Below are 63,250 nucleotides of genomic sequence, written 5' to 3'. Positions count from 1 at the left end.
ATTCCGCTATTACTCTGAGACGCTACTTATTCATCTAAGATTAAGATATTCGGTTATGTAATAAAGTCTTTAATACTCTCTTTCGTTATGACATTGTTATGATATTCGCTTTATTGTCTATCGTATGTGTGTAAACTGATCCTGGCGCACATATGAGAATGCATTCGGTTTTCTTTATAAACCGAGTGTGACAGTATTACCTTCATCACTCTGTAGCAAGTGAGATTTAGCCCGGCTAGTGGAAGCCTGTGATGAGAACCGCCAGCTCAGGAGTTCGACTCCTGGCTTGCACAGAAAAAAAATCTCCTTGCTTGTTCCATATCCAAATCACGGGACACTATGTACGAGTGCGGCAGGGATTTGAAAGTTTTCTTAATCCGTATGAGAAGATCTTCTTAAATACAATGTTATAAGGGTGGCCTTTATCTCTGCAGGTCAAGTTTTTTTCATCACTCCGCACATGAGGAGGCCTTTGGTGTTAGAGGTCAACTAACAAAAGCAGTCAAAATTTGGCAGAGCTTAAAGCTGCTGTACGTAGGAACAAGATGATGTTGGCGTCTGTTTACGTCCTATTTGTACCGAGACGGATTCTGTCGCCGCCCATGCCTATCCTATAAAATACTTGAGCCATTCTGCCGGTTTATCGGGCGTGGGGACAAGGCAACCAGTAACCTGATGCCGGGCGAACCTGTATGTTCGTTACTGAAGTAGTAGGAGGGATAGAGACAGAGAGTCAATAGGACCTTAGACTAGAGTTGATCACCTGTATGCTGGACCATTCAGGATTGGGGACGCTTGCTCAGTGAGCTTAACCTGGGTGTTCCACTCCGCCACTGGAAGCACCGTCCGTTGAGTTCTGGTCCTTCCCTGCGCCTTTCACTTGATGCTGAGTGGAGGAAGGGGCTGGATGATTGCTCCATCCTTATTACCTGGATGGTCTGGCAGGAAAGAAATGCACTGTTCTTCTGCTCTGAATTCAGGGAAACAAATGGACTCTTCATGTGCACCCGCGAGGAGGCAGGAGCAGGTCGCGTGCAACAGCATGGCCGTTGAAAGGATCGAGGCCCAAGAAGAGGGGTTGAATTGAGACTTTTTCAAATTTCTATTGAGTTCTTAACCTAGACTAGTGTTGCCCAACCTACAAATTTGATTCTATCAACTAGAGCACACTAGCATCATCAAACTAGATAGGATAAAACACTAACATGTTCATCATCCTTAAGAAAGATCACACTAACAAATATGCAACCTAGTCAAGAGATCAAACTAGCAAGTAGAAAAACTAGGCAAGAAGCAACCAAGCAAGTACAAAAACGAGTTCTAGAGATATGAAATGCTTGCAAAGTAAATGAGAGGGACACGTGACAACCGGATTTTTTCCCGTGGTATCGAGGAGTTGACGCTCCCCCTAATCTATGTTGGAGTACCCACTAAGGGTATCGCTCCCTTGCATCACCAAGAAGCAAGTCTTCACTAAAAATGTTCTTTCTCCATCTCCGGAATGGCGAGCTTCACACAATCTCTAAGAGCTCACCAAGAATCACCAAGATCGTCTAGGTGCCATCAAACACCAAGAGTAACAAGCTCTCAAGGTTTCACTTGACCCTCACTGAGATGGCCCCAAGCACTAGCACACTTGCTACTCAAGGAATGGTTGAATTCTACAAGTTGGATCACTTGCAATCACTAGATCTTCATTCAATGGCTCCAAACACTTCTCTTTTCTTCTCTAAGGTGGCCTCAGGTAGTCAATGCGTCAAAGGCATCATAAATGAGCCAGGGAGTCGACTTATATAGAGTGGAGAAGCACCCCTAGCCGTTGGAAAGAAACTGCCCAGAAAGTCGTAGGCACCGGATAGACCGAAGGGGTAGCACCGGTGTAACCGATCACACTAAATCCAAATAGTGGCCGTTGACATCTGACACAATGCACAGTCTGACAATATTACACCGGTGCATGCTCCTTTGAGGCACCGGTGTAACCGGTGCTGAAGGGTTTTCTTGAAATCCCAAAGCAGTGTCTCTGATCATTACCACGGTCAATGCACCGGTGCTTCCAATTCACGCCACCGGTGTAACCGGTGCTGAAGCGAAGTTTCTAACCCCCAATACATGCTCTCTGAAGGATGACATGGTGCATAGACCGGTGCTTGTCCAAGGGGCACCGGTGTAACCGGTGATACTTGGTTTTCTTCACTTGAATCCTACTGCACTTGTCCGAATAGACCGGAGCTAGAGCACCGGTGCAACCGGTTGCCTTCGGATGCACCGGTGCAGGACCACCGGTGTAACCAGTGCAACTGTTTTTGCCTAAATTCAGCTGAGTTGATTTGGAAATGTTTCTAACTTCGAGCTTTTGTTCTTCCAAGTGTTTTCTTGAGTTCTTCTGAGTTGTCTTGGACTGAATTGAGCAAGTGTGCATCGTTTCGAAGGCCAAATCAATTTGAGTCAAGCTACTAACCCGAGAACCCCTGTTAATACTACGATCACTACCTTAAAATTATAAAACTCAAACTAAATCAAGTGTCCTTCATCTCCTTTTGACATTTAGAATCGTCCTTATTCTTGAAAATTGAGTCCGTGAATCGATTGATCATGAATTTTGTGGGGGTCTCCTTTCACATTTCATATGAGACTTAACTTGTAAAGATTATTTCCTTCAAAATATACGTTAGTCGCATACGGTCGTCATTAATCACCAAAACTTACCGATTGCATTTACGGGCCTAGATGCGCTTCAGCCGTGACTGCACAAATGGCACCCCTCCGTCTGGAAATGAATCCAAGATCGGTCTCTTCCCCTATAGTTGCTGTAGTGTTTAATTTTTGTAAATCAATCTCTTGTACGATTGTATCAGCCCGGTCTAGGCTATATGTACAGTGACCCATTTGGGATCATTTTCTGAAATACAGTTTGTAAATAAAATAATAAAAAAATCAACTATGGATATAGGATTTGCAACATCTCAAGCAACTCCTATACAATTGTACAAAATGATACCTAGAGAGTAATTGATCACATATATATGGCTAAATGGTTCTGTACATGAAGAGGACAGGATATCAGCTTTTAACAGGTAAGAGGTGACTTAACAAAATGCAACGAAATTCAGTTGCGCTCAAAGCTGCTGTAATCATATGCTAGATGCTACTGGAGTCGCTCCATAAGAGCTGCTTTTACCGGGAAGCTGAACCTTCTTCAAGCTTCGGTTTCCAGGCAGCAGCATGCGCGTCCTATATCCATCTTTTTAGACCTTCAGCCGTGCCCCGGGATACACGTCAGGAACCTTTTCTCTGTCCATGTTCTTAGCCCTTGAGTCACTATGAATCGATGTTTTTGGAAGTGATGGTATAACTTATCGTGAAGCTTCTCTCATTGCTTCTCCTGCAGCAGTGCAGCACAAATGGATTACGTTATAAGATCTAGTAATGGTACAGCAGCGAACTTGTAATGTAACGCCAACTTGATATCACACCTGAGATGGACCATGAAGAACACTGCGCCGACAAGGGTAATTCCTCCGGCAACTGACTTTAACACCCCTTTCCCTGATTTGGGGGCATCATCTTCAGGCCTTTGAGGAGGCTTAGCTATACCGTTTAAGTCCACAGGTTTATCTCCAGGTTGGGAACATTCCTGCATGGCAGGTGAGCGTTAAGAATGCGTGTGAAGGAGACATAATTACAAGAGTGAAACTGAACTCGTCCGTTTCAGGAGGCACCATTTGATATCTATCACTGAGTTCGGGATTCAGCTCTTCACACATGCTATCATTTGTCATCCCAGTCAGGCTTGGCTCTATATTATTCACCGCATCTTCAGAAACCATCGGCAATTTGCTCAGGTCTGACGGCTCGCCATTTAACCCATGTCTCAGTTCCTCGCAACTTGAACTCACTGACTCCCTATCACAGGCAAGGGCGTCACAATGCAGATCGATGGTGCCAGTGTCCTTTTGGAGGTCAGCACACTCTTTTTTTGGATGATCAACTAATGTTTCCCCATTTCCCTGAATAGAATGATCTAGAGATTTGGCCTGTACATCATAAATCCTTTCTGAATCTGCAACAGGATGAGCATTCAACTCCAAATCATTCTTGCCACTTTCAAACGTCAAATGACTACTTATGGAATCTGCCTCTTCTGAACTTAAGGCACATTTCGCGGTTCTAGTTCTTGAACATTGTTCAGTTGCAGAATGAATAGAGTAAGATTCTTTGTCATGATTTTGTGGAGTTGAATCTGCGGACTCCGAATCCATAACACCAAAGTTAAGTGATCCCACAGATTCAGCTAGAGATTTTTCTTCAAGCATATCATGTCCACTTTCTCCATAGCCTTTACTTTCTTCTTTAGGGAGTGAAAGCATGGTTGCAAAATTGTCTTCATCAACTGAGTCCTCAGGTTCTAGAAGAGACAGTCTGCTTTCTGCTTCATCAGAGTCATAATTTGTTTCCGCATGCTCGTCGTTCTTTCCACCAAATATTATCTGTGAAAAATAGATATTACGTGAGTATATTAAGCAGGTTCATTTAAAATAAAAGAAACCTTTTCCAGAAGCTTGCCTGATACTGCAATGCTTTGAAACTATCAGGTGTACTGTATCCACTTGAACTGGACGAACTGTATTGTAGCTGCTCCAGACTTCTACGTATACCTCCAACAATACAGTTGGGCATGGATATTGTGTATGTCACTATATCAAAATCAGGCACCTATCACCACAGAAGATCAGAACCATGTAAATTAAAGTCACAACTGTTGATATAGTAATTGAAAAATGCATTTCTGAAATAGGTCGTGCTAGTATCGACTTACATTTAGGTGCATCATGCGAGACTTTTTAGATACCGATCGGATGCATATACAGACCTTCCGAACATTTCTTTTTTCAACCACATCAGAAGGGGTAAACAGATCAATTCCAGCTAACCCGAGGATTTGACATATCTGGAAAGAACAAAGATTAACAAGCAACCCTTTGCGAAGAAATGCAATATCAACCAGTAAAGTAAATATGACCGCATTCAGTTTCAAGTGTCAACCAAAATATCCAGAAGCTTAAGCAGTCTATGTAGTGTGGACAATAAACTTAAATACTCCCACCAGGTCCATTGTTTTTTTTCCTCTGTCGTTAAAATTCCACCAGGTCTCAAACTTAGGACCATTAGCTTTTTTTTTTAAGTGGTATACTGTCCACCCAACAGTTAACGCAAAAATTGGCTTCAATTAGTAGGAAACTAAGCAAGATGTCAAGATACATCACCTATTAGAGATGATTTAATTACATAATTTATAACTTTCCTCTGAGAATTCGTACCAATAGGTAGACAAACTTGGAGAGTAATATAATTGCTGAGTTAATTGCAAAACAGCAAAGATATACAGATGTGTGGTTATTCCCTAATGTTTCTTCAATTACCATCAATAGCAGATTCAGTACTGGTTTTAGAGCTTTTGATGCCCAAAAATATTAACAGAATATCTCAAGAACCATGGACAATTTAAACTAATTAAACTCATCAGTCTAGCAACTTGAAATTGTATTCATGCTAGAAAAATGCTTCACTCAAGCTCCTATTATGACAAAAAAAACAAGGATTTATTTCAGTTCACTTTTACCAAAAAAAATTGCACTTCAACTTATTTCTTTTTCATGAACACACTTAAAATTGAATCTAGAAAGATTTCGCTCAAAAAGATATTAGTACAAATTTGGAATGACCCATACCTTTAGAAAAAAGTCAACTTTTAAATAGGGCATATAATTTCCATTGCTCCTGCCAAAGGATAGTCGCTCATAAATATACACTTTTGATTGCTTGAATTGATCTTTGTCCTTTCTAAGTAACCTTTTCCATATTACTTTGGAAAGTCGATACCTGTCAACACGAATATAACATGTGAGCAGAATATGTACATTATCAAAAAAAACAAGCGAGCAAACAAGAGTCAGGACACTGAAGTTTGAAACTGGTTAGAATATCATAGAGACAGGATTAATTATCAAACAGTTCCAATATTTCAGAAACCAGTTATCCAAGGCATTATTTGTTCTTATTGAATGACTTCAGAATGCGAAAGCAAGCAGACAAATGCAAAGAGCCAAAACTAATTAACCGTGAGCAAAAATATACCAATCAGTAGGATCCGAAATTTCTATAGTTATACACCATGTGTACAGCACAAACGTGCTCACTACTTTTGTGCATGCAGCAAGGACTGGTGAAGAAACCAGAAACTTACAGTAAATCCCCATCAGCAAGAAGGTCTGCAACTAAAACTCCTTCATCAAATCTAAGATGCAGAACTTCTGCAAGCCAGACTTTTGTTTGTTTCTGAAACAAAAATTGAAATAAATAGAGATGAAGTCAGTACAATAATTGAATAAGATAGTGCATATAATCTTCTGACAAAAAGTTTGTTTTGTATAAAACAATATATACATTACTTCCTAGGAATCAGTACAATAATTGAATAAGATAGTGCGTATAATCTTCTGACAAAGAGTTTGTTTTGTATAAAACAATATATACATTACTTCCTAGGAGTAGTTTTAGGGTGTTACTAAGTCTGCATATCCAGTATTACGGAGTACATCACATTGCGCAATTCACCAATTCAATGAGCTGCAACTGTAATCAACAGCAATTGAATTAGCTATGCGTATATATTGTGTCTTATTTTTCAAGAAATCTTAGGTTTGTGGGAGTATTTAAGTAGCTATATTCAGCAAGGACCCTGGTCTTTAACTTCGTCTGAAGCCAAGAGAGTGAATCATACAATGTGATTTTTTACCATCATTGTTAACATGGAGAAATGGTACAGCAAGACGAATAGGCCATTTTTCACATCTACAACAGCAAAGCGTGGCAGCAAATCTATGAAGATGTGCTAGTTGAGTATCAATATTGACTGATCTAACCGAAATGTGTCAATTTTAACATCGTAGCATTTTAACGTCTAATTTACCACAATTTTAACGCCTGGAAACACTTCTGCAACATGTAATGCAAGCATAAAACTCTATTCGACAGTCCAACAAAGTCGAAACCAGAAACCAACCATAACGATAAATACTTCTCGTTGCCGTCTTAGCCTATTTTGAATGATCCCTCGTATTAAAAAGATCAAATTCACAGCACGGGGTTACTTCTGGGGTGACAATCCTATGAATTGATCCCCTCCAATAATAATAATAAAATCCTTCGAATCAAGAGTACCCCGAACAGATCGCATGAACCTTGAGGAATGAGGACACAAGCATCGCTCGAGAATCTTGCCGGAAGTAGAGCACAACGTCCATCACCAAGCACGGATGCCAGCCGCAGAAGGCGGAGGCCTAAACCGGCCGGCGCCGGAGCTCCAAGCAAGCACACTCACTGTTCCATCAGCCCCGGGTTCCCGCACGGCCCCGATGACACAGAAGCTTCGGGCGCTCACCTGCAGGAAGACGTCGTCGAGCTCGCGGAAGGTGGACGTGCACGACGCCTCGCCCACGCCCACGCGCACCGCCCCCGCCGGCCCTCCCTGCGGCGCCCTGCTCCACCTCCGCACTCCTCCCCATCCTCCTCGATCGCCGGCCATCACGTCACTGGGCGCCCGCCGCCCGAGGGCGCTCCAGCTCGGATCCTCGTGCGCCCCGCCGCGCGCGGCGTGCAGGCTCATCGCTCCTCCCTCCCGAGGCCTCGGCCCGCCCGTGTTTCGCTTCGCCTCCTCGTGCAGCCCTTGTACTCGGCTAGCACTCCACCTCCACGGCTCCACTTCAGCGGGCGCCGGAGAGGGCGCCCGGTGTGGAGGCGGGGGCGGGGGCGGCGGCCCCGTGTCGCGTGCTGCGCTGCCGCATCCGCGCGGCATTTACTCGCGTAGAGTATTTTTCTCGCGGCGGAGGACGGGGACATGATTGGATTTTCTCCGCCTGCGTGCCACTGCCGACGAGGGCGGGGGCGGGGGCTGCGCGCTCCGGGACACGCGCGCCCCGGTTTAATTTATCCGGGGCGAGCCAAGAGGCGTCTCGCGCGCGCGTGGGCGTGGGCGTGGGCGTGGCCTCGAGTCAGCGACAGCGAGCGGCGGCGCACGAGCCGGGAGCTCGGGGCTCTTTGCGGGAGCCGAGCCGGGACAAAACCGCGGGACGAAAGCGACCGGGCTCGAGCCGTGGACGGCCGATGCGCCATCCCGTTCGTGTGGCCGGCGGGAGCTGAGCTGATCGCGAAGCTCGAGTACGGGGTTGCGTTAACGTGTTCGCAGTCCGCACGTGTGTTTGCGCGTGTTTGCGGCGCAGTGGCGGAGCTAGGATTTCAGAGTTGGGTATTCCCATCTCAAACAAAAAATATTAGTCTAAAACTATATAAAATAGTTTATAGGTAAAAGCTATACAAAAAGACTAATCACAAACATGTCATGTACTTATAAATGGTCACAATGTGGTCAATTGATTATATTAGAATATTTCGATAGCTAAGAAGCATGTGTATATGTTTGATGTATATTTGATTTGGTGTAGAAAAGTTGGGTATTCCTAAGAATACCTAGGCATCAATGTGGCTCCGCCACTTTGCGGCGAGGAGGGTGGCAGCGATGCGTGTACCACGCTTTGCGTACGGCACGGTGAAAGCATGCATGAACGGTGCTGACTGATCTTAACGTTTTTTTTAATTTTAGGAGCAGGTAATAGTATATCACAATACGCTAATAGTGGCTACAGAATGATACTACCGCTTGTGTCGTTTTGGTTCACATGCAACACGCAGCCACAAGAACGGGATATTCACGCAGCAACACGTCTTTTTTCTCATCCGGGTTCAAATTTGGATTGCTTCGGGTAGAAATTTGAGTTGAATGCGGTTTTTATAGGTTAGATAACTTTCACGTGACTTGCAAGCTCCTCTTAAGGTGACTAGCACTGGCTAACGGAGCAAATGGACAGAGAAGCACTTCGTATGGGCGCCTTTTACTCACGTGTTACGTCCCACTCCATGTTCCGCCCTACATCCAAACTTGTGTAATTCGTTCGTGCACGCAGATGCATGCGTGAGCATTAGAGACGAACCCCACTTTACCTAGTCCGGCTAATGAATGACGCAACAGATGAGAAAGCTATAAATTCACCAGCTTTTCGAGCAAACAAGCCATGGAGTAAAGAATGATGATGCCAAACATTTACAAACATCAGCTAAGTCTAGAACACTATTACAGTAAAACCCACCCCTTTTGCCTAGCAAATGTACAAAAAGAAGAAAAAGAAGAACCCCCTATTGAATGGAAAACCCTTTGCCTAACCAAGAATACCCAAAGAATACAGTGGAACGCATCCAATACTGAAGCGCACCATGCCAACTGACCACACATACAAAACTATATCCTAAACAAACCCTCGTTGTTCCTTTCTGGCACCACGAGTGGAAATCATGAAGATCTGCGAAGCATAGATGTCATTGATCAACTAAAGTTAACCAAGGCGAAAGACTATATTTAACTGAACAACCTCGAAAGCTGATATCTTGGAAGCTTTAATCATTACTCTAATATAATAGAAGCTTACCGATACATGACCTAAGCATTGGTTTCACAAAGACAAGTGCCCATCCATCATACTACGAGCGGATGCCAGGGGGAGAAGATTCAAAAGAAGCTCGCAGCGGCCTGTTAACAAATGGGTGCTCCAAAAGTTGTGATGCCGAAGGCCGGCTCTCTGGATCAACTCTTACACACTGGCCAATGAAATCTTGCGCTTCTTTTGACAGGTAGTTGGGAATAGGAGGTTGTTCCCCTTTTCCAATCATGAAGAAAGCATTTGTCTACAAGTAACAAAGCAACATTAGTAGAAAGATGGAGACCAACTGAACCTATCTAGGTTACTACAAGTTTAACAAGTTACATAGGACATTATTAAAGAAGAAGCGAATTAATTTAAAATAATATCCCACACTAATACTAAGTGTTTTTTTAATCAAGGAAAGACGAGGCAGCGGCAGGTCCAGTCCAATAAATCTTTATAGCCACAAGGATACAATGGCTGTACTTCCTATTAAATTTACTAGAGATGCAATATACTGGCTTGAAAAGAGAATTACGGTTTTCCCTCTGTTCAGCCATGTGCCACCCAATTAATTTTTTAAAATAGAAAAATGGAGATTTCTATACAAAGACATAAAAGAGAGGAATTGACATCATATTGCTTCTTAATTCCAAGGTCAAATGGAGAATATAGATATTTGTTCATTATAATTTCTATGTTTCTTCTTACCCAGAAGTTTTATATTCTAAACATCAGATAAGGCCCGACACAATAAGAAATATTTAAACTTGCAAATATTTGGAAAAAAAAGGACAGAATAGCATGACATACCCACTCGACATTAGGAAATGGTATTTGCCGAGTTAACATTTCCAATACAGTGCAGCCAAGGCTCCATATGTCAGCTGAAGGCCCATACATCTTTTTAGGATTAATAACCTGAAAATGAGAAGGTGCATTAGTTACGTGTCAAGAGATACTACACACGTATTGTCCTGTGGAAAAATAGCATAAAAATGGACAATTTTCATTACAGAGGATGGTAGTTGCATAAAAGTAATAAGAAATGTTAAATTGTAACTTGTACCTCAGGTGCCATCCAGTAAACACTTCCTTTGCATGATCTTAGCATATTAATTTTTGACATCTGAAACATGAAAGAAAACTACCTCCATAAGATAATTTGAGATAGAGAACATGCAAATAACTGAGAAGAAATATGAAGGCTAACCTCCTTTGCCAATCCAAAATCTGCAAGCTTTACAGATCCATTCGCATGAACCAATATATTGGCACATTTGATATCTCTGGATATGAAGCAATTGTTTCAGTTGACCAAAATTATCAAATCGAATGGAAGCATCAAATGGACATATCCATATATGGCCCCTCAAAAGTATTAAAACATTAAGAAAATGCATTATCTCATTTTTTATTGAAGTTATCAATACCAAGTTAACCTATATATTTAGAGAAGTTCTAGAAAATCCAGAAAAAGCGGTATTTTACCAGGTTTTAATAAAAAATTTGAGTTTTTCTTGATCCAAACAGAAGCGAGCAAGGTGCTCTAACCCTAACAGGACTACCCTACATTTGTTACTGGCCTCCTCAAGGGTTCACAGCCCAAATTCTAGGGTGTAAAAGTAAAAAATTAAAAAGAAAAAACAACTGAGAATTTCTTGTCAAAATCTGCATCTCGGCCACATATGCCACCCAAAGAATAGACACAAGAAAAACTAGAAAAGGTAAGGTCCTATATACAAATAGTTCCTTTAACAAGATACATAGGTTTCGTTTAAGAGACATGAGGAACATGTAGAGAATTGGGAAACACCACACACCCAAAGGAGGGGGGGTGACCTCTATTATATATTGCCGTATGGCTTGGAGTACAAGTAAACTCAATACAAGGAAATACAACAATATATCTCTAATACCCGCCCGTAGTCGTAGCCTACTCGTAGGCGGAGCTAAACGAAGACCAAGACTAGTCCTAAAATAAGTGTACAATTGGACAGGAAGTCCTTTAGTCATGATGTCAGCATACTGATGAGAAGACGGGACATGCAAGACCCGAATCTCTCCCAAAGCCACCTTCTCGCGAATAAAATGAATATCAATCTCAATGTGCTTTGTGCGACGATGATGGATGGGATTAGCAGTCATATATACAGCACTAACGTTGTCGCAATAAACAACGGTAGCCTTGGCGAGGGGAACATGAAGCTCCTGAAGCAACTGTCGGAGCCAACAACACTCAGCAACAACGTGTGCCACTGCCCGGTACTCAGCCTCAGCACTGGAACGAGAAACTATAGTCTAGCGTTTAGAGGACCAAGACACCAGATTATCTCCAAGATAGACACAGTAGCCTGAGGTGGATCGTCGGGAATCAGGACATCCAGCCCAATCAGTATCAGAATATGATGTGAGTGTGTCGACAGAGCCAACACCTAAAGAAAGACCAGCGTCCAGAGTGCCCTTGACATAACGCAAAATCCACTTGACGAGTGCAAGATGTGGTTCCCTCGGATCATGCATAAACAAACAGACTTGCTAAACAGCATAGGCCAAAAATCAGGACGAGTCAAAATGAGATACTGCAGTGCACCAACAATACTCCTGTACTCTGAAGGATCCGCAACCGGAGGACCATCTGTAGCAGACAGCTTGGACTTGCTATCAACTGGCGTCAAGGTCGAGTGGCACTCGCTCATACCGGCGCGCTGTAGCAGATCCGAGGCGTACTGTCGCTGGGACAAGAATAAACCCTCTGAAGTACGGGTGACAGAAATCCCCAGAAAGTGATGTAGATCACCCAGATCAGTCATAGCAAACTCTGCATGAAGGCGACCAATAATGGAGAGAAGCAAATCTGTCGACGAAGCAGTGAGAACAATGTCATCGACATAGAGGAGTAGATAAGCAGTGCTGGCGCCATCTTTGTAAACAAACAAGGAAGTGTCGGAGACTGACGGAACAAACCCCAACTGACGAATGTATGTAGCGAATCGCTGGTACCATGCCCGAGAAGCCTGTTTCAACCCATAAAGCGACTTCTGCAGAAGACAAACATAATCTGGAGGTGAAGGATCAGCAAAACCAGGAGGCTACTGGCAGTACACTGTCTCATCAAGATGTCCACGCAGAAATACATTCTTCACATCAAGCTGACGAATAGGCCAATGACGAGATACAGCAAGGCTAAGAACAGTGCGAATGTTGGCAGGCTTGACCACAGGACTGAAAGTCTCATCATAATCTATGCCATGCTGCTGAGAAAATCCACGGACAACCCACCTAGCTTTATGACGTGCAAGAGAACCATCTGAATGAAACTTATGCTTGAAAATCCACTTGCCCTTATACCTCCCCACAGAATGGCAAGGCCGAACGCATCCTTCAAACTCTTAACAATTCAGTGCGAACCCTCCTCATCCATGTCTTTATGCCGCCCAAGTATTGGGCTGAGGCACTAGCAGCAGCTACTTATCTGCTTAACCGGCGCCCCTCCTCCATTAGTAACGCGATTCCCTATTTTTGCCTATATAACATTTATCCCTCTTATGATCGCTTGCGTGTCTTTGGTTGCTTGCCACTCCCACCAGGTGCCGAGCACGGTTGCTCAACGCCTATGGAAGACGGAGCAGCCATAGGAGAGCCACCAGCTGCATGATTAGTAAACAAAGGTGCAATATCCAAGTCGCGACCGAGTAAGAAATCAAAGGAGCTGGTGGTGGGTGGATGAGTCTCACGAGCGAAAGGAAAAGTGGACTCATCAAACACAACGTGTCTAGATATAATGATGCGACGCGTTGTAAGATCAAAACAGCGATAACCCTTATGATCAGGCGGATATCCCAAAAAGACACATGCGGTCGAGCGTGGAGCGAGCTTGTGTGGAGGTGGCCTGTAGGTTAGGATAACACAAGCAACCAAAGACACGCAAGTGATCATAAGGGGGATAAGCGTTATATAGGCGAAAATAGGGAATCGCGTTACTAATGGAGGAAGAGGGGCGCCGGTTAAGCAGATAAGTGGCTGCTGCTAGTGCCTCAGCCCAATACTTGGGCGGCATAGAGGCATGGATGAGGAGGGTTCGCACTGAATTGTTAAGAGTTCGAAGGATGCATTCGGCCTTGCCATTCTGTGGGGAGGTATAAGGGCATGAGAGGTGAAAGATAACACCATTGGCGTGGAGGGTGGTGTGCATGGCGTGGTTAACAAATTCAGTCCCATTATCGGCTTGAAAGCACTTAACGGGGAGGCCGAACTGAGTGCGAGCATAAGCAATAAAATCAACGATATGCTGATGTACATCGGATTTGTGCTTAAGCGGGAACGTCCAACAATAGTGCGAAAAATCATCCAACAAAACCAAGTAGTAGGAACAACCAGAAATACTAGCAACCGGCGAGGTCCAGACATCACAGTGAACTATCTCAAAAGGTGAAGTAGTTTGTGAAGTAGAAGTAGCAAACGGAAGACGCGCGTGCTTGTCAAGCTGACATGCATGACAAAGCGAGCGATCTACTTTATTACATGAAACTAAATTGTTCTGTTTTAAAGTAGCTAAGACTGCTGGACCAAGATGACCAAGGCGACGATGCCACAACGATGAAGTGGCGGCAAGCATGGCTTTTGCGGCTGCGGGGCGACTGATGGGATGGTGTAGAGGTCGCCGGTACTATCGCAGTGAAGGATCACTCGTCCCGTCCGGATGTCCTTAACAGAAAAACCAGAGGCGTCAAACTCAATGGAACAACGGTTATCGCGAGTGAATTGGCGAACTAAAAGTAAGTTGCGAATTATGGATGGAACGATAAGCACGTTGTTCAGAATGAATCTAGACGAATCTGTGGCTACAATGGAAGAACCTCGGGACGTGACAGGGATATGTGCACCATTGCCTACGGTAATCGAAGAGGAAGCAGCTGGAAGGCGAGAGAGAAGTATACCTTCCGAGGAGTGCATGTGAGTAGAAGCTCCAGTATCCATCACCCATGCATTGCCTTCGAGCGCCATCTGCTGGAGAGCAGCGATCAGGCCAGCCTGATCCCACGAAGGGGACTGAGTTGGCACCTGAGGGGAGGTGATCGCCGCGTGAGCCTGAGGAGGGGCGCCCAGAATGCCTTGACCGCCCCGCTGGAACTGTGCGCCATTGCTGCTGCCTTGCGCACCCTGGAAAGCAGCCCATGGGTTGATGCAGACCCAAGGACCGCTAGGGTTAGGTGTGCGAGGCGGCTGCTGCTGCTGCTGGCCGCCGTTGGAGCGTCTGCCCCTCCTGCGACGCTGCTGCTGCTGCTGACCGTCCTACTGAGGTGGGCGTTGCTGCTGCTGCTGGGGTGGTCGCTGCTGCATGGCGGAGGTCGAAGATGATGCAGATTGGCAGGAGGAGCCGCATCCAGATGAGGAGGAGGTGATCATGGCAGAGGACGCAGCCACCTTGGACTGATTTGCTAGGCGGAGCTCCTGGAGGGCAAGCCGATCTACAGCCCTGGAGAAGGTCATGGTCGCGTCTCCTGCGATGATCTCTCTAGTGGTGCTGTAGCGAGAGTCAGCCCCAGCGAGAAGGGCGAGAACCATCTCAGAATCGGCAACAGGCTTGTCGACGTCGCGAAGAGCATTAGCGGCCTTCTTGAGGGCTTGGGCATACTCATGGACGGACATATCCCCTTGAGTTATTGCGTGGAACGCATGGCTCAAGAAGATGGCACGAGGAGCTTTGTTCGTCTGGAAGTGGTTGGAGATGGTGACCCAAAGTTCCCGTGCTGTCTGGTTGACGGCCATGGTGAAGTCGAGGACGTCCTCGGTGACGGAGCCATAGAGCCAGCTGCGGACGGCACAGTCGGCCTCGTTCCATGCATCAGTGCGCGGATCAGGGGGAGGCGCGCTGTTGATGTGGCTGAGGAGGCCGAACTTGCCGCACATGGCCTCGAAGAAGCTGCTCCACTTGGTGTAGTTGGAGGAGCGGAGTTCCAGCTTGATCGGGACGTGCGCTTAGACGGAGACGGCGGCGTACGCAGCCATGGAGACCGGCTCGGCGAAGAGGGAGGAGATGCCGTCGAGGAGGGAGTCACCGTCGTCGAGGGTGTCACCGTCGTTGGTGACACAGGACATCAACAGATTGTTGTAGATGCAATCTGTTGAACCTGCATCCGACCAGAGAGGGTGGCGCAGGGAGGAGGAGGCGACCAGGGGGGCGGCGCAGGGAGGAGGGGCCGACCAGGGAGGCGGCGCAGGGGTGAGGAGGTGGTGCCGCGGCCTAGGGTTGGCGGCGGCAGGTGGTGGGTGGGCGCGCAGGCAGGGATTGCCGCGCGAGTTAGGGCAGCGGAGGAGGGGGGAGGGGGGCATGACCGGCCTAGGGTTTGGCCCGGACTCGTGATACCATGTAGAGAATTGGGAAACACCACACACCCAAAGGAGGGGGGTGACCTCTATTATATATTGCCGTATGGCTTGGAGTACAAGTAAACTCAATACAAGGAAAAACAACAATATATCTCTAATAGAACAACATGACCTCAATATCACAAAAATATGGAGCAGTTGGTTTCCAGAAGTCGATAATACTGGAAAGCAGATTTATTTCCCAAATATCATTTTCACAACAAAAGTATGCTACATTACATGGTCTATCAGAGACTCATTTTTCCTGCCTCTCTATCCTTTGTTGGAGACAAGGTTACCACTGCATTGTAAGCACTAAATTATCCAAAATATTAGAATAAGGTCAGCTTTATACCTGTGGACAACATTTCGCTCATGGAGGTAAAGCAATCCATTAAGAATCTGCCTAGTGTATGCAGAGACTTGCGATTCTCGTAGTTTATACTTTTGATAGAGGGATGAAAGAGATCCTTGAGTGACAAGCTCAATAAAGATATATAGTTTTGATTCTTCCTGCATTAAGTGAAGTGTAAACACATCAGTACATCACATCAGTTGAATAATATTACTAGTGTATGCATATATTGCTAATGGCATAATGATTGCTTAAAAGTTAAATCATGTCTTGGCTAAATGCACAACCAGATAACATCAAAAGAACAGCAAGTCATGTTCGATTAAAAAAACAGCTGAGTACCTTGTCAGTTCCATAATACTGGACTATATTTTCATGTTCAAACTGACTAAGGAGAGCAATTTCCTGAAAACCACAAAAAGTAAAATTACAGGTGGACACAAATAACAACAAAAGTGGTGTAACAGACAACAGATGATATTATAAGATTAATCAGCAGATAAAACCTGCTCAAGTGCGAGAATAGATTGCTGTGCGTTGCTTCCTTGATCAAGCAAAGATACTTCCTTCACAGCAAAAAATCCACCCTCACTGCAAAGATATAATTGACATAAGCTTTTCAAGTGGAGTGACAAAAAGGAGTAAACTTTACAAGATTCTAAGTAGCAGTTGATTCAACTTATATAATCAGGAGAAAAAATTATATATATATATATATATATATATATATGTACTCCTAAGAATCTTCCAAAGCTGAATCAGTTATTAACGCCTGTTTGGGACCACGTCGGCAGTGGTGGCGTCCTATAAAACCTGAGAATCCCAGCGCGAGAATCGAGACACAGCTTGCAGCATGTTTCTGCGTGACGCGCTTCTGGCGGACTTGTCCCAAATTGGGCCTAAATTCCTAAAGTATTTTTCATGAAAGAAATCCTCCATTTATCTATCTACACCTTCAAAAGGTTGCGATTTTCAATACAAAAATTCTTTACATGACAAGTTAAAACCAATCAATAAATGTCTGCTTGTGAGAGTACTTGTTTGGTTGTTCCTGACCATACTGTATGCTATAATTTCCCCAAAATTAACCTACGCTCAAATTTCTTATCAGGTGCCAGCGGCAAATGAAGAACCACACCTGTCGGAACAGCCTCAGATTAGGTGTTTTGGTTGGGGGAGAACAAGGCGGTGGTGACGGGGTGAAGGTGGAGCGGCGCACACGCAAGTTGGGTGTGGGGGAGGGGATTAGTGTTAGGGTTAGGGGTTGGGACGGGCTCCAGTTTAATGTATATTCAAAAGGTGCCAGTTTAATGTATACTGTTTATATGCAATAAAATTCAATCGATGACATATGTCATCTTTGTGATCTACATTAAGATTTCCTTGCTGAGCTATGGAACTTTAGTTTAATTTAATATATCAAATAAATTGTGAAAATCAAACATCTTGCTGGGTACCTAAATTAGTATTGGAGGAAAACTAGGTGCCAAATGAAAGAGGTGCGCCAAGCTTATAACAAAGGAGCTTTGAACTATGTAAGTCTATATGTCATCAAAGTAACCCTGCGCGAAGGCTAGATATCAGGACAACATTTAAGATATGCCTATGTTGGACCAAAGGCTGCAGTATTTTTTTGGAATGGCTGGTGAGTAATAACATAAACATGTGCACACAGTAATATTCGAACTAGCACTGACACTTACTCACTGATCCCCTCGTACACCATTCCAAATGAGCCGCTTCCAAGCATAGCACCACGCATCCATGACTTAATCTTCCGCTTGAACTTGCCATTTGGTGAGATGATGAACATGGCTTCTGTGGTTGTACTGGATGCGTCATCATCGTTTGTTGTCGACAAGGAAGATGTTCCAGTGAAACCCTCGAAGGTCTCTCCTATTCTCAACTCTTTCAGCTCCCCCTCCACTGCTGCCACCCCATCTTCAACCTCGCCCTCCTCTGTGTCTGACACGTGACGATTGTCCGCGCGTTCATGAGCCCCTCCCAGTTCACTTCTCTCTTCACTGGGAGCAAACGACTGCACAATGTCCCAAGCCGACCCAGTCAAGTCATCAGCAACAACGGGCCTCCTCACCGGCGGAGGAGCGAGTGCTGTGATAGGCGGAGGCGGGGAGAGCAGAGGCGGCCGGACACCCCGTATTCCGACCTCCCCGCCTCCCCTCTTGGGCGAGGAGAGGGGCAAACCCCCGACGGGAGGCGCAACAGCAACGGCAGGGGCGGCCTTGGGGGACAACTCCGGCGCCGGAACGGTAGGCTCCTCCGCCGACTCGGTGGCGGTGGAGGTGGAGGACGAGTGGGGCGACTCCTCAGGAATGGGCGCAGGGACGGAGAGAGCCGGCTGAACATTGGGCGCCGAGACCGCGCGCGCGATGGGCGAGAGTTCATCGGCGGGAGGGGACGCGACGAGGCGGGGGCGCGGGAGGAGGTCGGAGTTGGAGCGCGACTTGCGCGCCTCCCAGGCCGCGATGGGGATGGCGAACTCCTCGGGCCCCGAGAGCCCCAGGCTGCGGCAGAGCTCGTCGACCTCCCCCTCCACGCTCCCGCTGATGCGGAGGTCCGCGCCGGGGGCAAGGTCGAGCGAGCGCGAGGGGCGGAGCCCCGGTGACCGCTGCTGCTCCGCCGAGGACGAGGACGACCACGACGCGCCCACCAACGCGGACGCCCCCGCGCCGCCCACCTCGTACTCGATGCGCTTCGCCGCGTTGCGGCGATCCAGCCGCGGGCTCCGCCCTCGGCTGCCGCTCCCGCTCCCGCCGCCGCCGCGGCTGCTGGAGTCCATGGAGGCGTCCGCCCCGCCGCCGCGGCGGCGGCGGCCGGAGGAGGACGAGCCGGATGAAGAGGACTGCTTACGGCCCCACGAGAACATCTGGATCCATACGAGGGGGCGCAGCTCACACCTAAATCCTGAGCTCCATGGGAGCGCGTCGGAATTCGAACTCGATTTCGCAGCCGCGGTTGCGGCGCAGCATCTGGGAAGGATTGGGGGAGGAGAGCTTCGGCCTTCGGCTGCTTGAGGGGAGGGAGGGTATGCCGTGTGCCGTGGCGTCGTGGTGGGAAGTGAAAATTTACGATACAGTAGGGGGAACACGCTACGTGTCCATGCCAGTGGGCTTACAGTTACTCTTGGGCCCAGAGGGTAGCGACACGGTGCCCGACGGCTGGCTCTTCCGCGGGTGGCTTTAAGGAAGTGGCGGAGGACTGGCCAGACGCGGGTTGACTGCAACGACTGGGGAGCAGTGTTTTCCTTACGGGTTACCGCCGATTTTTACCGATACCGCTACTAGGCGGCAACCCATACCGGCGGTAAATTTCGAAAAATTTCGCCCGAATTTAAAATTTTCAAAAATATTTGAAATAAAAAAGGAAAAAATATGGTAAGAAAGTAGAGATGACATACATCATTCTAATATAGAACATGTTCAAATATTTGACTATTTGGGCACTCAAAAAAATAAAAAAACTTTCGGACCGGTAATCCCGAGCGGTATCCTCTAATCCCGAGCGGTATTCGGCATTTTCCGAGCGAAAATCGGCGCGTTTAGACCGGAAACCACTGCATTGTGAGTATTTCTTGATTTTACATTGATTTTTAGATGTTTGTTGTGTAGCTATATTCAAAAACATGTGTTCATATTAGCTATATGGATCCATTTGTTCATGGTAGTCGGATGTTAATTTGTTCATTTTAGCTATATGTGTATATGTGTGTTCATATTTCAAATATGTACATATATTTTCATTTGTTCATTTGGACCGGAAACCACTACTATGTATTATATATATTGACGATGATGGTTTGTGAGGACTATGGTTGTGATGATTTGCATGGACTATTGTTGTGATGATTTATATGGACTATGGATGTGAATTTCTATTTTTATGGATATGAACTTCTATTCTATGTATGTGTAAATGTTATATAATTGTTTGATATATACCATCAGTAATGATATTTACAAAATTACGGTGAAATGCTGCCAAAATTTTTAATTTTCCAAAGTCATACGGTGTTTACCGGTTAAAAACGACGGTTACCGGTCGGTAAACATCGATTACCGGTCGGTAAACAACGGTTACCGGTTTTTTGAATTTGAATTGTCATTTCGAGCGGTTTCTAGCGGTTTTCGGCGATTTACCGCCGGTTTACCGATACCGCTAGTTGGCGAAAATCGCTTTACCGTCGGTAAGGTGAACCCTGCTGGGGAGGTGGTGCGGTAAAGAAAGCGTCGGTTCGGCCCCGCGTGGGGTCCGGCCGTCAGTGGAAGAGCGCGGGGGTAAATTAAATGGCTGCCGTTGGCGTGGATGTGAGGTCAGTGGGGGGCGGAGCGCGTGTGTGAACGGTGGCCGTTGCCTGATCTCCGCGCCGCCAACGGCTGGTGGCGCGCACGGCGCACGGCGGCGGTTGCCGGCGCGGCGAGGCAGGCAAGAATTCCGGGACGGGCTTCGGAACTGCGACAGCAGCCGCTGCTCCCATGACCCATTTTTTGGATCGGAAAAACATCACGTGGGGATTGTGTCTGTCAGAGATTGTTGGAAACAAAGGAGATTGGACCCGTTTACCCAAAAAAAAATTGAAATTTTTTACAACACTAATTACGAGTATTAAACATAAATTAATTATAAAACTAATTACAATGATGGACGGAAAATCGCAAAATGAATCTATTAAGCCTAATTAATCTGTCATTAGAGATTATTATTGTAGCACAATATTGTCTAATCATTGTATAATTAGATTCATTACATTCGTTTCGTGATTTCACATGAGGTTAGGGAATGGATTTTATCAGTTATCTACATTTAATACTTCTAATTAGTGATCAAACTTTCGAAGTTACTGATAGCGCAGGAAAAAATTTAGGAACCTCACAAAGCAAAATTCACGATAAAATCTGGGAAACTATGCCTTGTTTAGATGCATAAAATTTTGGCTGTAAAGCACTGTAGCACTTTCGTTTGTATTTGGTAATTATTGTCCCACCATGGGTTAACTAGGCTCAAAAAATTCGTCTCGTAAATTAGTTATTTTGTTTATCTATATTTAATATTTTATGCATGCGTTCAAAGATTCGATTTAATGAGAAATCTTGTAAATTTTTAGTGCATCTAAATAAAGGGTTTGATCAAAATATCCTTTGCGAGAGGGAGGCGGGGACGACCGTATTTAAATAAAACGTTCCCCGGCGGGGTCGCTGCATGCATTGTTTACGTGCGCGACGGCGACGCGCATGTGTTCCCACCTGCGGCAAGCTCACCCCACAACCACGGCGATTCTGGCGCGACGCGCGAGCGTCATGTGGCCGCCAACGCACGCCTCCTTCTTCCCTTCCGGTCTCGGCGCCTCATCGCCGTCTGTTCTGAATTCTCCGAGCCAGCTCCTTTTCTACTCCCGTGAACAATCGCACGTCGCTTACCCCAATTAGCATATGCTTGTTTATTTTGGATCTGAGCTGGCCTCGATCTTTCAAAACTGAGGGCATGTTTAATTCCAAATTTTTTTCCATCACTGCAATAACTTCGAACGTTTGATTACTAATTAGAAATAATTAATATGGATAACTGACAAAAATCATCCGATAACCTTCGAGTAAAATCGCTTCTCCCTTTCAGAAATTCAGATCAGACAAAAAACAAAAAAAACAAAGCGCATTGTGCTAGCCTACTAATGTGTTTTCTTGTCAATTTTACATTCTTCTGAATTCTTTCTTTTTGGCTTTGTGACGAGACACCAAATAAATACAGCGCCTAGCTAGCTGGTGTTCCTGTGTTATGATGTCAGCCAAGAGCTTCCTTTCCGATTAAACTACCCACAGCAATGACCATTCAAGAGATCCCATGTTTTCCCCCGCGCCAGTCAAATTACCCCGCGACACCAGTCGTCTTCGCTCCCCCTGATTGGAGCCCCGGATTACTGCTTGGTGCTTGCCTTGCACGTCCCTTTCGTATTAACTTGCTGCGATTTCTTCTGTGCCGGGAGATTGACCCGAGCTTGAGTTTAACAGCTACCGCTTCCGCCTTCTGGTGGCAGCGACGGGGCTGAACTGTTCCTGTTCTCTCGCAGGCGCACGCCGTTGCATGGCCGACACGGCAACCCGTCCATGCCCATCCCATGCACCAGGAACCGGCCCCGCGATCGGGCCTCGCGGTGGCGCGCCATCTCCAGCCAGGCGGCCGGCGGGTACAGCCGCCGGGCTCTGCTGCTCGCGTACGCGCAGCAGCTGCGGCGTCGACGGCGTGTGGGGCAGCAGCAGGAGCAGAGAGACCCGCCGCTGCTGGAGTGGGGCGAGTGGAAGGCGGCCGGTCGCGTCGCCGCCGGCGACGTCGCTGTAAGATGCATTGGCGACAAATCTGTTTGATTTCCACGCGCTTTGTCAGTGCACGGATTCACTTGTGTGGTGGTGGCAGGGGCGGATCCAGCAGGGGGGCTGGGGGGCTCGAGCCCCCTGCTCTCGGAAACTCCATTGGAGCCCCCCTAGCCCCCTTGATTTTTCCCCTACCATTGAAGAAAGCTCAAGGTTGAAGATGAATAGTGTGTAGTTGAGTCCCCCCTCCATTTTTAGTTTGGATCCGCCAACAGATGACGTGGAACGGGAGGGGGGCTGGTGCTCCAGGCTGCGGTCCTGCGCCCGGCGGAGGACGACGGCAAGGAGGGGTCGGCAAAGCGGCCGAAGCCGCCGCCGACCGCCGAGCCCGACGGCGTGGTGGGAAGCAGACACGGCCACGGCGACACTGCTCCACGGCGTGCGCGAAGAGCACGCCACTCTGTACGACCCCAAGCGGCGGGGCTTCCTCTGCTGCCGCGCATTCGGCGGCTATGCATGCGACCCTACCGTGTTCGACCACGACGAAGAATGGGAGAAGATCCGACGTGACCAAATGCATCTTCATAGAACACCTTGATTTTTGACCCAAAATAGATGACGCCTTGCCTCTCTCTTGATGATCTCACAGCAACGGCTCGAATCGCGCGGCCGCTGGACAGGATCCCGACTCCGAACGAGACAACCTGGAGCTCGCGCTGAACGCCCTCCATCTCAAGGTCCGGTGAGCGTCTTCGGGACCGTGCTGATGAGAGATGACCTAGACTTCAAATGCATCTACCTCTTCCAACGTGACAGAGAAAACTGGCAGGTCATCAGTTCGCCGGTCAGTATTAATCCTTCGTCAAGCTATGCATCGCCTATCATATTAGTGGGTTCATTTAGCAGGTATATGCATGATCCTAAGAGCGGGCACTTGGATGTTGTTTATCGAATACTATGATATTTAAAGGATTCCTGTTCAAAAGTGGTGGTCATATAAATGTTGAAGGCTATTGTGATGCAGATTGGGCAAGCTGTCTTGATTATAGAAGACCGACCTCTGGTTACTGTGTTTTTGTTGGAGGAACTTAGTATCATGGAGAAGCAAAAAGCAATCAATTGTGTCCCGTTCAACTGCTGAAGCATAGTATAGAGCTATGTCACTTTGAGTGAAATGTTGTGGGTGAGGAGCCTCCTATCAGAGTTAAATGTGCTAAGAAAAGGCCCTTTGAAGTTTTGGTGTGATAACAAATCAGCTATTAACATAGCTAATAATCTAGTTCAGCATGATCAGACAAAATATGTGGAGATCGATCACTTCTTTATTAAAGAGAAGATAGATGATGGTATACTACAATTGAGTCATGTAAACTCCGAAGGTCAAATAGCAGACTATCTAAGGGTTTAGGAGTAAAAGGCTGTAATATAGTATGTACCAGGATAGGAATAATAGATATCTATTATCCATCTTGAGAGGGAGTGTTGGGCCATATGTATTGCCATATGTATGTATATGAGGGCTTTAGGCCCAGCCCATGTATTTATTATGTATATGTATGGACTCTTGAGGAAGCAGTCGAGTGAGCGCTTCCAGAGTATTCCACATACTCCTTCAGATTTTTTTTGGAGATAGCATACTATCTAGATATAAGTCCTTCGTCCTGTATAAAGCATGCACTGAATCTTCTATGCAATTGGTAGATCCACCACATTATGTTACTAACTTCCTCTCTACCAGGGATCCTTTATCCAGATTAGCAGAAAAATAATCCTTTATTCTTTGTCATGCTTTGCCTAGAATGTCTTCCTCATCATCCAAACAAAAATCGAAAACTGGAGTTCCAGTCTCCTGCATAGTTAGCAAGAGATATTGTATGAAAATGAGGATACCAACAGTCCGTATGCCACAAACTTGGCATGCTAATAAATACATGAAAGGATCCAAGTGCAAGTTGGAAGAATGCAGAGAGGCTAATAAAAGATTGACATGTTGCAGAGAAACCGCGCTGATATCATCTCTAATCAAAAAGTCCCTCCCAACAATATCCAAAACCACATAACCGAAATTGCTAAACCCTTAATTGGAAACAATGCATATGACACAAACTTGGCATGCTAATAAAGACATGAAAGGATCCAAGTGCATGTTGGAAGCATGCAGAGAGGCTAATAAAAAATTGACATGTTGCAGAGAAACCGCGCTAATATCATCTCTAATCAAAAGGGTCCCTTCCAACAAGATCCAAAACCACATAACTGAAATTCCTAAACCCTTAATTGGACCTATTAACATTGTCGTCATGCTAGGACTACCTCTTCTGATAGTGCTTAAGATAGCAAGAAGTAGCTAGCTTGTGCCAATTAAATGTGATTTTTCTTCTAGAAGGTCAATGGATCGTATTTGTCCCCGAAGGGAAAATATAAAGCAATCGCGTAGGAGACGACATATATCAATCGAATCCACGGATATTAATCTCTTTTAAAAAAGGAATAGATATCAATCTTTAGTCCCCAACAGATAACGAATTGCAGAAAAAGATAGGGAAGCTAATGGTTGGGGAAAATTAAATATATAAATATATGAAACAATATTTGTAGTTGATAATCAAGTCTGTTACCCAACATATAGCTGTAGAGGCATCATACGTGACCCACAACCTCTCAAGCCCTCCACTTCAACACACACGGTGGCTAAAAATCTCATCAACTACACAATCTTGGACCATATGTCACCGTATCTTGCAACTTTATGTGTCGTATTGCTAAGTTTGCAACTTGTTGGATCAAAGTGAAACAACAATGCAACTTCACGTATGATGGATGCACTTTACTCAAGTTCTTACATAGTAGAAATTAGCCTCTAACTCAAGTAAGAAGAAATTATTCCCCCAAAATCAAGAAATGCTGGGGGGACACGCAAATTCAAGAAACACTTAATGTTACACTGAGTTAGGGGATTCTAACCTCATTGGCCGAAGTGGAAAGCGATGGCGGCTGCATTGGGGCATGACCCCACCGTGGTGACGAGGGAGGACGTCGGCGGGGGCACAATGAAGGCATCGGAGGACGCCGACGCATCGATGACGAAGGCATTGGAGGAGCACTGGGTGAAGACCATGGCGGTGGTGACCACAATTGCCGCGGTGGTGAAGCTTTCGGGCGGGAGGAGGTGCTCCCCCCTTCTAGACATCAACTTCTTTCCCATTTTCTTTAGCTTTCTTGCGTGACGGGAGCCGGGAGAGAAGGTGGTGTTTGCAACTTGGGAAGGTGTTAGGGTGCCAGGTGCGTCTATGCCCGAGCCCGATGCCCCATATGGGACACAACCACAGGGAGAAGCAAGAGGCATGACCAGAGTAGTATTTATTTGCTGAAAATGCTGGAGGGCCTTCAAATTCATGGCCAAAAGAAACTTAGAATCCGTTTAGAAGTTAGGGTCTATTTATTGAGAAGCAGCTTCTGGAGCTTGTTGACCTTCAAATTCGTAGCCAAAAGAAATTTAGAATTTAGGATTTTTGTGAGCACCGGCTTTTGGAGCTTTTCTTAAAAGCTATTGCTGGCTTTTTACTCGTGAAAATCCCATAATAACTTTTGGACAATTATTTAACTTTCTAGGCTCAAAAACTACAAAAAATTTAAAAAAACTAAGCTTTCCGTATAAACTTAGCTTTTGCTGAGCTTTTGTAATCTCTTCAGTTACAAATACTTGATATTATGAATACGGCTTGGAAAAACTTTTGAAACTTCAAGTGGTAATAAATTTAAATATTTAGTTTGAAAATTTAAAATTCATACATGTAGATTTATTTTGAAAATACTTTTTTAGCCTCATACATTTATCATATTTATAGATTTATTTCAATAAAAAAATAAAAGTCAAAAGTCAAACCTCAAAAATCCATCAGTAGTCAACAATGTTATAGATTTTTTTTACAAGAGGCAGTAACCAGTGAATCCAGGGAAAAACTTTTGGACACATAATCGTCAATAATGCAATAGTTGGACACTGAGGTTTTGTTTGGATGCAAAATTTAATATTTCAAAACTATTACATCAAATGTGTGCGGCACATGCATGGAGTATTAAATCTAGACGAAATAAAAAACTAATTACATAGTTTGCTTATAAATTATGAGACGAATCTAATGAGCATAATTAAACCATGATTATACACTAAATTGCTACAGTAAACATGTGCTCTAATGATAAAATTATTAGATTCATTAGATTTGTCTCATAGTTTGCAGACAAGATCTATAATTTATTTTGTAATTAGTCAATGTTTAATACTTCAAATGTGTGCCGTCATATTCATGTGACATTTACGGTGTAAAGTTTTTACATTTAAACAAGACCCTGGTTTTGAAAGTTTGGGTGTTCATTGTGCCCGGTTTGTAGTCGGGGGTCAAAGTTGGACAAATCCAATAGTAGAGGGGTCAAAAGTGGACTTTTTCCTATATTGTTTAAGCCCAACGTTGACCAACATTGCTTTGCAAAATCACAAGTAACGAGCAGATATTCTCTAGTTTCAACAGCAAGTGAGGCACAGTTAACACAATTATAATCTAGGATAGACATGTTTCTTCTTCTCATATGTCTCTTGTACTATGTCTATCCTTTAGTAGCAACCAAAATAAGATCTTATACTTTCAAACGGAAGTCCCAGACGTTCTGTCACCCCACTGTAACATGAAAAATATCATCTGTAACATATGAAAAAACATCTGCAATAGAGAAAAGTCAACTTGTGCAACATTCAAAATGTGCATCAAATACACCTCTGCAATCGAATCCAGGATAAAAGTCCCACCGCAACATTCGCACCATGTTTCTTGCAATATTCATCAATAGCAAGAGGAAAATTTTTGCAACATCCAAAAAATTATAATTGCAACATCTTCAAAGAATAATTGCAACATCAAATATCTACCATGAGATACCATTGCAATATCTCAAAATCCCTACTGCAGCATCATGAGATACCTATTGCAATATGACCACCCATGCTCCCCTGCCACAGCCTTCGCTCCTCTACAACCACCCAAAGCTGTTCGCCATGACCACCACCAGAAGCTCCTCCGGCGGTCGGAGGGGCTCGGCTCTGGTGGGGGAGAGGCGACTGGGATAGGGAAGGCGCGGGGAGCGGCGGCCCAGCCCCCACCGCATGCATCCCGCCTACTACTTGCCGACCGGAGCTGCCTCATGGCTGCTGCCCGGAGCTCCTTCGGTGACCAACACGGGGGAAGCCGTGGGGTCACGGTGGTCGGCGCGGATCGCCCCTACGTGGGGGAGCACCCGACACTCGAGCCTGAGAGAGAGAGATTGCACATCGTGGGGAGGGGCGATTTGGACGGTGGTTAGGGCATTCGACAGATCGGACGTTCTATCCTTAGCATTCTCGACTTTCAAATCCCATTGAGAATGATATGCATATGTCTCTATGCCCATTTAAATGTATGTATTGAAGCATTGTATATTAAATATACCGTCACATGGGGCTTTTAGTTTATATGGTACCATAAAAAATAAGATAGTGGAGAGAGGGAAAAACCAGATCTCATGCAAGATCCAGTATTATCGATACAAGAACCTATGCACTAGACACTATTAAATTGTGCATTGAGAGTGATGTGGTGTCTTTATAATAAATGGAGAATAAATATGATAGGTGGAGAAGACATAATAAGTTTAATACAAACCCATACTAAGACATCATAAGTCGTATAGTGTACGTACGAGGTGTCTTGATGAAATAGCAATAGACACTACTCGTGAACATATGGTTATGATTGCCCTTAAGAGGTGGCTAATTAAATTCTTTTTCTTTTGTATTTCAGCGAACGATTAATAGTCCGGCTCAATAAAAAAAAAGGTTCTGAGACTTTATTCAGGCGTAATACAAAAAGCTTTGAAAAAGGTAACTAGAATGTTTTCATGGAACATAAGCAAAGTGTCAAGTCTATCTCGTAAGGCCAGATGTGCCCATGGCTATTGTCTACGGCTATTTGTATTCGCTTGCCCTCCGGATCAAGGACGAGCAATCCAAGGTACGGAATCCAGAGAATCATGCTTCGGCTCCTTGGGCAAAACCACTCTAACCTGATCTCCAGCATCTCCCAATCTTTGCAACCTAGTCGAAAACGCGACAATCCTGCATCTTCGATGAGCTTTCGGATGTCGATGGATCGCCGCAACAGCCACCTCTTCTCCGGCCCGCCGCCGCCGCCGTGATCTCCCACGTACAACCAGACTGACACCTCCAAGCTCGCCTCCTCTCTCCGCACGAGAGATATCCGGTCATCCTCGGACGTAGCCAGCATGAGCTTCTTCTTGCCGGATACATCTTCGTTGCACATCGAGCACTGCTTTGGTAGCCTCATCATCCTTGCTGGGCCGGTGGTTACGTCCACCGCGATGGTGTGCGTCAAGTATTGTTGATCACCGCCACCGGGTGAGTAATCCGGCGCATTATTGCTGATGCTGCATAGCCAGTGGATGGAGCCCTGGCACACCAGTGGGGCGGCACGGTAGTCCGACGGGCAGGGAAACCTGAGGTCGTCGGCGCCGGGATGGAGAACCGGGCCTGTGACACCCCCAGCCCAAGGGCTTAATAGGATTGATAGAATACTCATGCCAACAAGTTGCATCTTCTTTTTCGGAAATCGATCCCGAAAGAACTCCAAAGTTAAGCGTGCTTGGCCTGGAGTAATTTCGAGATGGGTGACCGACCGGGAACTTTTCCCGGGTGCGCACGAGTGAGGACAAAGTGCGCAGAAAAGACTTGGGTTGGTCTGTGAGGGTAGTCTATGTCCTAGATAAGCTGCCAGATGTAAGCGGGCCCGGCTCGGGGAGGCGGGACGTTACAGATGGTATCAGAGCCGACTCTCGCAGTTCCACGGGCACGTACGGGCGTAAGTGCACGGGCATGTGGACGGGCGCGTGCCGGGTCAGTGCGCGGGCATCTGGGATGCGCCGTTGGCACAGGACGCACGGACGTCGCACAGGGACCGTTGGCACTGGACGTATGGACGTGAGGACGTTCCTGGCTTGGGATTGACCGACGAGGACGTCAGTCTCATAAGGGGGTGAGTATGTGACACCCCAGCCCAAGGGCTTAATAGGATTGATAGAATTTAGCAATTTCGGGATGGGTGGCCGATCGGAAACTTTTCCCGGATGCGCACGAGTGAGGACAAAGTGCGCAGAAAAGACTTGTGTTGGTCTGTGAGGGTAGTCTATGTCCAAGATAAGCTGTCAGATGTAAGCGGGCCTAGCTCGGGGAGGCGGGACATTACAGGGCCCCAGGCACCGGTCTCCGAGGAGTAGTTCTGGAGAGACCGGATGCCTTCGCGGCTGAGTTCCATGGCGACCACTTGGAAAGAGTTGGGCTGGGCGCCATGGCACGAGTGCAAGACGTAATGGACGAGCCCATGTCACGCTCACTGCGGAGGAGGCGGGAACCGGCAAGGCGCCATCGATGTGTCATTAGAATAGCGTAGTTTTCATTTCATTCGGTGAATGTAATGGTGGACCCGGGTGGTCAGCGTCTCAAACCCATAGGCGAAGCTGCTTTGTATCTGGAACACGATTGATCTTCTTGAGAAACAAGTTGAACTGGGGGTTCAGGGTCCGCCGCCTGTCCTCCTACCGATCTCTGTGTGCTTCCTGTGATTTGCTCACGCCCGGCGATCGCCGACGGCCACGGGTTGTTACAGTTGGTATCAGATTCGGTGTTCCTCGGCCGCTTCCGCCCCGTTCGTCACCACCGATCTCCTTTTTCTCGGTCCGAGCAGCCATTCCGGCGACCTCGACCTGCTCCGCCGTGAATCGCTCCGATTCCGGCGTCCACGCCCCGCCTACCGACTTCCAGTCGGCGTCGGCCATCGCAAATAGACGGTTAGCCCTCCCGGCGCCGCCGACCACCAACTTTCTGTCGCGCCGCTTAGGTTGTAGTGGGCGATCGCACTTGTCCTTGGTCGGCGTTCGCGACCGGGACGAGTTGGGGATTTGCTGCGGATCACACTTCCATCCCGGTGGTGGAGATCGCTCGGGTTTCACGGACGGGCGCGACAACGAACATCTCGGCGTACGCTCGGGGATCTCGGTGAGTGTTTGCTGGATTCCTTCGGCTTGTACGACTCGATTTGGGCCTTGTGTGGTTGCCGAGGTTTCTTCAATCTGGATCGTTGTCCACTCGCTTGAGGTGCAGACGCCACAGCTCCCCCTAAGCCTTCCGCTCAAACCCAGATTCTGTTGACTGCCATGGAGGAGCAAGCAACACTAGATAAGGAACATTGGGACAGCATTGCAGAGAATTTTGATCTGTTGTTTGCCAAGGTAGAAGAGGTGGACTGTATGCAACACAAGTTGGAGGCCAAAGTTGACATCTCTGCGACAGTGTTGGACCAGATGATCAAGGATCAGCAAACATTAGCTAAGCAAATTGAGACTACAGGGCAAGCGGTTGCGCAGTTAACCATTCGTCAGATGCGCACAGAAGAGGAGATCCAAGGTAGTACTACTTCTTCAGAAACTTCCACTGTTCCACCATTCAGGCCACGCCACCCTAGTCCCTCTCGCGTTGCGTCTCATGGTCGCAATCCTTTTGCTTCCAACCGAGACCCTCCGCCTGATCGCTCGTTGGCCAAAGGATTTGCACCGAAGATGAATTTCCCTCATTTTAATGGCAAGAATCCACGGATTTGGAAAGATAAGTGTCAAGATTACTTTGGACTGATGAATATTCTGGAGTCCATGTGGGCTACTGCAGCTTCTCTGCATATGGACGACAATGCTGAAAAATGGCTGCAGGTGTACAAGTTGAAGCATGGTTTAGGCACATGGAAGGACCTCATGAAAGCAGTCGAGCAGAAGTTTGGTGCTTATGATTATCAGCACGCCATAGATGAGTTGCTTGAGCTCCAGCAAACTGGTACAGTGGAGGAGTATGTCTCTGATTTTGAAGCTCTGCAATATCAAGTTGCTATGCATGATTTGGGTATGGGTGATACCTACTTTGTTTCCCAGTTCATCAAAGGATTAAAGCTAGAGATACGCTACCCAGTTCAAGGGCAAGTCCCCGGCACAATGGAAAAGGCAGTGATGTTAGCCAAGATACAGCAAACCATCCAGGACAAGACCAAAAGCCCAGGGCACAAGTCGTCTCACTCTTTTCGGCAAACCACTTCTACTCCTCCCAAGTATGATCAGAAAGCACATGTGTCCAATTCAAAGCTAACCAAAGAGAGACAGTTGAGGGATTACTGCCGGGCCAACAATCTATGCTTCTACTGTCGAGAGCCCTATGATCCTACTCATGCCGCTAAATGTACCAAAAAGCTTAAGAATCAAGTCAATGCTCTGGTTCTTAATGATTTGGATGTCAATTTAACTGATGAGGTTCTGAAACAATTGGAAATGGAGGATGCTCTAGCTGAAGAATTCTACTACTTATCTCTGAATGCTTTGGCTGGCACAGAACATGGTGATGCCATGAAATTGAGGTCTCTAGTGAAGAACAAAGTATTCTTACTCTTGGTGGATAGTGGTAGTTCCCACTCTTTTGTCAGTTCTGCATTTCTTCATAAAGTGGGCATAGTACCAGTTTCAGCTCCTCCCAAACAGGTTAGAGTGGCTAATGGGGATATTTTGATATCTGATAAGTGTGTCCCATGATTGGAATGGTGGATACAGGGTTATTCTTTTGTCACTCCTATGAGAGTGTTGGATATGCCTGCCTATGATGCTATTTTGGGTTTTGATTGGCTGAGTGTCAATAGCCCTATTACTCATCATTGGGATCACAAGACTATGTCCTTTGAACACAAAGGGTTATCTATCACTTTGCAAGGGGTCAAACCTATGGATATGTCACTGCAGGAGTTACCAGTGGACAGGTTGCAAAAATGGCTGGTGGGCAATGATGTTTGGGCTCTTGCTGCTGTGGATGTGTTACCATCTGATCCTTCTCCTGAGCATATTCCTGAGCCAGTGCAGAACTTATTGGCTGAATATCAAGATGTGTTTGCCGAACCAAAAGGTCTTCCTCCAGAGAGGCCATATGACCATGCCATTCCTATTCTTCCTCAGGCTATTCCTGTCAATTCAAGACCATATAGGTATTCTCCTTTACACAAAAAATGAAATTGAGAGGCAGGTTAGAGAACTTCTTGCTGCTGGTCTTATTACACCTAGTACTAGCCCACATGCATCTCCAGTCTTGTTAGTTCAAAAGAAAGATGGAAGTTGGAGGTTTTGTGTAGACTATAGGAGACTCAATGATATCACTATCAAGAATAGGTTTCCTATGCCATTAGTAGATGAAATATTGGATGAATTAGCAGGCACCAGTTATTTCTCCAAGTTAGACATGAGATCTGGCTACCACCAAGTGAGGATGAAAAAAGGAGAGGAGCACAAAACAGCTTTTAAAACACACCATGGCCATTTTGAGTTTAGGGTAATGCCTTTTGGTCTCACAAATGCACCAGCAACATTTCAGTGCATCATGAATGACATTCTGGGCCCATTCTTGCGGAAGTTTGTATTGGTTTTTCTAGATGACATCTTGGTTTACAGTCCTACATTGGAAGCTCATGTGACTCATCTTACTCAAGTACTGTCCAAACTCAGAGAACACAACTTGTTTATGAAGAGAAGCAAATGTTCTTTTGCCCAACATCAATTGGAGTACCTTGGCCACATTATTTCTGATAAAGGAGTAGCCACAGACCCAGCCAAAACAGCAGCTATGCTGTAATGGCCCACCCCAACTACTGTCACTGAATTAAGGGGCTTCCTAGGACTGACAAGATATTACAGAAAATTTGTCAAGCACTATGGGTTAATTGCTAAACCATTAACACAGTTGCTGCAGAAAAAGCAGTTTTGTTGGACAGCTAAAGCTCAACATGCTTTTGACAGTCTCAAAACTGCTATGTCCACCACCCCAGTGTTGTTACTGCCTGACTTCAATGTTCCTTTTGTGGTGGAGACTGATGCTTCTGAGATAGGAATAGGAGTTGTCCTGATGCAAAATGATCGGCATGTGGCTTTTCTCAGTAAGGCATTGGGGCCTGCCCATTGGAAATTGTTTATCTATGAGAATTAATTTCTAGCTTTAATTATGGCTATCGAAAAGTGGAGACCCTACTTGCAAAGACAAGAGTTCTGATCAGAACAGATCACAAGAGCCTTTCTTATCCGTGTGAGCAAAATCTCCATTCTGACATGCAAAGGAAGGCAATGACCAGGCTGATGGGATTACAATTTAAGGTGGTTTATAGAAAAGGGAAGGAAAATCTGGCAGCAGATGCTTTATCCAGGGTTGGGCACTTGTTGTCACTCCAAGCTATATCTGAGGTACAACCCATTTGGATACAGGAAGTTCTGAATTCTTATGTTACTGACCCTAAAGCTCAGTCCATACTTACTATACTTGCTGTGCATAGCCCTGATGAGGAAGGACACACCCTGGAGCATGGGTTGATCAAGTACAAATCCAAGGTTTGGATTGCCAACAACTCAGCTTTACAAACCAAACTAATAGCAGCTCTGCATTCCTCTGCTATTGGGGGTCATTCAGGGGGCAAGGCCACATATCACAGATTGAAGCAACTTTTCCACTGGAAAGGGATGAAAAGAGATGTGGAGCACTTTGTGAAACAATGTCAAATTTGCCAACAGGCCAAGCATGAGTTGATTCATCCTGCTAGACTTCTACAACCACTTCCTATACCTCAAGGGGCTTGGACAGATTGGTCCATGGATTTCGTCAAGGGACTTCCTCTTTCTGATGGCAGTAATACCATTCCGGTGGTGGTTGACAGATTTACCAAATATGGTCATTTTCTTCCACTTAAACATCCTTTCACAGCACAGTCAGTAGCTAAAGTGATCTTGGATAATGTAGTCAAACTGCATGGCTTTCCAAAGTCAATCGTGTCTGATAGAGACAACATCTTTACCCGTGCCTTTTTGGCATGCTTTATTTTCTCTGGTGGACACCAAATTGTTGATGAGCTCGGCTTACCACCCCCAGACTGACGGCCAGACAGAGCGAGTCAATCAATGTTTGGAGATGTATTTGAGGTGTGTAGTCAGTGACACGCCCAAGCAATGGAAGTCCTGGTTACCACTCGCTGAGTTATGATACAATTCCAATTATCATACTTCTCTGGGTTGTTCTCCTTTTAAGGCCTTATATGGTTATGATGCTGAGCTTGGCACAATGCTCCCAGTCCCTACTGATCAGTCTTCCTGCTAACTCGCGAGACTCAATTAACCGCACTCAAGGAACACTTGGCTACAGCTCAAAACAGGATGAAGCTGCATGCTGACAGACAGCATTCTGATCGTCAGTTTCAAGTGGGCAAGCAAGTGTTACTGAAACTGCAACCATATGTGCAGCAGTCCATGGCAAGTCGACCATATCCCAAGCTTGCCTTCTAGTTCTTTGATCCATGGCAAGCCGAGTGGCGCCGGATCTCGGAGGAGTTCTCGTTGACGGCGCGACGCCAGTGCCTCGAGACCGCCGCGCAGCGGACGATGGAGACCGGGTCCAAGCGGAGGAACACGTGGAAGAGGCAGTCCGTCGGGAGACACGGCCTCGGCGGCGGCGCCATGGTAGTAGACTAGTAGTAATCTTCGAACGGCGAATCGGCGGTGCACGAACCGTACACTTGTTGGAAGATACCATGGGTTAGCATGTTGGGAGTCCAGTCCTGTCACGTCGATTGAAACGTCACCGAGGGGCCCGGGTACGAGACAGCCCGGCCCAAGTCTAGCCCATTAGCAAGTCAAAGGACAGAGCGCCCCCTACCAATCGACGCACCGGATCAAACACGGCAACCAAAAAAAGAAAAGAAAAGAAGAAAAAAAATAGCGAACAGAAAACACGACGCGGCACAGAGCACCGCACCACCGGCCCGCTCCTGTCTCTCGGCGTCGTCGTCTCGTCCGCCACCCCATGAGGCCGCCCCCGAGACATGCCTCGTAGCCCCGGCGTCAGCAGCAGAAGCAGCAGCAGCAGCAGCAGCAGCAGCCGCCGCCCCCTCCTCCGCGCGGTGCCCGCCTCCCACGCCCCGGCGCCGCGGCCATGGCGATGCCGTTCGCACGGCGCGACATCGAGGCGGCGGGCGCTGGCGCCGGCGCCGGCAGCGACGACTCGCCGGCCGCGAAGAAGGGCAAGCCGGAGCTCCCCGGGGCGCGCCCCGCGCTGACGCGGTCCGAGGCGTTCGCGTTCGCGGCCGTGCTCGCGCTCTTCACCGCGGGGATCTTCTGCGTCTTCCTCACCGCGCCACGGCGCGAGTTCGGGCAGATCCTCCGCTTCCCGCGCAGCCTCGCCGACGTCCGCCTCCTCAAGTGAGCCAACCCCCGTACGCCTGCTCTTTTTCCTCCTCCTCTGATCGATCTTTTACTTCGGATCGAAGCTGTTTCGTGTCTGAGATGCTAGTTTAAATCGTATAAGCAAGGTACCTTTTGATTTACTAGTGCAAGTTTGGGCGTGATTCCAGATGCCGATTCTGAGGGTTGGGCTGTTTCCATAATCCATAATCCTTACCCGTGACCCGTCCCAATAACTTAATCGAGATGCGGGATTTCGAGCCGCCTGAGATCGAGAGTACAATCAAAGCAAACTGAAGCCACGTTTTTAGTTGATACGAATTCAGAAAATTAGAAACAAACAGTATGGTGGTTACTATTTCAAAGAAGAGGACGAGAAAGGGTTGCTTTCTGGTTGATCTTGCAGCGGCTGAAACAATGGGACTTGGTCTAAGTCAAAAGTTCGTTAGAAATTAGGCAGGATTATGAGCTCATAGGCTGTACGATTCTTGCTGGGGCCATTGTTGTGGACAGCGACTTGTTTGCTTTGTTGCTGGAAATTTTTTGACTGGGTTGTTACAACCACTATAATTCTTCCCAGTTTAAATTAGCTTGGGGGAGGCTTGCAAGTATATTGGCCTTGTGTCTCAATTTTCAAAGCTTCTATTTGCCACCATCCAAGCAAGATGAAAGCTGTTGGCCACATTTGTGTTTGGCTCATGTTATTTGAGAAGTTGTTACCACATTTGTGTTTGGCTCATGTTATAGTTTTTTGGACTACCATATCCTTACCGGTTTATAGTTTGGATAATGGATAAAGTAAATACTTTCATTTTACCATTGTGTCTGTTAAGTGTGGTACATATTCCTTATGATTTGTCGTGCATTCAATACAAAAGTTTCAACCTTGTGAGTTACACACTAATAAAAGATATTGGATCTAACATGAGTCGAGCTATGTCTCTTTTGCAATTTTCCATCAAGATAACATGATTTAACCTTGTAAATAGATATTTAAATCTGAGTCATTTGAAATATATACCTTCCCAAATCAAGCAATTTGGATTGTTGGACTGAAATATAGTCAGTGTAGTTCTGTTCTTTTGTCCATTATACTCAATCTTTCGCTGAACAGAACAGACATTTGACCTCCAGACAACTAATTTGACAAGACAAGAAGATAAAGATCAATTTAAGTTGACTGCCAATTTGTCTTCTTCCTTTTTCCCATCATGCATTAGAATTTACCCTTGCATATCTATTGCAACCGGCCTACTGCTCACCAAATTGTAGTACATTCAGTTATGTCCCTACATTACAATTACAACAACGCAACCACTCCTTTGTTTTTGGTAATTTAACAATATGATTAGGCATCTAAGAAATTTGTGTCAGTTTCCATATACTAGAATGTGGCCATGATATTCATTGCAAGTATTTACCAAAATCTAGCGCACGGATGTGTGTTTCTATGTTCTGATTATTACCTCCAGTGTCTTTCTAAAAAGTACAGGCTGTGTACATAGCCGATTCTCTCTGATTTGAACACCTGAATTGTACTGGTTTAACCATAGTATTTCTGAACTGTGAATCTTAGTGCAGGTGGTATTAAATGCATAGTCACAGCCAATTTGTGTCTGTTGATTTTCACTAGACCCTGCTACTATTGGATAATGACACAAAAATCTTGCTATCGTCCAATTCATATTTACAACTATGCAGTGTTTTCATCCTGCAATCTTTATAGAGTATGATAACAATGAAGTGAGTGGATATAGTGTGGGAATACGAAATACCCGAACACGACATATCTAATTAGTTTCTCTAAACTTGCAGAGACAACCTCGCTGTTTATGCCAGAGATTATCAAGCAAACTTTATATTGGGATATTGCTCCATATACATATTCATGCAGACATTCATGATCCCCGGAACAATATTCATGTCGTTGCTTGCCGGGGCCCTTTTTGGAGTGATCAAAGGTGGCATTTTGGTCGTCTTCACTGGCACAGCTGGTGCATCATCTTGCTATTTTGTCTCCAAGTTGATTGGTAGACCCTTAGTTAGTTGGTTGTGGCCTGAAAAATTGAGATATTTTCAGTCAGAGGTATTTTTCTGCTCTGCCTGCTAACATTTTCTTGATATCCTTCTCGCAAATGGCAAAGTTCAGCAATATCTTTGTTCCAGACGAAAATAGCTTGCTTCATGTACCATTATTTTTTTATGCAGATTGCTAAGAGGAAAGAAAAGCTGTTGAACTATATGCTTTTTCTGAGAATAACACCAACTTTACCCAACACATTCATAAATATGGCATCACCAATTGTTGACATACCTTTCCACATTTTCTTTGCTGCAACACTAGTGGGCCTCATTCCAGCATCCTATATTACTGTAAAGGTAAACATCTTTAATAACTGATTGGTCATATGGTATAATTGTTTCTCATTTTTTATTAGATTGAGTCAGTTATCTGAAGCTTCCATGTTGTATGTTATGAGGTCACTTGAAAAATGGACTTGAGTAAAACATCTATCTAGAGTGACAAATATCACAGAATGTTTATCGTTCTAAATAGTATGGCATTTTCTTTTGCTCAAGTTTCATGTGCAAGGCATCGTGTCGTGTGCCATGAATTGCATAGGCATGTCTGTGCAGATGGCTTCAAGCCTTCAATATCTCTGAGATCTTTTGGGTTTAGTGGAAGCTCGATGAGCAAAGATTCATCATGGGGTGGCCAGAGGAACACTTGCCTATAACCCATTGTCAATTCCAAATAACCTCAAGAACTTGTTTTTACTCGATCCATATCAGCCAGCCCACACAGTTATTCTCTTAGTCCTATATATTACTAGTAAAGAGATTTTGTTAAGTGCTGAAGGTTACTTTTTTAACCCTTACCTGAGTTTCAGCCCACTGAAAGTATCTACATTATGCTAACCTCTACCTCCAATAGACAGTTATTTATCTCATTCTTTGAATCTGAATAGAAATTTCTTATTACTAGACACAAGATTTTACTGTGCAGTACTCCCTTCGTTCCAAAATGTATGTCGTTTTGGATTTTTAGGTTCATAGTGTTTGCTATGCACCTAGATATAATGTGTGTCTAGGTACATAACAAAATCTATGAGCCTATAAAAGTCAAAACTACCTACATTTTGGAACGGAGGGAATATCAAACTTTAATGTATTGTATCGAAACAATGACACTTTTTGACACAAGATTTAATGTGTAGTATCAAACCTTTAATGCATTGTACTGAAACAATGGCACATACCTTTGTTTTAAGCTAGACTTGTAGGTTGATCTGTTTGTGCGGACTGTTTTGTTGCTTGCTTCTGAGATCATTTTTGGGTCGTTTTCTTTCCTCCTGAAGGAGAGTTCATACTTGCTAATGATTTTTTGCCATTGTCGTGCAGGCTGGTAGAGCCCTAGGCGATCTGAAATCAGTTAGAGAGTTGTATGACTTCAGGACATTGGTAGTTCTATTCCTTATTGGATCAGTTGCTGTCGCTCCAACGATCCTGAAAAGGAAGAGAACATACGAATGATGCTCCGGAGCATTTTAATACTTTCTTCAGATGCTCTAAATTGTATTAGCATTTTTCACCTTTCTTTTTCTTTTTGTTTTTTTGATATTGTATATCTGTTCCATTCTAGCTGTAGAGATGTAAAATTGAATGCTTTCTAATACGAGATGACCCCAACACTTTGTCTGCCCGTCCCATGTTCGCTATTGATATGAATCACTGTCTGTTCACTCGTGCTTTGTGCATACTAATTATCTGAAATGGAACCTCGAAGGTTTTTATGTCCTTGGTTTGTTCCGTGCCACTCACTATTTTTCTTCGTATATATCGTCTCGAAGTATTTTTTTTTCATCGAGAATTACTCCCGCTTATAAAGAAAGTGTATAGTTTGGAAATCATCTCGAAGCATTGATTATTACATATTATCTTAAGAACAGTACTAAACCAGTATTGATAATCCAGGGTCTCCTTATTAATATGCTTGCCACATTGGATATTTGCTTATATGGTATTCTATGGACACTAGCTGAATTGGAGGGTTATGACTGCCTGTGAAGTTCCATGAGAGTTTTATATGTATTTAATTTTGCTGATGTGTCTATATTTATAATGAGAGAATGAAGAGTTTTATGAGATATGATACGAGTTTCTTCCCCATAGCACTTATTCGGCTCGATTATCTAGTAGTTGCTTTAGGTACTGTGCAATAAAACCATACATTAAGACTGGTTTTAGAAATTTGCTTGGCATGCTTTGGGTTTTATGGAGGCCAAAATCAGGACGGAGGAAAGCAGCCGGTTTCCAAGGAGGTTTCCTTTTTGTTTGAACTCTTTTTCCGTGGAGGTCGATTGGAGTAGTTTCATATAGTGAGGAGGAAGGAGAATGAGTCGATATGGACCTTTTCCAGACCAAAATAAGCCTCTCTGGTAAGGCCCACCAGGCCCGCGTTGGGAGCAGCCTGCATAACCCTGGGGACTTTTTAGTATTTAGAAGTATTAAATAAATATTAATTATAAAACTAACTGCATAACCCTGGGGCTAAACTGCGAGACGAATCTAATGAGGTACCTTAAGCTATGATTAGCGAATGGTTACTGTAGCATCACTGTAGCCAATCATCGATTAATTAGGCTCATTAGATTCGTCTCGCGAAAAAGCACTCAGCTGTCAAAAAACATTTATAAACAGATTTTATTTAATATTATAAAATAGTAAGATTCCTTTTGATGTGATAGGGACTTTTGAAAAAAGTCCCGGAACCAAACAAGCCCTTATCGTCCTCCCCCTTCGGCCTCGGGGTTTTCTATCCAGCAGCGCACGCCCCTCACCCAACGCGCGGCTCCGCAGGAGAGCGAAAATGGCGACCCTCTCCATGGTCTCCGTCCCCATCGCACCCTCCTCCCTTTCCCTCTCCACCCGGGGCCGCAGCTCCTCCGCTTCCTTGCCCGCTCCCAAGGTTAGTGCCATCTTCTCCCGCCACCCCCGCCATTCCCTCCCCGTGGCGACCGCCCGTCCTTGCTCTCCACGTCATGGAAAGGATTAATAAGGTAGGGTATCATGGTGTGGCATTAGTCCGTAATTCTGTGTATGCTGCTTATGTGTGCAACTGCATGGACGAATCCGGGATTTCCGAAGGATTGTCTTGTGTAACTTGGGAATTCGTACCACAATGGTAGGTTGTAGGTATTGATATTTATGTTCATTTAGGCATATGAACCCCCTGCCCTCCAAGCACATTGTCAATACTAATGTTACTATTTCATTGCACAGCAGTGTGTTGATCCTGTCGCCTGTGATTGAGTTGTTCTTTGCTATTCTTATTCTGATGAACCTTCATACCTAGGCTCATTTGGCGATTCTTTTGTGATTCTCATTCTTCTGTTTGTTGAGGATCTTACAGAAAGGAGGGATTGGTCACGGCGGCCTGCGGATTGAGTGCATCCGTATTGGTGGTGTTGAGATTCCAAACAACAAGAGGGTGGAGTACTCGCTGCAGTACATCCATGGCATTGGGCGGTCACGCTCCCGTCAGATCCTTTTGGACCTCAATTTCGACAACAAGATCACCAAGGACCTCTCTGAGGAGGAGGTCATCACACTCCGGAAGGAGGTTGGCAAGTACATGATTGAGGGAGACCTTGTAATGTCCCTGATCCCTTTGCTGATTCAATACTCTGCATTTCTTTGGTTTAGTACTGTATGTTTTTAGCAATTTTTATGATTACCCTGATTGGCTGATAAATGATTCCTTGCTGTTTTGGAGACATAAAGTTCATTGTTTTGACCAGTATACTTCTTCATTGATCATATTTGATACTTTAGCTTTATGTTGATGTTGCCTTCAAAATGAATTAAAATACTGAATACTGGCCCACTTACAGAAACGGTTCAACCGTGTGGCGATTGAGAGGTTGAAGGAGATTCGGTGCTACAGGGGCATACGGCACAAGCTGGGACTCCCAGTTCGTGGCCAGAGGACAAAGAACAACTGCCGGACACTAAAGGGAAAGAGGGCTTCAGTTGCCAAGAAGAAGTCACCTGCCTCGCAGGAGGAATAAGACATATTACCATGTATTTAAGTTCTGCCTGGTTTTTTTGTGCAACATCACAACTGTTGGGTGTTCCATTTCGAGCTCTGATGCTGTCATAGACGAATCATGGGGTTATGATCGGGTGCTGCAAATTCCATAGCTGTGAAATAGCTTATATGAATCGATGCTAAATGAAGGTTACTTCTTGTTTTGTTGCATCCATGATTTACTGTTTTGGTGTCTCTTTGATGCCTTTTCTGTGTGTGATGCAAGGAGTTCAACCTGCACCTATGTTTACTTCCAATTGAAACAAGCTGAAAGTATCGTTTCTATATTTGCTCTCATCTGCCCACTGTAAGCTTGCCAGTTTGGATATGTGGACCAGTGTAGTTTTATAGGAGCTCTGGACTGTGCGACATATTTGTTTACCTCAAAATTTCATGTAAAACTATGTTAGTTGAGCAAGTAGCATTTTAAGCGAGTCATTGCAAAAGAAAAAAAAAACTATTCAGAGGAAAACAAAAAGGCGGCGATCATTTTCTGAAGCTATTCAGATGGCGGCGATCATGTTCTGAAGCCATTCAGATTGGCTGGCCAGTTTGTCACTGAATTAGTTTTCTTTCCCGGTGAAGATGATTCGAATTGCTAGATTCGACGAACAGGTTTCTTGGTCTGCAGTCTGCACTTAAGCCGCCAACTGGAACTGTCAGACTTCCTATCGATTTGGGGACAGAGAACAGACGGCGGAGCATGGATGCTGCCGTGACATGACTTGCTCTTCCAGAAACGATGGCGGTGCACGGAACGGACGCCACCATAGGGCATATGCTCCCCGGGCGCGGCCACGGCGGGGAGAAGGACAACCCCACCCCGCGCGCCGCGCGCTCTATCCACCACTCAAAAAACACGCGACGCCTTCGTCGAGAAATCGCGGTCGCGTCGCGCCCCCGCGACTTCCACCGCAAATCGCACGCAAAAATCCCACTCGCCGCCGCGCCCTGCCATGGCGCCCGCCTCGCTTCCGCTCTCCTTTCCGCGCGCGGCCGGCGCGCCTCTCCCGCCGCCAGCCAGCCACGGCACCAGCGTCGCCGCGTGCTCGCACCTTGCCGCGCCGTCGCGGGGCACCGGGCGGAGGAGAGGGCCGCGCGTCGCGCTCGCAGCGGCACCGGCCGGGCGCCAGGGCGGCAGGTGGAGGGCGGGCGTGTCGTCCTTCTCCTTCCTCCCGTCGTTCTTCACGGGGAATAAAGGGGAAAAGGACGCCGAGAAGGCGATGAGGCTCAAGGAGGAGCTGCTCGCCGCCATCGCGCCGCTCGACCGCGGCGCCGAGGCCACGCCCGAGGACAAGGAGCGCGTCGAGCAGGTGAGGGCGTGGACGCGAGCTACACCTTGTTCTTTCTCCCGCCATGGCCCGTGCATTGGTTGATGCGTAGAGCTTGCTCTTGGGTTTGCCTTCCTTTCAGATTGTTCAGCAGCTGGAGGCGGTGAACCAGGTGAAGGAGCCGCTCAAGTCCGATCTCATCAACGGCAAATGGGAGCTTCTCTACACCACCTCCACAACCATACTGCAACCACAGGTTCCTATTCTCTTTGTTTCTAATTTGCTTGTGTTTCTATACATTGCATAGAATACCTAGAAACCCTTCGTGATCAAATGCTCGTTTTCATTTTTAAGAAAGTTTCCTTAAGAATATATTGCTGCTTAATAGAATAGCTAGTTAGCTAGAGATTTTCCCATGTTCAAATGTGAAGTTCTTGTCACTTGCTACCGCAGAGGCCAAAGTATCTGAGGCCATTTGGGAAGATTTATCAAGCAATCAACGCCGACACTTTGAGAGCCCAAAACATGGAAACCTGGCCTTACTTTAATCAGGTAATTTTTCACCACAACTTGTTCCAGTGTACCTTCACTTTCAAGAGTGGCATTCTGCAATTCCTTTCTTTGTTACGAAGCATAAAGAATTCTAATTTAGGAACGAAAGGCTTTACTGCTTTCTTGTGGCATGTAGCTGAGAGCTTGAGATCTTTCTTGTGGCCAAGCAATTCTGGCAAGTAGGCATTGGCCTGCTCGTCTTGAACTCTTGAAGTCTTGATAAAGGAACGTGCTGGTTGAAATATTGATTACAGTAGTGAGGTCTTAACTTGATCTGTAGAAAGGTGTCCATTCCCTTCTCGAAACACATTTTTACTTGTTTCAATGGACAACTATATCCATGTTCATTTTTGCTGTTTGGGCAACCATGTCACAGTGTTGCTATATTGGATACTTGGAATTGTATGCTGTTATTGGTGATTTTGTTTTACTAGTTAGTACTCACTAGTGCTTGTGGTTCTCTGGAGTATGGTGTTAACGTGATGTACTAATATATATTTTTACAGGTTACTGCCAACTTGGTGCCTCTTAATCCTAGAAGAGTGGCAGTTCAGTTTGATTACTTCAAGATATTTAGTTTGGTAAGACATTTTAAACTTCAATTAGTTGGTTAGGTGTTACGCCAGATAGTTTATACACCACTCTTCTCTTTAGCTCATGCTCCAAATGTTAATCTTTGTTTTAGTTTTACCATAGTAATTCAATGGTGTATAGAGAACATTTAGTCATGCTAGGTAATACCACGATGTTAACATGTATATATATTCTATGTCATGATGTATTCCTTTATTTCCCATGCTATTTTGATTTACTTTTTGTGCTCTTAGTCCTGGTCGATATTCTGTCCCCCAAACGGTTTTGAAATGGCATATTCAACCTCTAGCCTACAATATGCTTCACTAATGTTATTTTCTTCTCTCTGAGTAGATCCCAATCAAATCACCTGGAAGTGGTAAAGGTGAACTAGAAATTACTTATCTTGATGAAGAGCTCAGGTTAGCTTATTTCCCCCCTCCAAATGGCTTGTGATGAACCCACAATGATTATTCCATTTCCGAATCCATTCTTCTCCATTATGGTTTTGCATTCTAATTGAACTACCATTACTAAAACTGAAAACTAGTTAATGCTAGACAATTTTGCAATGACATTTATTAATTGGAAGGAACAACCTTGCTTGCAGGGTTTCAAGAGGAGACAAGGGAAATTTGTTTGTATTGAAGATGGTTGACCCAACATACAGAGTTCCATTGTAACAATGTAAAACGATAACACCTTTTGCAATGTAGTTCTTAAAATATATGTCAGTATAGATTTAGGTGTCAGCTTTATGTGTAACATTACCTGGGGTGACGTAATGCCTGTAAATATTAAAGATTCTACTTGATATGTGGGAATCCCATTGGAACCAGTTACAGGGCCCCATAGTTAAGCATAGCTGATATAGAACATGCCTCATGAAAACTAAAATATATCGATGCTTGGAGAAGTCTATTTAGTCCAACTTTTATTCCATCAGCTGAAAATATCAGCAGCTGCATTTGGACTATCAAAAAATGAGGCGAAATCTCACGCATAAAGCACACAGATACAGGTGCTTCGTGCTCCTTCCTGAGACATTGAAAATATATTGTCCGACTTGGAACATGATGATACATGGAGTTCAACTCGCCACATGCTGACAGTAAAATCGAAAATCTGATCAATTTTACAACATATGCTATTTCCCCATTTCCAACTGAATGAAGCTTGGAACGAGCTGGTCGCTATCCCAACAATGCTATTTGTATGCCTAGACATTTTTCAGTCTTTCTGTATTTTTTTGAACATTGTCTCAACGACAGCAGCATATTTTTTTGATATTACATCTATTTTCCATCATAGTTGGCCTGCAGTCCCTGATGAAAATTGCTCATCATGCCCACAACCGGTGGATAGCCTAAAAGAAACTTCAGCCCTTGCTTCCTCTAGCTTGCCAAAGAGCTGCTTCATAAACTGTGATTTTGTGCCATGTGTTATTCTAAGTATATCTGCTGCCCTAGTTAGAGATTTCAGAGCGTCCTCTGTGTACTCGAGCAGCCTACAATCGGAAAAGAGAAGTATATATGTAAGCCTGTAGCTCTAAATATCATGAGCATGACTGTTTAATACCATGACTATGAAGAAAGAATTATTATAATTTTTAAAAAAAGGTGAAACTCTTGTAGAACACTGGACAAATGATTGAATGATTGTGAACTTTTCATGATCAAAGGTTACAGATTCATGTCAACACCCTGCTAGGATTCTTTTAATGATCCTGTACTGACTGTGTCAAATCTAAGATCAGCTTTTGTCGAAATTGACAGTGTCCATTTTCATAAAGCACAAGAGAGTAGTAGTAGCAGCCAAAGATTATAATGGATAAGGAACACTATATATGATGGTCTCTTACGTGCGAGAGAAATAGGCGAAGGCTATCAGGGCATACCATTCAAGCTTTCCGCAAGTGTAGAATTGTAATCCGATCATTGGATGAAATGGTGGATAAACTCCTGATGGAACAGGTTAAAAACACTGGTCAGCATCATGCTTTATTGGAAATCCGAAAAAATATATCATTTACTTTCTGGAAAGAGAAACATCATTTTGTTTTCTCTATTTTTAGTTTTCCCACAAGACTATCCTTTCCAATTGCTAAGATCATATAAGAAGTTTTACAGTTGTACAATTTTGCACTTCTGCTCGCTTGCTGTATACCTTTCTACAAGCTGGAATAAGACTTGTGAACCATGGCCATTAGTGGTATCAAGGTCGACAGCTGAGCATCATAGATGATGACAACTGTTGATTTAATTTTATCTAACCTGATCACGATCAGCCTGCAGTAAAGCAAGGATGCGCCCCTGAGTTCACTAGTCAGGGTGAAATGATGCGCAGTTGTCCCATTTTCTGTAACTGTGTTACTACTCTCCTTGCCTTTTCCACCTTTTGATGGAAATTGCAGGGAACACCCCTAATGTATAAACTACTATGATGAATCAAGAAACAATTGCATATACCTTGGTTTGTTCCTAAAGCAAGCTCCCAGCGATGCAAGGAGCAGGAATCAGTTCTCTACTGCTCAATTATTAGTTTATGAGGAAAACAGAAACAGATGTTTCTGCCTGACTAATTTTACTTTAAGCATGCATGTTTCTGCCTGACTAATTTTAGGATATAAACAAAACACTAACAGATGTGATCAAACAAGAATTAAGTATAACAAAAGGGAAGGAGCCTTTATTTGAACATAATAATATCTGTTTTTTTTACTGATTTGGTGGAGGTCTATCAAATAACAAATATGATTTACACAATATGATAGATAAGACAGAAGGAAAAAGTTCATAAGCAAAATAGTCTCACGGAGATATAATTTACTCTAAAAAGACTAAAGCAGGCTTACTTTCATAAACAGGAATTGTTGATCTGCAATACGTCAATGCAGTCTGCCAATCTTGTAACTCCATGTATATCTGCACCAACAATTGGTATTAACAAGATGGTAGAACAGAGTTAAATGGATGGTCACTGACAACAGCCCCTATCCTATAGACACAGCACTTTCAAATAGGGACCTATCTGATCTGATGATAACAAATTCTATAATGTAAGGTATAGCTCGGTTTGCGCACCTACAAGAGGTAGAAATATACCTTCAGCAGTGTTTCACGTGTGTGCAGTAAAGTGATTGAGAAAGCATGGTACAGCTTCTGCTCTAGCTGCTCAATTGTCTTGTAGATAGAACCTGCTTCAGTGGTATCTATTTTCCCTTATTAAGGTGAGTTTATTAGATAGAATAAATAGAGGAGATAATCATTTTGCTGCTGAGCTTTTTTTTTTCATGTTTCATGGGCACTTAATCATGGACAACAGTACAAGGATACTTCCTGATGAAAGAAGTGAAGATGCTTTATCTGATAGCAGTACAATTTCTCTTGTCATCTTTTTGACCTCTTCCTCATCTCTAGAAATGCTACATTTCTGGCATGTGTAAGCCTTTTCTCCTATAGAATCAGATACATATAGAATGCAAGATTTATGATCAATGAAACAAAATGAGTTACCCAACGTTAATATAAGAATATTTGGTTGATTTTCCATTTCCTTCCCTCAGCAATTCTGTTAGTATTTTCCAGCTTAATGGCAACTGTTAGAGTATATTAGACAACTCCGGATATGGTTAGTTTAGGATTGATTGTAATCCCGGGATAACCTTCCTTATCTCTAGGAGAGGCTACTTGCCCTCCAAGCCATGTACTCCTATATATTCGCCCTAGAGGCTCAATGCAATACATCACACGCATTATATCCAATCTTACATGGTATCACGAGACTAGGTTCTAACCCTAGGCCTCCGCTTCCGCTTTCCACGCGCCGCCCCCGGGGAGACCAATCTCCACCGGGGGCAGCGCCCTCGTTTAGGCGGCGAGTCCTATTGATTCGTCACCCTCGTAGATCGGAGCTACCTCTCCCTTTGCCGATCCATGGTCGAGGGGTGTGGCCTTCGCTGCGCCACGCGTCATCGGAATCTACAGCCACCACGGTTGAAGCACACGCCGCACCCTACCGCTGTGTGCTGCTGTGGTGTCGGGGAAGGGGCTGCACCCTATCGTCCGTGGAGGAACGTCAGGATGCCCCACGCGTCTCTACCTTCTCTTTCTCCATCGTTGACCACGGGTGGATGTGGATGAGAGAGCAGTGTGGTTGCAATGCTATGGACACCAGAAATTTCACCACGGAGGTTCACCCTGCTGCTATTTTTCTTTTTCCAATCTAAGATCGGTTTGCGTTGCCCTGCCGTTCGTCGCCGCTTCATCATCGACACCCCCGAAGGACGGAGGTGTTGCTGCACCCTTCCAGGCTGCAGCTACGACGTCCGTGATCAAGCCACCATACCGGTGTCGTCGCCTTTTCAGGCGGTGGCGCTACTCGCCGCCGGTCTTCGTCAAGCAGGCGCTCGATCCGCCTCCGCGCCTCGAGCCGTTCTCGCGCGGACATCGCCGCCAATGTTCCTGAAGGAAGACGTCGTCGCCACCCCTGATCTGAGCGCGACACTTGCTGCAACCTGCGCCGTCGCCACCCCTGTCCTGAGCGTGACCTAAGTCGCAAACCGCACCGTCTACCATCATCATCCGCCGCACCGTCCTCCTGCTGTCTTCGGCAAGAAGCTGCTGAGTTTGTGTACTCGAGCACCTCGACGACACTTTGACCCGCGCCCCCTCCATGGCTTCGCCCACGTCCACCTCGACTTCGGCTACTACGGCACTAAAGGGCTATCATCTGCATGAGTCTCCAGTCACAGCTTTCGCACCGGCGTTCCGACTGCAGGGGGGATACGTCTCCATTGTTCTCCAGTCTAACCGTTCGTGTTGCTACCGCTACGACTGCGGGGGGGTGTTAGAGTATATTAGACAACTCCAGATATGGTTAGTTTAGGATTGATTGTAATCCCGGGATAACTTTCCTTATCTCTAGGAGAGGCTACTTGCCCTCCAAGCCATGTACTCCTATATATTCGCCCTAGAGGCTCAATGCAATACATCCCACGCATTATATCCAATCTTACAGCAACCAACCTGATTCAGGCAGCAGAAACCCATCACATGCTTGGTTCTTGCATCTATAACTCTCAAGTAGAGCATCTTCCTCAGAACCCTATATTGGGGAAGTTGTATAGAAGAAAATTTTGAAGGTCAAGAGTTTGTTAATTTTCAATGGAAGAGATAGAAAATAGTGGGCATGCAAAATGAAAAACCTTGACACATCGTGGGCATGTACAGGTGAAGAAGTACTGCTTCAGATCATTCTGTCTCTTCTTAGTTACTGCTGCAGTCTCGATGTAGCTTATCGAAACCTGAAAACAGATAAACAACTGACATTGTCCCAAAGGATAACAATGGCAAAGGGGAAAAAACAAAACAAAAGCATGCTGTGCAAGTTAAGCACAAAATGATCAAGGCGCAAGGTAAAGGTGTTTTCCTTACCTCTTCATCTTTCCCTATAGGTTGCAAAGCGCGAACATAAGCTGTCCGACCATCAAATGTCAGAACTGCATTTGGTACACAACTGGAAATGCCAAAACAAGGGGGTGTAAAGCAAATATGCATTTATAAAGTGCTCAAATCTGACAAGATGCTAGACGAAAACATAAAACTTAGTATTCCACCTGTGGTTAATTATAGATATAACAGGGTACAATCCAGTCCCAAGAGGTCTAAGCTCAGAATCACATATTGTATGAGCATTGCAGGCAAACTGCACATTTGGGGCACAAAATCAATAATTCAGTATTAACTGATCATCAACAAATATTATTGAGAAAGTAAACTAATTCTCACAACCATGCCGAAAAAATACAGAATCAGCAGTGGCAATAATGCAAGGTTCCACAATTTTGAAAATATGTTTATCTCACTTTCCAGAGAAAGCTGACAAAAGCGGGAATGATAAGCCATGTCAGCAACACATAAAAGATCACAGCTCAAATGCAAATGAGCTAGATTTGAAATAACTTAACAGCACATGTATCGTTGAAATTGCTGTACAGAAGAGGCTAGAAGCACAACACATATATCATACAGGTTGCTACTCTACTCAAATAAAGCTGCACCCTGCAAGGTTCCCTTGTTGAGTTAGTTCTAATTCAAGTCCATACATTCCAAGGGGTTATAACCAATCCAAATAGGTCCTCAATGGATTCTAGATTTACAAACAAAATATGCTTAATTACAACACCTAAAGCAATTCTGGTATGCCATCTTTGTGATCAGGAGGACGAAAACATTCAGCACATTCTCATCTCATGTGTTTTTGCAAAGCAATTCTGGTATGCCATCTTGCAGCCCATAAACTTGAGTCAGCTGACACCCACAAGGAGTGTAAAAAATTTTGCTGACTGGTGGAAAAATGCTGAGAGGAGACTTCCTAAACAGCACAGGAAGGGTTTTAACTCTTTGTGTATTCTTGGGGCATGGATCCTTTGGAAGCATAGGAACGCTTGTGTGTTCGAAGGAGCTTCTCCAAACCTGCAGGTGGCAGTGCAAGCCTTCAAGGAGGAGTCCCGCCTGTGGCAATTCTTGGGGGGCTAAAAAGCTTACTGCCCTAAGCCCCGAGATGGGTGTGGTGCAGGCCTAGTAGATGGTCGTGTTGTGGTCTGGTCCTTTGTTTTATGTTTTTTATGTATTAGTCTTTTATCCTAAATCTCTACATTCCTCTCTAGTCCAAGGTGTGGAATGTTTCTTTGTATTTGGACTACTCTTTCTCGCTCAATATAAAGATATGCAGCTCTCCTGCGTGTTCGAGAAAAAAAACACAACACCTAAAGCCAGCTATGTTCAAGATGATGAGTACTCCCAAGCCTAATTTGAGTATCTGTATTCTCGAGTGGCTCTATGCTATCTTGAAGTGCAAAAGTGAGAGAAACTTATTATCATGATAATGCAACATTATGGTAGGATTTACCTTAGAAAAAGTATGTGCAATTTCCTTGAGATCAAGTTCAACCGAAGGAAGAATGAGGTCCACAAGATTGGCCATCTGAGCATAGAGTACAAGTTGATTTTCATCAACCTCGGATATATCTGTTCGTATAGGTCAATCCAAAAGTCATGTGTCACAATATTTGTATCCATCATTAATCAAATGTATCAAAGGACAGGATACGGGACTCCAAGGCATCCACTAGATAGTAGTTATCTATGCATGAAGATGGAATGACCTGGCAATATAAGTCATATCAAGTTAACAAAATACGATCGGTTACAGTGTACACAAATACAAAGATATATCATGCGCATGATAAGAGCAGGTTTTGGCAAAAAAACACGAATTATCAGATACTTCTTTGATATTCGAAACGTCACCGTGGCAAACAAAAGAGTATCATGTAGGTCTACAATGAATATGAAAATTGAATGACTATATGAGAAAGCACTCATAGTGCGATGAAGTGCCTTAACTTCGGTCTAGAAAAAGGTAAGAACGAAACCGGTCAATACCTTCTCATATTGCAATTTCCTTTTTAGTACCAGCCTCACCATCAAACGAATTGTGGGAGTAAGCATCTTTTTTCTGTCCTCCGTAAGCGCTGCCATCGCTCTACACTCGAGCTGATGTAGTTTCCATTCTGCTTTCTGCACTAACAACATTACACAGTGAAATAGAAAACATATCATCAAAGGCACAATAACTACTAAAGGAAAAACATATCATCAAAGGCACAATAACTATTAAAGGAACGTTCATGCATAACCACAGAAGCATGAGGCTGCAAAAGCAATGGAAATGTAACCGCTACAGAAAAAGACTAGAGCCAGCACCTGGCAATCGCTGCTGCAGTACCAAGTAACTCGGCAAACCGAGCACTTCCTCAGATTGCTAGACGCGAAACAATGGTCACAGCTTGATCCGACTAAAATCTTGTTGGATGTAGAAGTGTAAGGTTCTTGGCTGATAATAACTTCCCCTGCAACACATTGCAGGATTCCATCAGCAGCGTGAAAGGCACTTAGAAACTTCGATGACACCAGGGCAGCAATCCATCAAACCAAATCAAGTACGCGTCACCGAGCCATTGCACCAGAGTTAACGATGGGTGCCATTCGAGCATTTCATCGAGCAATTCGTGGGCAACACACGACACGCTTGGCGCGCAGCGGCAGAGCAATAGCGTCGGTTTCAGTCTAGAGAGGGCGCGTGGTTTAACCTGGGAAGAAGGTGCGGGAGGCAACGAGGCCCCGGCCCTTTCCGGGAATGGAGGCGATGGCGAGGCCGCGGCCGGCGAGCTCGCGCTGCAGCTGCTCCGCCCAATTCGCCATCCTCCCACAGTCGTTCTTCTTCCGCGCCGAGAACCAGAAGTTTCGCAAAGAAACAGGCGGTGTTCGACGTTATCATGGGCCGTCAATCCCAACCGAGTAGTAGTACACACCCACCTTTCCAGGCCCAGCCCATAAAGCATGTTGGCTTCTAGCTCAAGCCGCATTAGGCCAGTCCTAATTCTGAACAAAGGCCTTGTTTGGCATGCTTTGCAGCGTTAGAAATAGTAAACTTTGACCGCTAATTACGGTGTCAAACTAAGCCAGTTTACAAAATCAACTTCAGAACTCTCGCGCTAGTGATCTTAAAGAATCTAATGAGATCTTTGACCGCGTGATTAGAGGGTGGTACTGTAGCACCACTGTAGCAAATCATCGATTAATTACCGTCATTAGATTCGTCGCGAAAAGTTACACTCATTCCTGAAAATTTTTTGCAAATAGACTTCATTTAGTGTTTCATGCATGCGAAATTCTTTTTTCGGGAAGGGTGCGCACTGATTTGTTGCGGAACGCCAAAACTTATCTAATTTTGGTCCCTTCACGGTAGCACCTTCGTCTTCCTCCATTTCAAATTTTGGGGTTTTGTCCCCATTCCCTCCTCCCCACCCGCTCACCGTCGCTTCGATTCGCCTCATCTGCCGTTCCGCTCCATGGCAGCCTCCCGGCCCGCACCTCGCGACGCCTGCCCATCCCGGTGTTGACTGCGCCGATTCGAGCCCAGTCGGTCGCCAGGGAACCCTAGCGCCGCGGATCCGCCTCTCCGGCGAGATGCCGGTGGGCCCCGCCGCAGCCTATGGAGAGCAGGGATAGCTTCCTTCGGCCCCCGACGCCCTCCCACGCCGCAGGAGCCAGTACCGGCAAGGGCATCACTGTCCCTACCGGCGGGGACACGGCCGCCAGCAACCTGACGCCGTCATCGGGGTCGTCCTCGTCTCTCACGCTGTCTCCTCCCGGCTTCCTGAGAGAGATTACTGCAGCTGTCAAGCGGCAGAGACCGCTCGGTGAGTGGATTCGACTCTGGAGCCCCTGCCCTCCTCTGAAGTCATTTCGGTCTAGGGTTCTAGTTTGTGTTTGGCATATTTCCCTTGTAAAATTAAGTACGCTGAAGCATGTTACCTTCTGTAAGTTTCCTATTGACTGGGGACCCTGTAACAAGTTTTGCACTTGCACTTGATTTCGTGGCTTTGTCTTTGGCATTGAGTTTCTAGATACTATCTGTGATGTTGTTTCGAGTTTGTATACTGTATTTGTATCCAAATGAATTATGTCAGATGTTATATTGATCAGCTTCAAACTGATCTTACCTCAGGTTTACTGCAGTCCAACGTACCAAGAGCATCTCGGGTTCTGGTGTCCAGAGCCGAGCAAACAAAAAGAGCTGGTCCCAGCCCTTCTGAGGTGAAAAACCGTGAAGGAAATGTTATGCAGCCTCAGAGAGGCCTGTTGGGATCCTCCAGGTTGCAAAATGCGACCCCTTATCAACAGAAAAATGCCAACACTGCTAATGTGGGGTCCTCTACTCCAGATGAGTTGATGTTGACAACTCCCTCAAAGTTAAAAAATATCACAGATACCTGTGAGCGGAGTGTTGGCCAGAACTACCAGCAGAAGACTGATTCTAATCTGTTGGTCGATACGGAGAAATCATCATTGGAAACTTCATCTCAAATTCCATCTCGCAATGCATTGGTGGTGGAAAGTTTCAAGAAAGAACAGTTTTACTCTGCTGGTGATCCACAGTTAACTTCCCAGAGTAAGAATCCTTTTCTTTCTTTGATATTTGTATTACAAAAGTTGTGTGCATGTTTAGTTATTAGTTTACATTGCAGGTGATATTGTAGGGATCACTGCTGATAGTAGAATGGACAGTATGTTGTCTTATCTGCATTCTGTTTCATTGACAGCTGGAGAAAGTATTCCTGCGAATCAAGGAGCACACTATCACCATCAGAACCATCAGGAGCTTGAAATTGCTCATGCTGCAGTTGATATGGACATTAGATATGATGCACCTAATTTGTCTCGGAGAGGGGTTGAAGAGGCTCGTAATCAGAATCATGGAGATCCAATGACCCGTTGCTCTGCCATTGGTTCATCCGTTACTGCTGTATCACTGCATTCAGGGCCTACTGTCCAAAGTTCACAAGCTCCACAGATTAGTGGATGCGCTTCACCAGTCCAGATGCCAGAATCTGCTGCAGTATCATCTAAGGGTGTACTGGATCATGGTCCTCAAAAGGAGCATGCAGGTGCAACGGGCATTGGTGATTGGAATCCACTCGATCAGCAGGTTCGTCCAGGCAACTGTGCCACGGACAAAGCTGTTTCCAGCATTGGCAGTTTGCGTTCTGAAGGCTTACCTGCAAATGACCAACCTACATCTGCCAGGGATGGTGGTGCTCCCCGGCCAAACAAGGGTGAGAAGGAGCGTCACAAAAGGAATTATGATCCTAATGTGTTCTTTAAGGTGAATGGGAAACTTTATCAGAAACTTGGCAAAATAGGATCCGGGGGTAGCAGTGAAGTCCACAAAGTTATATCATCAGATTGCATAATATATGCCTTGAAAAAGATCAAACTTAAAGGCCGTGATTACCCTACTGCCTATGGTTTTTGCCAAGAAATTGAGTATCTAAATAAGTTGAAAGGGAAGAGCAATATCATACAGCTGATTGATTTTGAGGTACCAAGTTCCTAACCTTATTTCCAAATACATTTTCCTATTTCAGTTTCTTTGTCTGACTTTCTATGTGAAGAAGATTTGCTTCCCTACCTATAAACGATGAAAGCATTGTCTTGATGTCCTCGCAGAAATATATAATCTGCATTTCCTGCCACAGTTTAACCATTTTTACGTAAACCTCTACGGTTTAGTTAGTTTCCCATAGGAAGGACCACTGTTAATGATGATGAATGGATACATTAGGAAAGATATTTTGCTTCCTGGCCTTTACAAAAACTCATACAAAACTACATTTGCATAGCATGAACTTGGCATCGTTATAGACGTCATTGCAATACTACCCTATGCTGTTTTCTGGTCCTAGTTGCACATTGCCAGACGATGGACATAGACATAACCCATAGGACGTACTAGCTGACATCTGTATCATATATAATGTTATTTCATTTTTTGTATTTGAGTTCTCCAGTTAGTATGTCTAGTACCCTGTGTATCACACCAGTAGTCCAGTACTTAAAAAACAATTGTTGTTACTTGTATATATAGAAAATCTTTTGTTACAAGTTCCAGTACCTTACAGGAAGTCATATTTTGCAGAAATGGTCTTATTTTTAGAGGGTAATAAACTGCGTGTGCTGACTAAAATTTCAACCCACATTGCCATACAATTGTAAATTTTAAGCAACTACTCCGTCCTAGAATATAGCCACGTTTAGGCTTATCCAGAATCAACCATTTTCATCTTTGACCAACAATAACTCTAAAAATAATTGATTTTAAATAGAAAAAGTTACATGTTATTACTTATTATAGTCGGTTTCACAATGAATCAACTAATTTAATTTTAGGTTATCAATGTTTATGGTTTTTTGCTAGTCGTAGTCATAGTTTAAAAGGTTTTACTTAGGAAAACCCTAAACGTAGCTATATTCTGGGACGGATGAAGTATTGGTTATCTAAAGTGTACCTGTCATCTAACTGTTCTTTATATGTATTGATTTTCATAGAATAATTGTACTTATCTACATGGATTACCCATTCTATCTCCAGAGAGACATATTCTGATCTGCCTAATGGATTTTGTAACAACCAGGTAACTGACAAAAGTTTGCTTCTAGAAGGTTCCATGTCACCCAGGGATGGAAGAATTAGGGATGATCACTACATTTTCATGGTCCTGGAGTATGGTGAAATTGACTTAGCTCATATGGTTGCTCAAAAGTGGAAGGAGAGGAACAACTCTAATATGAAAATTGATGAAAACTGGCTACGCTTTTATTGGCAGGTAACCTCATTTGTCCCAATTAGACAAAAATGAGGCATCTGAATACTGGAAAATTAGGTTCTACTGCAACCAAATATGAAGTCTTGTTACTGTACTGTTTTCAAACCGAAGGTCATGTCTTGGTATCTTTGTAGAATGTGTTCTTTTTATTAGAGTATATTTGGTAGTTATAAATATACATATCTTAGACTGCCATATGTATCCCGGGGAGCCTTGCCCCCCAAGTCTTGTACTCTTATATATACCGGCCGAGACCTCAATGCAATACATCCATTATACACCAATCCTATTATTCTACATGGTATCACGAGTTTAGGTCTAGAATCCTCGGCCTCAAACCCTAACCCTTCCGCAGCCCCTCACACCTCTGTTCTTCATGCACCACAGGTCGTCCCCCACGGCATGCCTCCAGCGCGCCCCGTCGATGGCCTCGTAGCGCGCCCCCGGGGAGGTCGTCCATGATCTCCGCCGGGGGCCGCGCCATCCTCCAAAGTCTGGCGGCAGATCGATCTGATCCGCCGTCGTAGAAGGTCGTCCAGCAGCAACAGATCGGTGGTGAACACACCCGGGTGTCCTCGTCCGCTGGCCTCCCTTCTCCTGCTCCTCCGGGCGGATCCGCGCAGGCCTCCGCCCCCATCTTCTCCGCCGCCGGTGGGTTACGCCCCGGTGGATCCAGATCCGCTCCCTGGGCGGCTCTGCACCCCTTCCGCGTGGCTCCTCCCTGGCGGGGGTCGCCTGCAGTCGCGCCGTCTCCTCCACCGGCGGTGGACTGCTCCGCCCCGAGCTCCTCCGCTCCGCCAGGCCTTGGCCCGTCAGCGGCCGCGGCCGCTGCTGGCCACGCGTGGCTTTGCCCTCCCTCCGCCAGCGGCCTTCCCTGGCGGGGATCCTCCCCCGGCGGAACCGCCCTGCCTACCACACCGCCAGCGGCGGCCCGACCCCTCCTCTGGCTCTTCCTTTTTCTCGCACCATGGCTGGCGGAACCCAGTTGACCGTGGTGAGGGACAAGCAAGAAAGAGATAAGGGGATTGAGGGGTCTTTGCTCTGTGCACCTGGAGATTCTATACAAGAAGTTGCTGCTGGTTTATTTTTGGTTAGTTTCTTTGATTTTTCACTCGATCACTGATCGAGATTGAGTCGCCCACCGCATGTCAACCTCGACAGCTCTACGTCGACCACGGCTATCCTATGCACGGCATCTTCGACCATGGCTCCTCGCCCTCCAGCTCGGCTACCTCGACATCGGCACAAAGGGCTACCATCCGCATGAGTTACTCGCCGGTTTTCTCTCCAGTCGCAGCATCCGCACCACATAGACGTTATGACTGCGGGGGGATGTTAGTCTCCTGCTTTCGGCTTCTTCTTCAGTCTCACCGTCTGCGGTGCTCCCGCTGTGACTGCGGGAGAGTATTAGAGTATATTTGGTAGTTATAGATATACATATCGTAGACTACCATATGTATCCCGGGGAGCCTTGCCCCCCCCCCCCCCCCCCCAAAGTCTTATACTCTTATATATACCGGCCGAGGCCTCAATGCAATACATCCATTATACACCAATCCTATTATTCTACACTTTTAAGTTTGAAAAATGTGTTTTAATTAATTAACTTGACAGATATTATTGCTCCTTGTTTTATTACCCCTTCAAGTCTAGTCCCATTAGTTTAACCTTTTTAAAACAGCTGGTTAAGTAATTGATCGATTCTATTTAGTTTGCCAACTGGTTTCTGGTTCTGCTACTGATATTTGGTTTATCTTTGCTCAGCAAATTATATATGTTGGTTCTTCTAGATTTTTTGTATTGCCTCTGTACTTATGCAAAACGTTAACAGAAAAGAATTGTAGAATTAAATGCTGTATCTTGTTGCTCAGTGCAACTGCACAGGTGAATTGCTAGAATTGCCTGTGGCTTACTGCACCAGTTTCTATTAAAAAAATGCTGTTTACAGAGCAAAACCATTGAAATATAGTGAGATACTATAACCTATGTGCAACTTGTGCTTAAATAATAAAGTAGGATTTTTTTTTTGAAGAAACATAAAGTAGGAAATATTGTGAACCTTTTAGGCGCCTTCTCACTTTTTTCCCCTTTTGTTTGTGCTGTAGCAAATGCTTGAAGCTGTCAATACAATACATGAGGAACGGATAGTGCACTCTGATTTGAAGCCTGCCAACTTTATGCTTGTGAGGGGCTCTCTTAAACTTATTGACTTTGGCATTGCCAAAGCTATACAGAATGATACAACAAACATTCAGCGTGATGCTCAGGTACCATGTGATGCACTCTGGTATACACAGTGGCGACCTTTCCTTGTGTTCACTTGTATATTAATAAGAATATAATTATCTTCAGTTGTGCGTGCTGCTTTCTATGGCATGCTAATTGTGGTTTTCTGACCGCAACGAGCAGGTAGGGACACTGAACTACATGTCACCTGAAGCATTCATGTGCAATGATACTGACTCGGATGGTAACATTATCAAGTGCGGGCGCCCTTCTGATATTTGGTCTCTTGGTTGTATTCTTTACCAGATGGTGTATGGTAAGACACCATTTGCAAACTACAAGACTTTTTGGGCCAAATATAAAGAAGTCACTGATAGGAACCACGAGATCATGTATGAACCAGTTGACAACCCATGGCTCATCGACTTGATGCAAAGGTGTCTTGCATGGGACAGAAACGAGCGATGGCGAATACCTCAGCTACTTCAGCACCCTTTTCTCAATCCTCCTGTTCCCAGGGATTTGCCTCCTGTCGAACATGATCCGTGTAGTTTGCTGATGGAGAGAATTAGAGTTCATTGGGATAATCCAGCTGTTCAAAAACTTCGTAGTCTAATTGAAAAGCTCAACGAGGATCAGTGCTAGGAAGAAGGATTTGACCATAATTGAGTGCTTTACTTTCTGTACCATTCTTCTTGTGAGTCTTAGTAGGTATCTGTTGTATTTGTAAATAGTACCTTCATCAGTTGGAGACGCGGGAGCATTTTTTGGTGGTGCCCTGGCATTCTTTGCTTCCTGGTGTTTAGAAGTTGATAGTGTAACAGATTTCAGAAATGCGAGCTGAGTAATGTCAAATTAAGGTTAAATTGTTGTCTGTTGGGTGCAGGAAGCATCTCCTGGTGTGCATAGTTATCCATTTGGTGGTTTCTGGTTTGTGTTTTTCAGTTGCCACGGCGAGAACCCTCCAGTTTCGAAATTAAGTGCTAATAATGGGATTTGTACCCCTTGTCCTTTTACAAGAACAGAGTTTTTTTTTTGTTTGTGCACTCCAGAATCTGCACCTTTCTTTTGAGCAGATATTTGCTTGCACAAGCCCATGCTGATGGTAGGCTGACGCGCCGTGCCTCTCCATTTGTTTCCTTCCACCATTGTTTGCTCGCGTATCTGGGGAATCTTACTATTTTCAGAAGTCTCTATCACATCAAAATGAATTTTACTATTTTATAGTATTAAATAAAATATGTTTATAAATGTTTTTTTACAGCTGAGTGCTTTTTCGCGAGACGAATCTAATGAGCCTAATTAATTCATAATTTGCTACAGTGACACTACAGTAACCATTCGCTAATCATAGATTAAGATACATTATTAGATTCATCTCGCAATTTAGCCTCAGGGTTCTGCAGTTAGTTTTATAATTAACCTTTATTTAATACTTCTAAATACTAAAAAGTCTCTATGACTTTTTTTTAAGTCCTTGTTCCAAAACACCCTCTGTGCTCGAGAGTCGGGATACAGTGGCAGCGCCTTGTATACATTGGCCTGCTGGCTGCTGTGGGGCTGGGGCAGCTCCGCAGTACTGTCCCCTTGCTGTTTGTAGGTGTGAGGTGATTGGCAACGACCGTACCGTACGTGTTGCAACTTTCCTTCGCCGTAAAGCTTAGGATACCATGCTCCAGAGTACAATTTCAGGGGCAAATGCTCGCCGCCGGACACGAATCTGCAGAGGATCCCCTTGCTTTGCCAGTGCCAGCCACTTTCAGCCAAGCTCGAAGCATGCAAGCAAGGGACGGGGCTCGGCCACGCACATGGGCCTCCAGTCCCTCGCTGCCCTTGGCGCGCTGCCGCCGTCTGCGGCCTTCAGCGCGCGCCGCAGCCGGCCTATCCCACTCCGGCCGGCCGCTGCGCGGCCACGTGGGCGCGCCGCTGCCGGCGAGGCGCGAGGGGGCCCCGGGCGAGGCCTGACGGTGGTGCGCGCCGCGGGTAGAGCGCCATGACAAAAGGCCAGCGGTGTCCCGTCTCCAGAGCCCCAGTCGCCCGCACCCGTCGGGTGAACGCCCGGTCCGTGCGACTGCGGCAGTGGCAGCACGCACTGGGCGCTGTCGCTGCGGCGAAATGTGGACGCGCAGCACCAGAGCCCTGCAGGCCTGCACTGACGCAGCACTGCCGCCGGGCACGATGACGCTGGGGCTGGGCCGCTGAGCAGGATCCGACAGCCACGCCTGTCACTGACGATGGAATTGAAGTGACATCCACGCCGAGCCGAGCGCCGGGGCCAGTGAGTGGCCACTGGCCACCGACTGGTTCGCGCCTTCGCGGGACGGCCTTGGTTTTCCGGCCGTGGCGCCGCAACGCCGGCACGCCGCCGCCGCTCCCGGCGACAGGGCCGCCACTCGCGGCGGCACCGGCTCGTGGGCAGCGACTGTTCCCGTGTCAGCGGCGCCTGTTCCGATCGCTAGTGCGATGCGATGGGAGCGACGACTGTGCGGAGAACAGGAGCTTTGGTTCGGATGTCTTTGAAAAGGAAACCGAAGTTTCGCAGGCGCCATAATGGGCGGGGGAATCCGGGGGGCCTTGTCCCCAAGATGAGGCTGTTCAATCGTGTAGCAAATGTGGAATTTCTTGTAGTTGTTGCAATCATACTGCACCATCAGCTAAGATCTGCAGGTGGTTGGCTGGTTGCCATATCATTGCCCGTTGGTGATTCTGATTTCGACCGCGGAACACTTTGGAGCTAGAGCTACTGCACCTGCGCAACTCATTTGATAGAAAAAGAAAAATCACTGGCTGATCATTTGGTAGTACATGAACTTCCTAACGATCCGCCTGATCCAAGGTCCTGTTTGGTTTTCCTAGCGCCGGAAGTGTTTCCTACTTTGATCGCTAATTAGTGATATTAAATAAAGATAGTTTACAAAATCACATTCAGAACACTGTGCTAATTCGCGAGACGAATCTAATGAGATCTTTGACTGTATGATTAGAAAATGGTTACTGTAATATTACTGTAGCTAATTATGAATTAATTAGGCTCATTAATTCGTCACGCAAAGTTGTACCTGTGAATTTCACAAACAGATTTTATTTATTTAGTACTCTTTGCATGCAAGATTCTCTCCAAGAAATTTATAGAAGAAGAAGAATCAAACAAGGCCGAGCCTGAGGCCTGAGCCAGTCACTCACTGGCCAGCCACCAGCCAGAGACCACGAATGCCAGCGGCGGGTAATGTTTCATCAGGCGGGTAATGAACTCACTGGCATTCTTGTACTTGGATCGTAGTCACCAACGCGGTGGGTAATGGTTCCCATCAGGGTCGAGGACCACGAATTCAATCGAGTTTATCCGCACGGCCCCCATCCCCCGCGCCACGCCCACAAACGTGCATGCATGACCCACGGCCCGGTCAAGGTCGCCTTGATCGCCCTCCGCCGCCGGCAGTCCGGCACAGTTGGAGCCGGAGAACGAGCGTCGCGAGATCATCAATGATCAACCCGCCACCATCATCAATGATTAGCCCGCCGGAGTAGACAGCTCAGCCCGCGGGGGCGGCGAGGCCTCAGGCCTACGCGCCCCGGTCCGGCCTCCGGGCGACTGCCGCATGTGCGCGGCCGGCCATCAGGTTCGCGCGGGCGCCGGAGCCAGCCGGGTAGCCGGACTCCCGGTCGCCTGGCCGCGTGGGCGCGGGGCGCGCGCGGTCGCTCGGCCGGGCCACCCGACGGCAGCGTGGGCCCGCTCCCCTGCCGCGGAAAAGCGCGCTTGCTGCGGACGTGGACGGGGAACGGTGGCGCCGTGCGGGGGCAGGTGGGACTTGGGTTTGGGCCAGCTTGGCTGCGTGGCGGCGGCAGCTGGGATCGGGGGGCCGCCGGCGAGCGGAGCTCGGGAGGGAGGCAGTGTTTGATTTGGGGTGTAAAAAATTTTGCGAATTTTTTTTGGCTCTTTAACCACTAATTTAGAGTATTAATTGAAGTCTAATTATAAAACCACCTCCACAACCCTCTGTGTAAATCGCGAGACGAATCTAATGAGGCATTTGACAGTGTGATTAGAGAATGATCACTGTAGCAACAATGTAGCAAATCATCAATTAATTACCGTCATTAGATTCGTCTTGAAAAGTTACACCCATTCCTGAAAAGGTTTTGCAAATAGGCTTCATTTAGTACTCCATGCATGCGAGATTCTCCTCGGAAAACATTCACGTAAAATCCACCGTAGAAACCAAACACGCCCCGAGAAGACCAAACATGCATGCGAGATTCTCTCCATATATGCGAGATTCTCTTCTCGATTGGCGACGCGACCGTACAATGTGTACCCGTGAAGTACGTCCACGTGCACGTGGTCTCATTCAGTTTGCGCACAAGTATTCTAGCG

General features: G+C 45.6%; 6 protein-coding genes and 1 long non-coding RNA gene across 12 annotated transcripts; 5 read left to right on the top strand and 2 right to left on the bottom strand.

The window, feature by feature from the left end:
* Nucleotides 1-2,921: 2,921 nt before the first annotated feature.
* On the bottom strand, nucleotides 2,922-19,346 carry LOC120688709. Its single transcript, XM_039971094.1, is given in 17 exon segments — nucleotides 2,922-3,359; nucleotides 3,361-3,385; nucleotides 3,477-3,637; nucleotides 3,723-4,490; nucleotides 4,567-4,716; nucleotides 4,820-4,951; nucleotides 5,733-5,883; nucleotides 6,248-6,339; nucleotides 7,445-7,850; nucleotides 9,596-9,798; nucleotides 10,350-10,457; nucleotides 10,606-10,665; nucleotides 10,750-10,825; nucleotides 16,264-16,421; nucleotides 16,606-16,668; nucleotides 16,770-16,854; nucleotides 17,967-19,346. Coding segments are annotated over 17 exon segments (3,933 nt in total). The 5' UTR covers nucleotides 19,151-19,346; the 3' UTR covers nucleotides 2,922-3,248.
* Nucleotides 19,347-22,866: 3,520 nt separating this feature from the next.
* LOC120693522 lies at nucleotides 22,867-24,053 on the top strand. Its single transcript, XR_005683005.1, has 2 exons — nucleotides 22,867-23,415; nucleotides 23,493-24,053. It is a non-coding gene; the product is annotated as an uncharacterized LOC120693522 (long non-coding RNA).
* Nucleotides 24,054-35,463: 11,410 nt separating this feature from the next.
* On the top strand, nucleotides 35,464-39,672 carry LOC120691820 (uncharacterized membrane protein At4g09580-like). Its single transcript, XM_039975013.1, has 4 exons — nucleotides 35,464-35,945; nucleotides 37,743-38,013; nucleotides 38,136-38,306; nucleotides 39,330-39,672. The coding sequence occupies exons 1-4, from the start codon at nucleotides 35,680-35,682 to the stop codon at nucleotides 39,459-39,461; spliced, it is 840 nt and encodes a 279-aa protein (XP_039830947.1). The 5' UTR covers nucleotides 35,464-35,679; the 3' UTR covers nucleotides 39,462-39,672.
* Nucleotides 39,673-40,716: 1,044 nt separating this feature from the next.
* LOC120688346 (30S ribosomal protein S13, chloroplastic-like) lies at nucleotides 40,717-42,193 on the top strand. The gene is made up of 3 exons (XM_039970634.1): nucleotides 40,717-40,896; nucleotides 41,341-41,580; nucleotides 41,822-42,193. The coding sequence occupies exons 1-3, from the start codon at nucleotides 40,798-40,800 to the stop codon at nucleotides 41,996-41,998; spliced, it is 516 nt and encodes a 171-aa protein (XP_039826568.1). The 5' UTR covers nucleotides 40,717-40,797; the 3' UTR covers nucleotides 41,999-42,193.
* A 660-nt stretch (nucleotides 42,194-42,853) lies between these two features.
* On the top strand, nucleotides 42,854-45,330 carry LOC120688345 (probable plastid-lipid-associated protein 4, chloroplastic). Its single transcript, XM_039970633.1, has 6 exons — nucleotides 42,854-43,331; nucleotides 43,432-43,545; nucleotides 43,743-43,841; nucleotides 44,348-44,422; nucleotides 44,769-44,836; nucleotides 45,025-45,330. The coding sequence occupies exons 1-6, from the start codon at nucleotides 42,975-42,977 to the stop codon at nucleotides 45,095-45,097; spliced, it is 786 nt and encodes a 261-aa protein (XP_039826567.1). The 5' UTR covers nucleotides 42,854-42,974; the 3' UTR covers nucleotides 45,098-45,330.
* A 68-nt stretch (nucleotides 45,331-45,398) lies between these two features.
* On the bottom strand, nucleotides 45,399-52,767 carry LOC120688344 (histone-lysine N-methyltransferase ASHR1-like). 3 transcript variants are annotated; one of them, XM_039970630.1, is made up of 14 exons: nucleotides 52,570-52,767; nucleotides 52,184-52,329; nucleotides 51,863-51,997; nucleotides 51,528-51,582; nucleotides 51,327-51,445; nucleotides 50,032-50,120; nucleotides 49,850-49,931; nucleotides 49,621-49,719; nucleotides 49,442-49,520; nucleotides 47,750-47,869; nucleotides 47,519-47,634; nucleotides 47,269-47,338; nucleotides 46,312-46,375; nucleotides 45,399-45,921 (listed from the first exon to the last, which is right to left on the bottom strand). In XM_039970630.1, the coding sequence occupies exons 1-14, from the start codon at nucleotides 52,679-52,681 to the stop codon at nucleotides 45,720-45,722; spliced, it is 1,488 nt and encodes a 495-aa protein (XP_039826564.1). In that variant the 5' UTR covers nucleotides 52,682-52,767; the 3' UTR covers nucleotides 45,399-45,719. The 3 variants fall into 3 exon arrangements, with proteins under 3 accessions (XP_039826564.1, XP_039826565.1, XP_039826566.1); XM_039970631.1 differs by having other exon boundaries at nucleotides 47,519-47,625; nucleotides 52,570-52,766; XM_039970632.1 differs by lacking the exon at nucleotides 52,570-52,767 and having other exon boundaries at nucleotides 51,863-52,002; nucleotides 52,184-52,318.
* Nucleotides 52,768-53,216: 449 nt separating this feature from the next.
* Nucleotides 53,217-59,764, top strand: LOC120691488 (serine/threonine-protein kinase MPS1-like). 4 transcript variants are annotated; one of them, XM_039974562.1, is made up of 7 exons: nucleotides 53,217-53,682; nucleotides 53,991-54,434; nucleotides 54,511-55,364; nucleotides 56,458-56,649; nucleotides 58,755-58,916; nucleotides 59,059-59,191; nucleotides 59,279-59,764. In XM_039974562.1, the coding sequence occupies exons 1-7, from the start codon at nucleotides 53,475-53,477 to the stop codon at nucleotides 59,518-59,520; spliced, it is 2,235 nt and encodes a 744-aa protein (XP_039830496.1). In that variant the 5' UTR covers nucleotides 53,217-53,474; the 3' UTR covers nucleotides 59,521-59,764. The 4 variants fall into 4 exon arrangements, with proteins under 4 accessions (XP_039830496.1, XP_039830497.1, XP_039830494.1 ...); XM_039974563.1 differs by lacking the exon at nucleotides 59,279-59,764 and having other exon boundaries at nucleotides 58,755-58,936; nucleotides 59,059-59,186; XM_039974560.1 differs by having other exon boundaries at nucleotides 53,218-53,682; nucleotides 59,059-59,764.
* The last annotated feature ends 3,486 nt before the right edge of the window (nucleotides 59,765-63,250 follow it).

This window comes from Panicum virgatum, chromosome 9N (genome assembly GCF_016808335.1).
Source record: "Panicum virgatum strain AP13 chromosome 9N, P.virgatum_v5, whole genome shotgun sequence".
Taxonomy (NCBI): Eukaryota; Viridiplantae; Streptophyta; class Magnoliopsida; order Poales; family Poaceae; genus Panicum; species Panicum virgatum.
Note: the sequence above shows the minus strand (reverse complement) of the source record. Positions and strands in the feature narration are given on the sequence as shown.

Bases quoted from the DNA above. Each gene is read 5' to 3' on its own strand.
- LOC120691488 (XM_039974560.1), top strand. From the start codon at position 53,475: ATGGAGAGCAGGGATAGCTTCCTTCGGCCCCCGACGCCCTCCCACGCC. The intron at 53,683-53,990 runs GTGAGTGGATTC...ATCTTACCTCAG, and splicing joins CAAGCGGCAGAGACCGCTCG to GTTTACTGCAGTCCAACGTA. The intron at 54,435-54,510 runs GTAAGAATCCTT...TTTACATTGCAG, and splicing joins TCCACAGTTAACTTCCCAGA to GTGATATTGTAGGGATCACT.
- LOC120688344 (XM_039970630.1), bottom strand. From the start codon at position 52,681: ATGGCGAATTGGGCGGAGCAGCTGCAGCGCGAGCTCGCCGGCCGCGGC. The intron at 47,339-47,518 runs GTATATTTCTAC...TTGTTGGTGCAG, and splicing joins CACGTGAAACACTGCTGAAG to ATATACATGGAGTTACAAGA. The intron at 46,376-47,268 runs GTAAGCCTGCTT...CTGTTCCATCAG, and splicing joins AACAATTCCTGTTTATGAAA to GAGTTTATCCACCATTTCAT.
- LOC120688345 (XM_039970633.1), top strand. From the start codon at position 42,975: ATGGCGCCCGCCTCGCTTCCGCTCTCCTTTCCGCGCGCGGCCGGCGCG. The intron at 43,332-43,431 runs GTGAGGGCGTGG...CCTTCCTTTCAG, and splicing joins ACAAGGAGCGCGTCGAGCAG to ATTGTTCAGCAGCTGGAGGC. The intron at 43,842-44,347 runs GTAATTTTTCAC...ATATTTTTACAG, and splicing joins CCTGGCCTTACTTTAATCAG to GTTACTGCCAACTTGGTGCC.
- LOC120688346 (XM_039970634.1), top strand. From the start codon at position 40,798: ATGGCGACCCTCTCCATGGTCTCCGTCCCCATCGCACCCTCCTCCCTT. The intron at 40,897-41,340 runs GTTAGTGCCATC...AGGATCTTACAG, and splicing joins CTTCCTTGCCCGCTCCCAAG to AAAGGAGGGATTGGTCACGG. The intron at 41,581-41,821 runs GTAATGTCCCTG...GCCCACTTACAG, and splicing joins ACATGATTGAGGGAGACCTT to AAACGGTTCAACCGTGTGGC.
- LOC120691820 (XM_039975013.1), top strand. From the start codon at position 35,680: ATGGCGATGCCGTTCGCACGGCGCGACATCGAGGCGGCGGGCGCTGGC. The intron at 38,014-38,135 runs GTATTTTTCTGC...TTTTTTATGCAG, and splicing joins TGAGATATTTTCAGTCAGAG to ATTGCTAAGAGGAAAGAAAA. The intron at 38,307-39,329 runs GTAAACATCTTT...ATTGTCGTGCAG, and splicing joins CATCCTATATTACTGTAAAG to GCTGGTAGAGCCCTAGGCGA.